Raw genomic sequence first — 72089 nt, 5'->3', positions numbered from 1 at the left:
AGATGGGAGCCACCCACGCCCATATTGCACGAACCTTCGGTTGCTCCCGCGTTGCCGTTACAAACTTGATGCAACGTTACAGACAGACAGGGCGGACCGCTGACAGCCCAAGAACAGGCAGACCCAGGGTGACCACGCCCCAGTATGACCGGTACTTGCGTACCTTGCACCTCCGAAATCGCTTCCGGACAGTGACGTCATCGGCGACAAATGCCTTAGGTCACAGGGTTAGTCGACAGACAGTGGCCAGGAGACTGAGGGCTCATGGAATCAGGGCTTTTAGACCGTACAGAGGACAGCTATTGATCAAGACAGCGCAACATCGTCGTCTGCGATTGAGATGGGCCCGGACTGTACGACGTTGGCAACGACGTGACTGGCAGAGGGTTGTCTTCACTGACGAAAGTCGATTCTGTATGTTTAGGGCTGATGGAAGACAACGTGTTTACCGCCGAAGGGGTGATCGAACGGCGGCGTGTTGCGTGCAGGAGGTCGTACCATATGGTGGAGGGAGTGGCATGGTGTGGGGAGGGAAATGTGGGCAGGAGAGGACACCGCTGGTCATCGTTGACGGAAACTTGACAGCTCAGCGTTACATGGATAACATTCTTCGTCCAGTTGTCCTACCATTTCTCCAACAGCAGCCACGTGGTGTCATTTATCAGCATGACAACGCTAGAGCCCATACAGCCAGAATTGTCACTAACCCTCTTGCAGCAAACAACGTCAACGACCTGCCGTGACCTGCACGCTCACCCGACATGTCCCCCATAGAACACCTCTGGGACTTGATGGATCGTCGTGTTCGACAACGACCACACTCTCCAGCCAACCGGCAAGAACTGATCTTGGCCCTCCAAGAAGAATGGCGTCAAATCCCACGTGAATCATCAGACGACTGACTTTTTCTGTGCGTCGAAGAGTTTTTGCGTGTATTGAGGCATTTGGTGGTCACACACGCAACTAATGACTTGTTATTAAACGTGAGCGATTGTTTATGTACTCTGCCTATTGTCCATGATTCTGAAAGCTCGAGTTTTGTACCACACCCAACTTTGGTGGGCTCTGACGTCATTCTCGGTCGCGGTACGATTGTCATTTTCAGTGTTGACTACGTTGATATATTGATCTTCTAAATACACTTTACTTCATGCATGTATGTTTTGTTGTTTTTGAGCAAGAGTGATTTCAAACTCTGGTAAAGTTTCTTTTGGACGTCAGTTTATATAGTCATTTCCATGTTTCCAAGTATGGTTCTTGTTCGCTTCAGAAAATAAGGGTCCATGTGTTCAAATCTCCTTCAGATTCCGGTGTCTGAGGCAACTGAGAGCCGACCCGTGTGGACGACGGCAATTGGTTGGAGTACTTGTCAGCATCATTGGTGTTGGCATCGCTGTTGGGACGGGGAGGCTCCTCGCTCGTTCCAAGGATGAAGGGGTGGCTTGGGACGGCTGCAACTGGGAAGATGTCTTCTTCAAGTCGAACGGGAGTTCCAGCATCTACAGAAGCGGTATGGTGTGGGTTATGAATGGTCTCACGTGGATCTCCTATCTGGGAGTAACTGTTCGCCTCATCCAATCAAATAGAGATGTAAGTTCATATGAACAAGCGGTATGGTGTGGGTTATGAATGGTCTCACGTGGATCTCCTATCTGGGAGTAACTGTTCGCCTCATCCAATCAAATAGAGATGTAAGTTCATATGAACAAGCGGTATGGTGTGGGTTATGAATGGTCTCACGTGGATCTCCTATCTGGGAGTAACTGTTCGCCTCATCCAATCAAATAGAGATGTAAGTTCATATGAACATGTTGCAAGCATGTATTAATTTTATTTTAGATTTGTTGAAAGATCATCTTTGCTGTGTGTATTTACTCTTGACAAGGATGTGACAACTTAGCTGTTTTATTTATTATGGCGTCGATCTTTTGCGTACAGTAAACGTTTATGTTTATTTTGGTCATACGTGAAAAAAACACGTTTTTGTTCCACGTGTTATGGATATAACACAAATAATACTTCACTTAGATGGACAACAGTAACTGTGGTGTTCAACCTTTAAAGACTTTGGAAAGGTATTCGACACGGTAAGACGAGGTAGGCTTGGGGAAATATTAAATGCTATTGAAATTAGAGTTAAACTTGTATAGTAACACAAAGCATATATAATAAGGTCACTGCTTGTGTTAGGTATAATAATGTACATTTAGAATATTTAGCTGTTTTTTTTTCTTTTTTGTTGTTTAACGCCGCACTCAGCAATATTCCAGCAATATGACGGCGGTCTGTAAATAATCGCGTCTGGGCCAGACAATCCAGTGATTGACATCATGAGCATCGATCCACACAATTTGGCACGCATGACATGCATGAACCAAGACAGCGAGCCTGACCATCCGTTCCCGTTAGTCGCCTCTTTCGATAAGCAAAGTCACCTGTTTCGGCAAGCATGTGTTGCTGAAGACCTATTCTATCCCGGATCTTCACGGGTCAAGTTAGCTAAATATGGAGACATAAGTTATACATGGTATCCAGTTGATGCCAGATATTATTCAGTTATATTTACTGTTATTTGCAGATGACGTGGTGTTGTTTTCAGACAATGTAGCGGGTTTACAGAAACAGTTGAATATGTTTTTATATTTTCTGAGTTATCAGAACGTGGTGTGGATATAAATTCACTCTTCAAAAAAGAAACGCAGAGGTAGATTTTTAGTAAATTTATTGTGCCTAATAAAGTCGATATATTTAATTTAATATCATAGATACAAATATGAAATTTTGAAGCTCGATAGTCACATGTTGTCGTTGTACAAAGGCATTGAAAACTGTTCATTGTCATGTCACATAAGGCCACAAGGTTGCGCTGAACACAGTATCTCGTGTGACCGCCCCTGGCAGCAATCACGGCTCTGCATCTCCTCGGCACTGACTGGATAAGTCTACGAATTCTGTCCTGCGGAATTCTGCGCCATTCTGCTTGTAGCGCGTTTGCTAGTTGTGGGAGTGTCTGCGGCGTGTTCTGACGTTGACGTACTAGTCGATCGAGTTCATCCCAGAGTTGTTCGATTGCACTGAGATCTGGAGATCTCGACGGTCAGGGCAAGCCATTGATGTTGGCATTATGGAGGTAGTCTACCGTGACCGTTGAAGAATTTGATACAAGTAGCGATTTGCTGTCAAATTTCCCCCATACCATGACATAACCGCCACCGAAATTGTTGAATTCACGTACACAATGAGGGGCAAAAAGTTCATTTCGACGACGATAAACACGTTGTCTTCCATCTCGCCGGAGAAGAAGAAATCGTGATTCATCACTAAACCACACTCCTCTCTTGTTTCTCAAATTCCAAGGCTGTAAGGTATGGCACCTACGCAAGCGTCGCTGTCGATCTGTTGCAAAACAGGGACGATAACTGGTCTTCTGGGTCGGATTCCAGCCTCGCGAAGATGGTTCCTGACAGTCTGGTCCGATATCCTCCTTAAACCAGGGATGCGTCCTGCAGTCTCCGTAACTGTGACATTGCGATGACGTAGGTGGAACAGTTGAATGTAGCGATCCTGTGCAGGGGTGGTAACTCTTGGTGGGCCGGTTCTCGGACGGTCTGAAGTGGAACTGAACTGTGTGTATCGGTCACAAAGGGGGCAAATGGTGCTGTGGCGGATGTTGAAGTGGCGTGCAACGGAAGACTGCGATTCCCCTCTTTGGATACGCCCTATGGCGATGTTCCGATCGGCAACGCTGAGTCTCGGCTTATGCTTGCCTTTTATAGCCACTTCGACGAGTTACGAATGCCATAACTTGCACGTGCATTTTGTTTTACTGTTTTCCTCCATGACATTTTTGAACAAGTGTGAGAACAATGCCGTTTAAGACATTGCAAATCGAAAATGGCTGCATTTTGACGCACCGTTTGTCGAATATCAGGCCACCAACATTTTCCAATAACATATATCCAATTTATATACCGGATATTTTGTGTAGTCAATGAACTACATACTACCTGTGCGTTTCTTTTTTTGAAGAGTGTAAATCTAAAGTGGCAGCACTTAGAAGGAGGATAGACTAGCCAACAATGTAACATGACCATATAAATCTCAATTGATCTATTTTGTTCAACGATAGAGCGAGCGAGTTTGATTTTACGCCGCTTTTAGCATTATTCCAGCAATATCACGGCGGGGGACACCAGAAATGGGCTTCACACATTGTACCCATGTCGGGAATCGAACCCGGGTCTTCGGCGTGACGAGCGAACGCTTTAACCACTAGGCTACCCGACCGCCCCGTTCAACGATAGAAGTTATTTTAGTTAATATATGCATCTTCTTCATGTTGGAAAGAAACTATACTACAGCAATGATCCTTGAAAGCCAAGAGAGCACTGAGTGGTATATTCTCCAGTAAGTAAATATGTCCACTATTAATATTAATGTATTTACTAAAACCTTCGATACACAGATATTTCCGATTCTCTCTTATGTTTATGAAATATGGGTTTATTCAACAGATTACCAAAAAGATAAGGTACACATGTCAGCATGCAAGCATTATTTACAAGTCAGGTTTAAAACTCCTAATATGCAAGTTTGGGTGGTATCCACTGTATGTAGGTACTTGAAAGAGGGTGATACAGTAAACTACGGTTATAACGAACTCAAAGGGACCACTGATTTTAGTTCGATATAACCGTAGTTCGTTATAAGCATATATACATGTATGTACAGCAAATAGTCGTGACCAAAAAATATGTTCGTTATATCCGTCAGTTCGTTATAAGCGTGTTCGTTATAAACGTAGTTTACTGTTTTGACTTGTTGGGTTGCCGGGCCACAGATATGTAAAGACAAGCTTTAATATGTTGTACTACTATGATGGGTGCGGAAAGGTTAATTGAGTTTCACATGTAAAACATCTTCTTTGTACACAAGTGTGTGGGTGATCCAAGGTGTGGAAAATATAAGCCACATATATATATATATATATATATATATATATATATATATATATATATATATATATATGTTTACTCAAATATTGAGTAGATTCATTTATATCAAATGGCATGGTAGCATGAACAACACCCCAAGACTTCGACGTTATAGACAATTCAAAACTACTTTGGAACTGAATTATATTTTACTACTTTAAACTTTAAGAAATATGTCACATTTTAGATGTCGTGAGTTACCCCTAGAAAATTAAAAGGACCGAAATTAAATAAACCCGTTGAAGAGTCTGTAAAATATGCAAAATAAACCAGGTAGAGAATGAGTACCACTTTTTGTTGATATGTTATAGTAATAATTAATTTTGAGAAGATCTTTTACCGATAAAAGTTTGGGAACACCCAACCACGGACAAGTTCAATATCCTCATGTGCAGTGGAAAACTGCTATAGATACTGCTTTGCAACTACGAATATCAAGCCTAAAGATGCAACTAATTGTTATTACCTTTATTATTTGATGGGAACTGATATTAGTTCACGTGTAAACATGCACAAGAGCTGCACATATGGTTCATTCACCTATTTGTAACTGGCCGATGGCCTGCGATAGCAAAAAAACGATTGATTGTTTGAACGATCTAGCCGTTATTATGGTCGCGTTCAGAATACGCTATTGCTTTTGTAATATCCCAGTACTATGTCAAGTCCCTTTACAACCCATCCTCGTGAGGCAAGGGAGTTAACTGACTACAAAAGTCCAGTTTCCAGCCTTGCCGAACTGGGATGGACTTTCCAAGCTCGATTTTAGAGCCACCAGTGGCTATAAAGAGTTATGTCCCTTCTATGTTCCTCCTATTGACAATCACATTCCATCTCTCTTATGACTTGCATTTGCTTCAAACAAAACGGCGGCGCCTGGTCAAGATCTGCTCGATAGTCAAGATCTGTATTGTAATAAAACGGGTCTTGCCCCGCGAAGTGCATCAAATAAGTTGAGCACCTTCATAAAAAAACATTAAAACAATTGCAAAATATCTGTCGACGCCCAGTTGGTGGTACACATGCTTTGCAAATCCTGCAATCGACTGAAAGCTGCACTCTGAAATCCTTGTTGTTTACGAATCGGATGTCTAGTTCGTAATGCGATTTTGATTGGACTATGCATAGAGCCGTTAGTACAGCCAAAATGTAACTCCATAATTACAGACTAGTTCAGCAAGTGTGGAAACTGGACTTTTAAAGTCAGTTAACCCCCTTACCTCGGGAAGGTGTTTACAACCCAATGTATTGTTTCAAATGACGCTCAAAACATATTTTGTACCAACTAACACGGTATTGGAAAACTAGTAAGAAACCCAGCAGTATTAAGTGTTGCAGGTAGAAGTTGGATGACAGCCTTACAGAAGTACACACTCAAAATTGATGAGTTGTATCACATATTGCATATTTAAGGCAAAAGACGCATATTTTGGGGCAAATCAACATAACCTATATGATAAAGTCTAAAGAAACGTAAGCGTACTATCAGTATTCATTTCCAATAAATATAAAATGTCGCCAGAGAATACCAATCTCGAGTACCCGACGAAACAGATTCCAATGGGCGTAAAAGGCAAAACAGCGATGACAAACATGCTTATGGAAAGAACTTAATATACATATTTGTCTCACTTATGGATGACTATCAAATGTTTCAGGTGAACAATTGACTTGCCTTTGCATGTGTTTGTGACGGGTGCCACCTGTGGGCAGGATATGCTCAACCTTTTGCGAACATTGGTATCATCACTATTTGATAGTGTTTCACAAAGACAATCACCCGTGAACATCCGGGTTAGAGCTGGTCTTCAGTAACCAATGCTTGTTGTAAGAGGCGCCAAACGGGATCGGTTGGTCAGACTCGCTGACTTGGTTGGTGCATGTCACCTATCCCATTTGCGTATATCGATGCTCAAGATGTCAGTCACTGGATTGCCTCATCCAGACTAAATTATTAACGAACAGCCATCAAATAGCTGGAATATTGCCGGGTACGGCGTTAAACAACAAACAAAGAAAGATAAACGATGATAATCGGAATCGTACTGAGTCTTATTACTATGGCCAGTTTTTGTCGATTTATCTCAAAGCTTTTTGCCGTAGAGGACTTGAACAGAACACATGTGTCGGAATGACGAACATTCGTTTGTTCTTATCGTATGTGCCTGGTGTCCTGACAACAAACGCGCGTTCTATCAGGACACCACCCACCCCACCAACCCCACCCCACCCCACCCCACCCCACCCCGCATGGACGGTAAATCTGATTTGTCCTCCTAATGAGTAAGTTGTACTGTCGGGGGCGGTAACCGGGTCGTAGGGAGTCCGTTGTTAGGGAGCCATCAGTGTTTAATCCACAATAATAAGACTTGATAAAGGCCCAGGAGAATCCATCCATTCTTTCACATAATATGTGACCAACCATGAGATAAAGGATCTTATGGGTGGAAATAAACACCACATTTTGACTTTTCATTATATTTTAAAACTGCAGCATCTTCGGAACACAAAAATACTATTCACAAGCTTCATAGCATATTTAATTACAGAGATACAGTACATTACACATGGCGAGCTTCACTGAAGTAAGTTGAAGTGAAACGTCTTTATGACGTCATAGCACAACTGTATCCAAGCACATACAAATATACATGTGACTATTTTGGTTAAATATTTTTCCAGCTCTCACGATCAGGTTTAAGCAACACAGCTCTAATGCAGCACCGTCGACGAACACTGAGAGTGACGTTCAACTGCGTTATCCTGGCCTTCACCTTTACCCTATGCTGGACTCCAATGGTCACAGTAACCTTGTTGCATCAGCTCACTGACCTTGACATTGACTTTGTTCACGACTTCACCTTGATCCCGGCACTGCTGACATGCGTGTTGAATCCTGCAATAAATGGTCTCATGATGAAAGATGCTGTCTCAAGTCTCAAACAGGTACATTTCACACTTATGAACCCAAACCTATTATATACTTCCAAAGTGAAGGGGACAGAGTTATGTATAGTTGCACCCCTTTGGCATGCCAGAAAGGTTTCATCATGGGTAGGCCTGATTGTTTCCAGATTTGGTAGCCCTATACCCGTGTTCGTGGGTTTCACTAACGTTACAATTCCCAATACATGCTTCACGTCCGGCTTTCTGTTCACATGAAGCCAGTAGCCTGTGATATAACTGAAATACTGTTCTGTGTGGCGTTGCCCAATTCACTCACTCAACGACGAAATCTAAAAAATACAAATGCTAGGATATAGGATAACTGAAAAGTTGATTTAATTTTCAGCTGGTCTGCTTACGACTTCAAGGCAACAAGGAAGGAGAAAGGCGTTCGCAACAAAGTGGCAGAAATTTCACACAACAGAAACTACCATGTCGAGAAGACCAGAAGTTTGACCACAGTCCACTGGGTGAAAGTGGCATTTTCGTCACCGGCAGTTCTATTTGTAGCAACGCATCCGCAGGGTTTGGAGCCGCCAACGAGACATTTTCAGCTCTGAAATGAAGTTGAGATGAATAACTACTGGAGTTGCAGGGTCTCCTCGTGGGTTTGTTGAGTAGCTCCGATTATCAGGCCTCCTTCACCGGAAGAAGTCATGAATAGATATTATTTTACGAGCATGTGTTTCATACTGATTTTACGCGTGTAAGAATTCTTGTATGTCCCGAGCGAGAGCGAGGGTAATGCATGAATCGAGTTTCGTGCAATCGGGACGACACACATGCAAGTGTAATAATTTCTTTATTACCCATTATTTTTTAATCCTTTTGAGGTCGCCTTTTGAAAAATGCACTGATCACGACCGCCGTCTTAGAAAACCACAAATTTCTAATAACGTCAACAATCTTCAATCTTCGTTTCTAGTATGACGTTATTTCGGCCTTACGTCCTTCGAATGGCATCAACAATGCCGTCCGGATGACGTAAATAAAACAATGGTTATCGTGAAGTAATATTTGCACGAGTGCACATTTGGTCTTTATGAACTCGGTTATTTCCAACCCAGAGAGTAATAAAAACCCATACAACTATTTTATTACTCAGTTTTTGAACCAGAATTGATATTAATTGGCAACAATTTTATAATTTGACGCTAATACGATACACGGCTTTTCCATTGGACGAGAGGTCGGTCGCAAGCTCCGACGTTTATACAGTTTGGCCCTCACTCTATGAAGGTTCATACTCCAATGAACTCACACAAAGTGAAGGTCAATTCTTAAATATTTAGATTTTCGTCATGTTCATTGTAATTCCTGCATTCTGATAAACTGAAGTGGTCAGGTGTTATTGCATATATTTCCCTAAGAAACTTTAAGCCTCGCCCACCGAAGTGGACTATTTTATTTCAACAGAAAGCGGGAATTTCCTTGCTGCTCACGTGTATCGTCATGCACAGGATTTTCAGCGAAATCCATGCATCTCCATTGTCCAAACTATCCTTTGAGACAAAAAGCCGAGAAGGAATGAAACAGCAAACGTGCAGGCTCTCTGGCCATTTTTTCCCCCGCTCGCCTGGGTTCCACAAATTTCAAGTCTTCGGGTTTCATTTCTAACCCGCCTTTTTTCAACTTTGTCTTCCCGTTTTCAGGGAACTAATGTTTGAATCTGGCGGTAACTGAACATGTCATTTGAAACAGCCGCCTTCTCTGTGACATAGTTGTTCAGTTTCGTTACAGTCTGACTGTTGCAGTTGTCCCGCCTCTTGCCTTGATTGACAGGTCCTATAACTATATTTTGATCCTACTTTCCATTGATTTGCTTTATGTGCATAAATTAAACAATCACCTGATTTAGTTCACCCAAAGTATGTATTCCTACACCTAGAATGTTATCAATGTCGTCATTTTTGTCTGCTTGGATATATACAACTGTTTTGGGTTAAATGATTGAAGATAACGATAGTTTCCGTTGTCGATTCTTACAAATGTTTGAACATCGGTTTTTCGATTCATACCTCAATGAACCGAAAGGATCCACAGTCAATCCTTACTTGAGATTCAGTTATGATTTTGAACATGCATATAATTTCTAGTGTTAAATGGACAGGCGAATATTATAGAACGATCACAAGAATCCACACGTAAACCAATGACAATCAAATGTCCGTCTTTATTATCATGACATTATGAGAAAAAAGAAAGGCTTAATAACATGTGTAGGGAGCTGATTTACTAACCTTCGAGGCAGCCACATAACGTTACAAACTGCAGTTTAAGTATTATTTATGCTCAGCGAAAACATGATTAATAACTTCGTGAATGAACCGCCATGCACCATGGCGTTGTACAGGCTTTGAATGTTCCATGTCTGTGATTTCAGAGTAGACAGAGAAGCTCACAGTAGTATTTTTAGACGACAAACATATCAACACGAATCGATATATCAAAAGATAATAAAAACACAGCTTATTGTACAATTCATTTGTATTTTAGATTCAAATTCCCAAGCAACAGAAACACCAACCAGTGTATTGATTACGTCATCCGGACGGCGTTGTTGGTGTTATTCGAACCTAATTGTGACGCAAGGCCGGAATGATGTCACACCAGAAGAAGATTGTTGACGTCATTCGAAAACTGTTTATTTCAAAGACGGCGGTCGTGATCTGTGCATTTTTCTAAAGGCGAGCTCAAACGGATTAAGACATAATAAGTGATAAGGACAGTATTACACTCACATGTACGTCATACTGATTGTATTTAAATCGTGTAAGAATCCATGTATTACCGTTGCCCTCGCTCGGGAAACTCGCTTCTGACACTCATTTCGTAAAATCAGTATAATACACATGCGCGTGTAATAATCTCTAAAAGGTATCTCTGATTATTTACAACTCTAATACTCCATCAATTCTTTACGTTTCAAAACAGCTCAAGACATCAAACACACAATATGAAGCAGGGAAGTATTATTTGTTAACAGTTAAACAGGTTTTTCCTTACCAAACCTTTTCAAAATTGGTGCATTAAGTGTAACTGTGACTGGTGACGTCGGTATTAAGAGGTTCGTAAAAGTTGTCAATATTATTTATACATCTAAGTGTCAGTGAGTTCAGTGTTCATCTGTATCAATATAATTTATTAGAAGCATTAATGTTGTGGTCATGCTTTGGGTTGTTTTAGAGACGGGATAATTTTCTGGAAAACTCCCCAGAGAATCACATGCTTGATGCCTCCTGTACTCGGACCATTTCACGATATTATGTTGCAACGTCATCAAGTTTTGTTCTGCAGGCTAAACTGAAAGATAATGTCCACCTTGTTTTATGTTTTACATATTTTGGTAACTTTCTTCATAAGCATATCACGTGTTTCTTGTTTCTTGATCAACTTCTTTCTTGTTTCTTGATAAACTTCTTTGTTTCTTGATAAACTTCTTTCTTGTTTCTTGATAAACTTCTTTCTTGTTTCTTGATAAACCTCTTTCTTGTTTCTTGATAAACCTCTTTCTTGTTTCTTGATAAACTTCTTTGTTTCTTGATAAACGTCTTTCTTGTTTCTTGATGAACGTTTTTATGATAATTTGTTGGATTCTCGGCAAGATTAAGCCAACGGATAAAAACGGTACTTGTTGGGGACAATACGGATAAAGATGGAAATATGAAAGGTCTTGTAGGAACTACTTTCAGTGTTTACAAATAAACATGGCATCGCCCTTGTTAATCGGCGATCGATCCAGAAATGACCATCGGTAATAAGAAGTAACTACTGTTATAACTGTAATCATTAGCAAAACAATAGTCTAACATACTGAAAATCAGTGTCTAACTTGGACGTAGGCGAGACATCTTACAACTTTGGCAACTTTGGTCGGAGATAAGCGATTTTGCGAGGACACAGGCCGAGCGGGATCAGTTTTCCATAATCTGTGCAGGTGGTGACCATGGTGAAGCCGGGATGTGTTCGGGTGAAATGTTTTCTGAAGCTGGAAACTTTGTTCTAGGGCGTTTCCCCACCAAGATCGAAAGGAGAAATATGAGATAGGATAAGGTTAAAACTTGATATTACATGATAAAGATGTTATCACGCTTGTGTGCTTTGGGGTGGTAAATATCCTGTATTAGGAATAAACAATATCGATTTAGTTCGCCAAATACAATGTTTATTCTAGGATATTTACCATCCCAAAACACTCGCGTGATAAACCTCAATTTATTGTATACATCGTGATAATATTTGTATTGTGTCTTGATAAACGTTTTCATTTTGTGTCTTGATAAGTTTCTATTGTATCTTATAAATGTTTTTATTGTACCTTGGTAAACGTTTGTATTGTATCTGGATATACTTGTCTTCTATCTTGATAACGTTTTTCTGCTTTCTTGATAAACGTTTTTATTCTTTCTTGCTAAATACGTTGTTGTTTTTTTACCTTGATACACGTTTTTTCTTCTACCTTGAAAAACAATGCATCACGGTGTAATTTATGCATGCCATAAAAGAGGATATTTAATTGTTTGTATCAGTGTCTATGTTTTTGACCATGAAGATACAGGTAGAGAATAGGTCTTCAGCAACCAGTGTTTGCCACAAAAGGCAACTATGCTTGTAAGAGGCGACCAACAGGATCCGGTGGTCAGGCTTGCTGACTAGGTTGATGCATTTCATTGTATCCCAGTTGTGAATGTCAGTCACTGGATTGTCTGGTCCAGACTCGATTATTTACAGACCACCGTCATATGGTGTTAAACATCAATCAACCAAACAACCAACCCACCAACCAACCAATAGTATGTTTTCACTAACCAAAGTCTAAATGTGTCAAATCATACCGAAAGTGCAAAATACAGTAAACTATGTTAATAACATATTTTTGGGTCCCATGCAGCCATTTGCTGTATATATGCTTATAACGAACTATGGTTATATCGAACTAATATCAGTGGTACCTTTGAGTTTGTTATAACCATAGTTTACTGTACATGTTTTCAAACAAATCTTGCATCATTACTTAAGAGGAGGTGTGACACTAGTAATATAAACACAAGGCAAGCAGTAGTCCACTAAAATATTTATTCTCATTGAAAATATCCATGTGTGATCATATTATACTAATAAAACATCACACTCATTTCAAATGGCCTTCTCACATCAACTTTAACACCAAGACAAAGCCAGTTGGTTATGACATAAAACTAAGTAAAAGTGAACAAGAACAGACCCAGCTGAGGGACTAGACGGCTGCCATAGTATCAGTAGAAAGGTACTGTTGGATTGAATCCACAACTGTTACACATCTTATCATAGGAATGACATATGATGTACATCACACGTGAATCATGTTGGATGATGACATTCTCACAAACACTAATGTAACCATGGTAACCATACAAATGAACAATGGCACAAATGACTTCAATCATTGTGTAGAGATGTGACTTTGAATACATATAAAATAGTTGTTGAAAATGAAGCATACCGGTTTTCAAAACCCCTGTCACAAAGCAATCCGTGTCCAACTGTCACACCGTTACAGCATAGGATGGAGGCTGTCACAACTTTATGTTACAATACAAGAGACAGACGTAAGTCTGTCTTAAAGTATGGGAGACTGTCTCAAGTCTTAGTTAAAATACATGACACATGTCCATGTTAAAATATAGGAGACTGTCACAAGTATAGTACTGTAGACAGTTACAATGATTCTAAATGTGTTCCGTTAAATCAAATAGTCAAATAAAAAGTCAAGTTTTTTCTAAAACATTGTTTAAAAATAGTATTGTTTTTTAAACAACTAAACATAGTTTCCAGGTCATGTTTTTAAAACAATGATACATGCAGTGGCATAGCTCTCATTTAAAAACAGTTGCAAGCCCAAACCAGGCTTCACTGACTGCCCACCAAACAGGGAACTGAACCTGGTGAAGGTGACAAGTGAACAATACATCCACGAGACCACCTTCTCTGTTATCCTACGGAGATGATGTTCTAAGGTTAAAAAGAGGACAAACATGAATACTACAGCAGCGTGTATTATGCCCAATAAGATATATGCCAATGATATTGCACTTTTGGATTAAACAGTGGTATATATACAGCAAGCAGGAAGTTTCAACATTTAAATTCTTTCATTGGAATTTTGAAGTTGACAGAACAAGACCTCATGTGTTATGAGTAACTTATTTCATCACTCTTCACAGAGGCAGGAACGTGCCATTTGTTTCGAGAAGCTAATAACTTCCCTCTCAAGATGTGGTTGTTCTGTAATTGTTCTTCCTGCTGCGTATGCAACATCTTCAGCATTGTGTATGTGATGGCACAGTATTGTCTGCAAGCCTGAACATGGTTATTAAGGAAGGACCATTCTGCAAAGAATTGATGTCAGGAAAACAGAAAACCTGAATCACAACAGAAGACTGCATAAAGCTCGGGGACAGAATATCACAGAAATATGGAGGCGTTCAGCAAGGTCACATGCAACCTGATCAAGCTCAGCGTCAATTCCAGGTGTAACGTGTACAATGCATGGCTGAGTTGAACTGTTATCAACTTGTATCAACGCAGGACAAACCTGGTACAAGTGAACCATCATTAGATACAGAATGTTCTATATGAATGATGATTTTATTAGTCATATTCTTCAACCTTGTCCATACTCATATTGGACACACAGAACAACGAGAAGAGGAACCTCTGATTCACAGCTACTGTTCATGAGGACACTCCATTTCATTAAAAATTCAATTCTCAAAATATAAATGAGGATCTCTATAAACAGATGGGCAACTTCCCCACCCATCTGAATAAAACACCTGTCAAATTCTTCTTCTGAAACACAAAACATACCCTATTCAACAGTGTTCAGTGCACATCAATACAGGGACTGTACACCTATAAACGCCAGAAATGGAATAATAATGTTGTTACATCCTAGCATCACAAGCTACTACCTAGCCACAAAGACAGAACACCTGTGAAAGAAGCATCATATCAAACACGTGACCGAGTCACAACCAAGAGATCGTTCCTGCCGACAACTGGGTTCTTCCACCAGTGTCTCCAACCCTGAGATCAGGAGAGGCTGCGAGCCCATGTGGTGTATGTTCTTGAGGCGGACCCCCCACCCGGTGACCAGGGTGAGCTCCAGTCATGGATGGGAATATCAGTCTCGTACACTTTAGAAGCTGTCTTGTTGTAAACAGGGAGGTGTTCGTTGGCTTCATCTGATAACACCTGAAGTTAGACATGAAATATGCAGGTGAGCAGGCCAGGGGAGGGAACTCTTAGAGGAATAACAATGGATCACTGAGCATATATACTTTATATATATACTCAACGACAAAAGAAACGTGAGACATTTGATTGGTTTGCCTCACAATGAACATACTGTTATGTAGTGTGAAGCGATGCTCATGAACGCATCACATGTGACGTCATATTTGACTCGAAATGCACCATGTCTCGTACATGATTAGCATGTGAAGTCTTGAAACCACATGCGGCATATCGTGACAAGAAAATAGACACTATGTGGTAACACTTGGCTGATTGTCAGTTCTGTCAACATGTATGTGTGTATGTATGTACGCGTGCATGCATATGTACATGTATACAATTAAACCTTCACAAAATTGACTGTTATCTGTCCACTCTTTGATACATACTTTAAGATATATGACAGCATCAGTCCCGTATCCCTCCACGGAATTGAGTACCAGGTCCCCCTGGAAGTATCGCGCATAGAGCCTGGACAGAGGTAGGCCATACCCATAGCCAGCCTGGGAACACAACACAACCGGAATATTATCCACAAGCACACACACATATTCAGCTCAAAACAATCCCTCATAACAATCCATATCAATAAAGTGTTCAAAAGTGAGTGAGGAAGCCCCTGGTCGACATGTTAAGAGACTTGCAAGACAATAGTACATGAAGTGTACAGCTGTGAACAGCACACAGAGGTGAAATGGGGTTTAACATCTTGTCCACGATTATTGCACTTCTATAGTGCATGCACGTTGGCGTGTGGCTGCTTGTACTAGTCCAGACTGATGCTGATTTATAGTGCTAGCCCACTGAGATACCATACCGCAGATTAACATGAATACCCAAGCACCAGACAGGGAAACAACAAGTACCATCTTTAAACGTCTTTTGATATAAACGGGGCCGGGGATCAAACACCGGACCTTCCGCTCTCCAGGCAGACGCTCTACCACTATGCCACGGAGGGTTGGAGGAAACCTACCAGTGGTGCTGACCCATCCCCCGAGCGGTCAGGCTGGGGGGCTGTGGAGTACATGTACTGGAACAGCTGGTCAACCTTGGATCTGGGCACACCCCCACCCACATCCGACAGTCTGATTGTCAGATCTTCACTTCCCTTGGATATCATCACACTCAGTTTGGGTACTTCGCCGTCCGAGGGGCTGTGTTCCACCACAGCTCTCATGGCATTCTGCAAGAGGCAAACAATATCAGTCAGCTAACATCATTTCTCTGTCTGTAATATAAAAACATCAAGTCTTTTAACGGCATTTAGAAGTGATACACATAAGAAAATGAGGAAGAGAATTTATGGATGTAAACTTCTTTATTATGGGGAACACAATGTTTCGGAGTATATATACTAACTTCTTCATCAGATATATGCTGAGCACCAGACAAGGTAAAAACAAGTACCACCATTCACCTGATGAAGGAGTTAGTATATATACTGCCAAAACGTTGTGTTCCTCATAAAAAAAATTTAATTCGAAGTTTACATGATATACAGCTTTTCCATTGGACGAGAGGTTGGTCACATGACCGTGGAAATGACATTCATAAGTGTATAAACAACACAATTTGACGTTCATACGTTTTTCACAAGACCGTGTTGTTGAAATGAGGTACACACAAACGGACTACTTCCACATTCCTGGGGAAACCCTTGAGAATTCGCTAGCACGAATACATACAGAAGCATTCTTTCTGATCATTTAAACCCTTTCATCTTGAACTCCGCGTTTAAGTATACATTGAGAAACATCAGAGAGTTTGACTGCATGATCGTTCACAAATATCCTCTCTACGACCCATCCTAATGAACAAAAAGAAAAATACACACCCAAACTATCGTTGTATTGACTCGACCCGTGTCTCGACTGACAGTGACAGTCTACAGCAATCAATGAATTTACCTTAGTGTCTGTTTGACACATCTTTAATCACCTTTCAATGATTAGCCAGTTGATCAATGATGACTAACACATGTCACCGCCACAGGTTCATTAACAACTTCCGAAATCTCTCCTGTCACGTTTATCGCGTCGGCCATTTTGACATCTTGTACTTGATGTAAATGTATTACGACGCGCAGTCATTGTGACCGACTTACTGAGGTAGTCCTCAACAAACCTTTCTCATCTAATTAGGATATTATTTGAGTTCATTTGTTCTGAAGTATCTACAAAAGTTGTCCCCGTTGATCATGTTGAGCATACATAAGCATATGTCACCTCTTTAAGGGACTATTTTATTCCAAGATTCAGTTGGTTGTTGTATGGCTGTCAGTGTAAACATGAAGTCACACATACTAAATATAATTGTGTGTAGAACAAGGTCTACGTCCTTTGAGATAAAAGTAGTGATATAAAAAAATGTAAGAATTGACTTTCACTTTGTGTGAGTTCAATGGAATATGAACCTGCATAAAGTGAGGGCCAAACATTGTATGAACATCACCGCAAGCTCAGACGTTCATACAGTTTGGCCCTCACTCTTACAAGGTTCATACTTCAATGAACTAACCCAAAGTGAAAGTCAATTCTTAAATAAAGAAGTTGACATCCATAAATTCTCTTCCTTGTACCCTAAAATATTTGCCCATGTACAACCTCTTCTTCATTTAGGCAAAGGTGAGGTGGCATGAGTGGCTGCTTGTGCTGGACAGGAGTAATAATGCTAGCCAACTGAGATACCATGCCCCAGTTTAACATGATACACATACTGACTCCAAGCCAACCTGTCCTTGTTTTGTCCCCTTAATGCTGAGCACCAGACAGGGAAACAAGTACCACCACTTTACGTCTTCTGGTATGATGCAGCATGGGGATTGAAACACTGGCCTTCTGATCTGGGCAGATGCTCTTCCCACTACACAATGGAGGTGGTCCTATTCAGTCAGCTGTCTAACTTATATCCCTGTGGTCATGACGTTTATGACTTTCATTTATTCTGTGAGTCCGACCTAGCTTGCAAACATTGGATGACAACAATGAGCCAACTGTTTCTAAATCGAGGTTCTTCTCAACGCTATTTCAACTGTGTACTCTTAATTCAGGTCTTGACAATGCATTACCATATTCCACGTAATAAGTGCCCCGCTCTAATAAGCGCCTACGGCAATATTTGCTAATTTATTGGCTTGTGAACAATCCCAATTCCTTCCGATTGATCAATGTACACAAGACTTATTTATTCGTGTATTGTACGCACTCGTGTGTTATATGCACCCTTAATTATGGGCAATTAAATTCTGGAAAAATATATCTGTCGTGTATAATACACAGACTTTTCTTCTGTATCATTTCAGGCTGTCAGCATAAACCACGAAATTTACGATCTTTCAAATAATTTTATTCTAATAAGAGCCCCCTATTTCTAATTTTGAGAGCGCCCTGGGCACTTATTACGTCGAAAACTGTAATTATTTTCTCCCTCCTTGTCCCTAGAGCTCAACAATATGCACAGCACGACATCAGACCCACCTTAAACAGTTCAAACAGCATGTGATAGAGGTGAGAGGGTACATAAACCATATTGATTGTTGACTCCTTCTCCAGGGCTGAAAACATGGAATTGTATGAGGTAACAGCACATAGATTATATCTGTATCTCTTCCAAATTGCTTACAAAATCGTTAACAAAAGAATATGTATGTAATTATCTCTCTGTTCTGATTTCAAACAATATTTTTCAAAATGAATGTAACTACTATTAATACATCTGACCGAGATAATTTAATTCATCTTACGATTTTTCGTTATAATTTCCACTTCCGGTGAGATGAGGTAGTACTGGTCACAGAGAAATCGAGCATTCTCATACGCATCTGGAACCAAAACACACAACTCAGAACGATAAAAAAAAATAACTTCAAAACTTCCATTAATCACACAACTTAATATTCACGTATTAATATTAAGTATTCACCACATATACAACAGGAACAAAACAATTAATTACCAACAAACATAAATTTGATAACTTTGATCATTCATATTTAATCCTAATTTCTTTCAAAGACAACGACTGGCACTAGGTGAGTGAGTTAGGTTTAACGTCGCTTTTAACAGTATTCCAGTCATATTACGGTGTGTCAGCTTAATGAGGGAGGAAATCCTGAAGTGATGCCGGTCTCACAGGTTTCCCACTTTGGTGGATTACCCACGAGCACTGGTATGGTCCTGACAAAACCAAATTATAATTGAGGCAAACAGGGATTCGAACCCACATGTTTCTGGCATGTCCAAGGGAGGCAACTCTGCACAGCTAATTGTGGTGTCTTGATCTACCCGTGACCCCAATGCTACTGAGAATGATTGTGTCCACGAGGACATGTTTCTGAAGTAATGTCTGGTCTTACCCTGCACAACATCCAACACATTGCAACTGGGGTCGATGCAGCCTATATGTCGTGGGTTGGCAAGTTGAGAGCCAAATAACAGAGCTGAAAACAACACGTTATCATGGTAATGTTGGAACTGATATATGTAATAAAACATTCATCACTACAGTCATTGCCATTGTACTTGGCATGCTTTGAGAGACCTGTGCTTCAATGAGTACAGTAACAATAAAGAGAAAAAGCATTAGGCTAAAAACAATAATAGTCTTGGTTCTCAGGCACCGCCTGCATCATCATAAAGTCTGCCATATGTTTTGTTCTTATTTCCATTTTCAAAAAAAGAAAATAATCTTTACATATTCAGTGTCTCGAACACACAACCTCGGCAGTTACATGCTACAGTACCTAAGAGCATGATTTCCCAAAAATAATTGTAAACAAAATTTCATTACATACTAGCTTGAACAACCAAAAACAAAACAAAACCACCACCCGCCAAATAATTTAAAAAGCCATTGCCTGAGAACCAATTCTATAATTTTTTTAAGCCTTACCAGGCAGCACATATTTAAATACTATTGCATTCAAGGCAATGATATAAAATATGTCTCAATTTTTAAAAAAAATAATTCTTAAAACTAATGCTGGTTATTTGCAATTTTGGCAATTCTTGCACAGATGAGGGACTCAAACAAAGAAGCAAGGAACAACTTGTCTAAGAATCATTCAACATTGTTCAGCTTGAGTTAGATAGTGGGCATGTTCCACAAAGTGATCTCAGTATGTTTAAGTATGACAGACAGCTGTTATCCAAGGCTTGTCTTGTCCTTTACTCACTGTGCTGATTGATGAGCATCCTGATGCTGATCCTGCTCATGTAGAATCGGTCCAGGAAATATTGGATGCGGTTGTTGGTGTTGCTGTCTACTCCATACGTATCCTTCAGCTCTATGATACCCTGTCAAACATTCACAATCATGACAAGAGTCGTCGGGAGATGACATATTCCCCCAGTCTGGTGTAATTCGGAAATGGAGTTCGGCTACTTATACCCCACTTTTGGTTCATTGCCATTCAGTGCAGTGAGTAAGAAAGAAATGTGTTCAGTATTTTTCATTATCCCAGATCACAAAAAGGCACCAGTTTACAACTAGAACGATCTGCAAAGCAAGTTTCATACAGTAATATTTAATGGTTTGGAGTTCTGCTCCGGAAAGGAGCCCTACCCTCATTTTCAGTAAAATACAACTTGTCTTCATGAAAACAACAAAAACCATAAACAAGAGTCATCAGAAGATGACAAATCCCCCCAGCCCCCACAATAGCAAATGGTACCACTTCAAGTTTTGCTCTAGAGGAAGTACGGACAGGCAGACGGATAGACAGACAGACCAGATGATAACATATCCCCTCGCATTATATACTGTGGGGATAACAATAAATATACAAAATCATCAAAAGGCACCAGTTCACCACTAGACTAATCTGTATGGCAAGTTTCAAAAAGAAATATTCAATTCATTTAGGAGTTCGGCTCTAGAAATGGAAAATAGGCGGCTGACGGACATGCTGATTGCTTTTTTCCCCCTTTACTCAAAACAGGGGATAAAAAGGTCTGTGTAGATTGAATCGTATTAACTAATGTTTTATCATGTCATGTGACATGGCTCCTGCACCTGACCAATGTCATCGTGCATTAAGCTGGTGAAGCAGCGTACCTCTTCTATCAATATTGCTACCACCCTAATCACAGGTGTATGAAGGCAGGTGTTGGCAGTAACCATGGTAACAGATCATCATAAATACCTGAGCCATAGTTTCCACCACGTTGGCATGACGATTCCGTATATGTGTCAGTGTGTCTGTGAAGCTGAAACAAAGCATTCCATTTTACTGTAAATATACACTTGTAAATGAACCCACAACTGTCAATGTACTCATGATGTAGCTGTAGATGCCGGGAATAAAGACTCAAATGTGGATATCTAAAATGCTGAATACTAACTTAGTCTCTTGGCCCTCTCTTGTTTGTTTGTTGTTTAACACCGCACTCAGCAATATTCCATATATATGATGGCAGTCTGAGACAATCAAGTCTGGAACAGACAATCCAGTGATTGTCATCATGAGCATGGATTCACCCAATTGGGATACGATGACATGCATCAACCAAGCCAGTGAGTCTGACCAACCGATCCTGTTAGTTGCCTCTTACGACATACTAAATTGTATATTGCCTTTTACAGCAAGCATGGGTTGCTGAAGACCTATTCTACCCAGGATCTTCATGGATTCTTCAACCAGTTATATCATGCTAGTTTAGACATGAGATGGAGAAGAACTAGTTCCTTGATAGTTTTCACATTGAATACAGTGCCATTGATGTCTTAGTACAAAGTAATTTTGTCAGAATGGTATTTTAGCGGGTAACATAGGTGTTTTAGCGGAACGCAGAGTGAGTCTATGTAGGGAGTAATGTCCCTTGGCTGTCGGACACTGCGGAAGTAAATGAACTTGAAGTCTCAGGATCAATGACATAGCTGATAATTGCTAATGTGCCCTGACGTTGACAAGTGCTCATGATATCAATCACTGGACTATCTGGTCCAGACTCAAATAAGTAAAGGAATCCATACCATAGCTGACATGTTGCTGACTGCGGTGTAAAACAAGACATTCGGAACAACATCTGGGAACAACTTACTCAGTAAGTGACTTGTCACTCGTGTTGTTTTCTTCAAAGTGAAGTAGCTCCTTAAAACTCTGTTCATACCTGCAACATTAGAAAAAGGAAATGAGACAACTTTCAGACTCATCAACTTACCGATCAATCATAAATTGAGAATTTCCCCCAAGTGTCTTTTGACAGCCCTAAAACTCCCAGAATAACTTGCCAAGGATTTTTAAACTTTTATCATTGTTTATCGACGAGTTTTGATATACTTCATATCAAAAGACACAAGGGTGAGATTCTATTCATCATCCAACATCAGTCTTCCAACTTTTTAAGTTTGTGGACAGTAATATTAAGTATTAAGGGTAAGAAATATACTGCTAACAGCTGAAGTAGCAGAGCCATTAGTGATGTCATTTGATTGTGACATCATGGTAACCAATGACGTCACAATGGTCTACAAAGCACTGTGATGTAATTTTATTGCAGCAATATCTCCTGTGGGAGCCAGTTTGGGATGATAATATAAGGGTAACGCTATTTTTCCCGAGGTTTTCCATCAACTGCCCGAGGGCTTCTGCAAATGATAATGCCCTGAAAAAGAGCGTTACCGTTATTATAGCTAAAATTGATGGAATTTGTTATCAAATAAAAAGAAACAACAATATCGGTTTTGAAACATTTACTGCAATCAACATGTCACTGGTCCACTTTTACAAATATGGAAACATCATAGAACAAACCAGATGACGTCACTGTTGAACGTGACGTCACCTATCCCTATCCTATGACGTCATCTAACAACAGGCGTGATAATGGCCCGTCATCAAACAGTATGAGGACATTATCAAGTTACAGTGGCCCGCTCATTTCTGATAACATGCGGGCGGTTTAATAATAATTATATCCATTTTAGCTATAATGAATGATATAGCAACTACCCTCTACTGATGCAATGATTCACAAAAAGTGTCCATAATTGACTTGTGCTTTGTCACGTGACTTTCATTTGCTCGGAAAAAGTGTGCAGCTTTTGGCATCGAAGCAGGGCATAAGGGATTTATTCTCCCACTGAGAAATCCATGTGCAGCCTTATTTCATCATGACGGCATACAAGGGATTTTTTTCCCTCTCAGAAATCTATTTCCCTCACAGGCAGGATACATAGCTTCTTATCAAGATCATCTGGTTCAATTAGATCTCGTCATACTAACATGGAGGTATGACAAGTGATTTTATGCATCCCTCGTCCCTGTCATAGGTACATACCGTTTGGCTCCAAATGAGAACAATGAATTGAAAAATAACTCAAAATCAGGTATAGTCTATTAAATGTTAATATGGTACCTGGCAATGAATACCCCGTACCCAACAATATCTGCTGTTTGTTATTTTTATTCCCCTCAATGTAAAACAATCATGTTGTTATCATGGTTATGTGTACAAGTTGACATCTTGAAAGGAGGGGGGCACAACAGTAGGAGGAACAGCAAACATGCACATTTTACGGGCCGTCTTATGGTAATTTTAATCCAGGCCTCAAAAGATTAAATTTTTACCATGTAGCAATATGGCTACAAGTATTTTATTCCAGGTAGCCAGTGGTAAAATCAAGAAGTCGAGCCAATATTATAGGTAGCCAAAAGCATTTGAAATTATCTTTTATCAAATAACTATTATATATACAAGTTATAGCACTAGTCTTGGAATTGTATATCAGTGGAAACTGTACATGCTGTACTTGAGTTTTGTTATTTGTGACTCCAACAATGATGCAATTTATGTTACTAGATTATATAGGTATATCCTTGCTTATCCAATAAACTATCAACTAAAATAAAATACTAATTACATTAATATTTATGCATTTCGGTTCATTGTTGACTTTAGGAGGAATTATTTGCGAGTACAATTAGTTAGTAGCAGACATGTTTATCTTTGTGTCTACATATGTGTAGCAATAGAATTTAGTGGCCACAAGATATTTTTTAATGTAGTCATTTGGCTACCTCTGAAATTTAGGTTGCATTGGCGACCGTTTTAGTTGCAACTTTGAGTCCTGTAATCGTAACCTGATTCGCTCATGTCACAGCCCTTTTGGTCGTAATTGCTTGTGTCACTGCTGATGGCCACAACTATAGGACGGACTGTAAAGAGATAATAATGCCCCATCTATCTGTATTAGGTTCACTAACTAGACACGATGCTAGGGGTGCCATGCTATGCCAACCTCGTGTAAGCGTAATTTGTATGTAATCTGTGCCAATTTTGAGTGAAATTTTCGCAATTGAATGCAGCCCAGCTAAGAGCTTGTACCAGCTTGTACCAGCTTGTACCAGCTTGTCCCAGCTTGTACCAGCTTGTACCAGCTTGTCCCAGCGTGTACATAACTCACAAGACTAGTTCATGTACCGTAACATTTTGTCTGGTGACAGGTGCAAGATCATGCTTGTGTGACATTTTTGTTTGAAAATTAATAAAGAATTATTTCATGAACCGATAAATAATACACTGCATGGAGCATGTGACCCAATCCATGTAGCAAGGATGCATCTGTGAAGCATCACATGCCTAAGTTGTTGACAGGTTGAGTTGGCAGGGACACATCTACTTGGCCAAACAATAACACCAAAGCATAACAAAATATAATGTCTGCATACCCAAAGAAGAAATATCTTACATTGCATAATTTTCACAAACATAAACTTCAAATGATAATAAGGGGGGGAGGGGGGGGGATATTTTGCTCCTTGTGAAATCATACAATAATCATGATGATGCACAAGAAATTATATTCTTTAAATGGCTGTCATGTTTAAAAACCAACTTACAATGATCAACTGAATGTGTTCACTTATTAAACACACCATTTCTGGGATCATTCTTGAAAAGTTTAATGTAATCAAGATAACCAAATCAGCTGATTTTAATTATTAATTGGCTGTCCCCTTTCAGAAGAAATATCCCAACTGCCAACATTTACTTTAAGTTCCAGGTAAGCATGGTAAGCAACCAAGCACACAATCAATGTGACTTAAAGGACCTTGACCTACATGAGTGTGACACTCAAAACATTTCCCAAGTACCAATTTAACATTTCCATTTCATCTAAACTGTTCCATTACGACGCATGTGTCTGAAAATGTTTGATCAAATACCTTGAGGTAGCCCTATTCCGTAGGGTTGTCGCACTGCTAGACAAAAACTAATTGATATACGAAGATGGGATCATGTCATCACTCCTTCAACTACCCAAGGGCAGCTCATCATTTATTGATTTTACCCACAGGTGACACAGCCAGTAAACCACATGTGTCAACCGCATGCAGTAGTTGATAGAAGAGACAAGGGAAAAACACAGGTGACACGGTGACAATGTTGTATGGACAGACTCTTGATGACCCCTGTTTTATCTTGTCAGTACTTCAGGACTGGCAGATCAATACTACTGCTGCAGCCCCTAGCTACTCGCATCCATCTGATGCAGGGTATTGCATCATTCATTCCCCTGCATCAATTAGCAACATGTCTTCCACAACATGACATCCCAAGCTACATGTCAAAGATGAATTTCTGACAGAGCAAGTCTTACGCTGCTATGGAGTATAGACAGGAAACAGTTACAACAGACAGGGAGGGCCTGTTTAACAAAGTGACCTTACGAATGTTGAAACTCCCATTGGCTTGATCAAGTCACCAGACTTGGTTGGAGTGCAAATACTCATGGGTGGAATGTATCTAAGGGCTGTATATTTGCCAGGATTCATCTAGGCCTACTCTTGAATACATGTCCCTGACCAATTTGAGCAAAATAGAGATATTTTCCCAAAATTGCCTGCCAGTGGCACTTAGTTCAGAATCCTGGATAATCCCTGACAGCATGCAGTATACATGTGATTGTTAAATTGTTTCAACAAACACTCCAGATGCCAATCCACCTCCAACTAGGGCTTCAAGTTCTATCTGTATGTCTCATGTGTTTCAAGATTGGTAAACATAACACAAGGAGCAGTTAGCTGTCACCAGTCAATCATAATCAATGGTCAGTCAAGTTCAAATAATAAAACAAATTATTTCATAAATAATATTGAATGCTTATGAACATGTATGTATGTAGACAATGAAGTTGTCAAACCTATTGTTATTCTGAATATTCATCCATTCATAAAATCTATGAATGAGTACCTATAAACATATTCACTTATAGTTCATTGACAATCAAGCTCATATTCATGATATTAGCATTTATGAATCTTTTGTCTAATCAAATAATGATAAATACAAGTGTTCTGAGAAGTAAACCCTGAAACGTATCCACAATAACAGTAACTAATTATAATCAATGATTGAGCAATAACAGGTGAGGTGAAATGGTTGGTTGGTTGGTTTGTTGTTTGACGCCGCACTCAGCAATATTCCAGCTATATGACGGCGGTCTGTAAATAATCGAGTCTGGACCAGACAATCCAGTGATTAATATCATGAGCATCGATCCACGCAATTGGGATCGATGACATGCATCAACCAAGTCAGCGAGCCTGACCACACGATCCCGTTAGTCGCCTTTTACGACATGCATAGTCACCCTTTACGGCAAGCATGGGTTGCTGAAGACCTATTCTACCCTGGAATCTTCACGGGTCTGAGGTGAAATGGGGTTTAACATCGCGTCAAAGATTATTGCACTTATATAGTGCATGCATGTTGGCGTGTGGCTGCTTGTACTAGTCCGGACTGGTGCTGATTTATAGTGCTTGCCCACTGAGATACCATACCGCAGATTAACATGAATACCCAAGCACCAGACAGGGAAACAACAAGTACCTTGATTTAAACATCTTTTGGTATAACGCGTGTGTGTGTGTTGGGGGGGGGGGGGCTGCTTGTACTAGTCCGGACTGATGCCGATTTATAGTGCTAGCTCACTGAGATACCATGCCGCAGTTTAACATGAATACCCCACTCAGACACAGTATACTGACCAGTCCTTGTTTTAGCCCCTTAATGCCGAGCGCGAGACAGGGTAACAACAAGTACCATCTTTTAACGTCTTTTAGTATGACGCGGGCGGGGATCGAACCCCGGACCTTCCGCTCTCCGGGCGGACGCTCTACCACTAGACCAGGGAGGCGGTCTTGAGCAATAACAGGAAAATGATAATCAGTGATCAATGATCACAATTAACATGATAAATTTCCAATAGTGGTGTCAACAAAAAACATGTAAACTGAAAATAGTGATATAGTGAAAGTGAATTTTGTATACCACAGTTAGTGTTATTCCAGGGCTATGATTACTTTACAGTAATCAAACCTGTCAGGCAGAGCAGTGGTTAACGTCATGAGCAATTCATGCCACAAATTGTGTACCAAACAGATTTTCACTCTGAAATGTTTTACAGCATGTCCACGTGTGTATGGATGTGCTCACCAACTCATGACGAGAGAGACTGAGGGCATCTGCAGGAGGTTGTCAGGTAGATGGTTGATCTCCTTCATGATATTAGCCATCCTCACGGGAAGCTCATTGCGCAGGAAGTTGAAGGAGAGCTCCTGACTTCCTGTCTTGCTACCTGAAAATACACAAGACTTTGAGCATTAAAGACTTGACCAAAACCATGGCACCTATGTCTTTGGCCATGCTTTACCTGACAGAATTGTCAGATAAACAGCATTGGCAATGGTTGAACTTCTTTTTACCTTTAATATACCTTGATGGAAGAAACCATGGAATTAACAATGACATACTATATCAAGACGAACAAGTTCATCCGTTAACGAACTGGTATAAATTTTATTTTATTCAGTATGTTATTCTTTTCTTTCAACATGTGTGATTTAGTAGCTTTTCGTTAAAACTGCTCTTTTCTTGATCAGGGCTATGATTGCTCATAATGGGCCCATCAACATAGGCATATAATATTTATGCGATTAATAAATGTGTTCTGGTTGTTCCAATAGAATTGTATACTTGCCCCAGGACATGCATTTCATAAGCTAAGTTGCCAAAGAGCGACATGTCCAAGGCACAGGGAACATATTCCATGTGCATTGTCATAGCGACTGATTTACGACACCCATTGTCTGAAGAACATTTAATTGCAAAGGCTCATTACCCTGGAGCCATGACATCTATATGCCTTGAAACACTTAATTGCTGTTATTCATAAGATGCTAATCCTAATTGTTAATCCCCATGTTTGTGTACATCAACCATCTGCCATCCTGCTGATGAATTACTGTTTACATTTATATTTATTACTTACTAAATGTCAGGTGACCTTGGCTATATAAGCCTTGGTCCAGAGAGATTGAAGAAAGAGAGAAGAAAGGTCTTACCCTAACCCTAGCTAGGCTAAGTACACAAAAATGGGGATTAACAATTAGGATTAGCATCTTATGAATAACAGCAATTAAGTGTTTCAAGGCATATAGATGTCATGGCTCCAGGGTAATGAGCCTTTGCAATTAAATGTTCTTCAGACAATGGGTGTCGTAATCAGTCGCTATGACAGCATCAGGCAGAGACACACACAGTTTTCTTACAGTTCAGCATGGAGTTGTTAAATGTCTTTTCAAATACAGTCATAAAAACAATGTTGTTTAGACATTTTAGGTGCTAAGCTTCCTTGAATGATGGCCATGGTTTAACCAGGTTAGCACTTAGACCTGGTGTCTAATCATTGAAATGGTTAGTTAATGAGTCCTTGGCGCTAACCATTGAACAACAAGTATTCGTGCTCTAACCCATACATACAGCAACAATTTACAGTGGAACATCATTGCACATCAGAAATAGTAAGGAAAATGTGTGAATACATGGTGGCTAACAGTTGGTGCTTTCACAAGTACAGAAAACTACCTTTATAACAAACATGCTTATAATGAACTGATGGATACAGTGATACTGACACAAAAAGCTGTATACAGGTCAATGACTTGGACCCAAGAAATTTAAGAAGTCAGTGGCAAAAGTCAGTAAGTCACTTAAACAAAGATGCCGGATGCCGGATTTAAAAAATCGGGCATAGCTTCCGCACACCCGGCTACCCACCGGGTCTGGGAGCAATACTGCCATCAACTTCACCCCCATCCCCCAGACACAAGGACAACTGAGTCTTGATTGGCACTATACTTTATGAGAGCATCAAAATCGATGGCTCCAAATCGATACCCTAAGTGGAATAATCCTTACTATTTACTATTTAATCATGAAATTATGACACGTGTGACGCCTTGCTTAGCATTTCTATCAGTCAAAAGTCTGACAACTTAAACAAACCATCGGTCAAATAGAAAGTTTATCGGTCTATGACCGGTGACTGAGGGCCATCTGAAACCCTGTGATATAGCAACTGCTTTTTCGTCCCGTCCATTTGCTGTATATATGCTAATAACAAAGTGCGGTCATAACAAACTAAAATCAGTGGTTCCTTTGAGTTCGTTATAACCGTAGTTTATTGTAACTCAACTTTTAACATAAAATTAAATACATATAAGCAGTATTGTCAAACCAACCCAGTATATATCAGGCTTGAACAGATGTACCTTGGATGCTGAATGTCGATCAAAGGTATCATCATTGTTATTTAAAATTGATCCCTGACTTTGTTCTCAGTGTGTTCACTGAGGAGTATTTGAATCTAAAAAGTTTCTTGGCTCATATGAATTCAATTCTAATAGCTATAGCCTGGTAGGCACGACACATTATTGATTATTGTATTTGTTGTGCTTGAAATATGTTTTCAGATGGCACATGAATGAGGAAAATGATCAATGACAGTTCAGTTGCGACACTTCAAACAAAGACTTCAAAAAGAGGAAACAAATGTGTTGGTTGGTTGGTTTGTTGTTTAATGCTGCACTCAGCAATATTCCAGCTATTTGACGGCGGTCTGTAAATAATCAAGTCAGAACCAGACAATCCAGTGACTGACATCATGAGCATCGATCCACGCAATTGAGATCGATGACATGCATCAACATGATCAACCATGTTACTGTTAGCGAGCCTGACCACCCGATCCCGTTAGTCGCCTCTTATGACAAGCACAGTAGCCTTTTATGGCAAGCATGGGTTACCTATTCTACACCGGATCTTCACGGTTCTGCAGCAAGGTAATTTCCTTGTTGTCAAATATGTATGTTGTAGATATATGATCCTGACAGAAGAAGGCACATAATAATGCAAATAAATAGATGCATCAAAACAACTGTAGCTTGATAAAACAAGTGTGTTTAAACTTTGTGTTTACGTAACAATTAGGCTAATGTCTGTCAGTGTGAAAGTGGTTCATTCTCCTCACTAATGTTGAAAAAATGACAAACGGTTATTGCAGGAAGGTACTGAACATTTTGGCTAATGAACCTGAATAATGTGATTTACTAACAGAACTAAAGATTCCTTTATCACCATAATCTATTTAAGTTAACAATTACAAGTGGGAGTACTGACATCAAATAAGATGGTGAAACGTTACTTTCTGATTGCTCATGCTTAGTTTGCTTACCGAACTCCAATAGTTGTTTCAATGAAAGTGGTGATGGGTTGAAAGTGGCATACTTTTCAAAAGATGCCCACCGCAGTCCAGATATTATATGGGACATAAATTTGCGTGATAACTTCATCTCTGAGAAAAAACAGTGTATAATTCAGTGGAAATAAGTCCCTCCAAAGTGTTTCTGAGCGTAAATCACTCGACTGGAAATCAAAACAAACATTGATAAATCTTTCCGATCGAGCCCGTAGGGTTGGTGAAGTCAGACTTTGACCCTGACGTTATTGGAAAGCAACGGACTGCCTATGAACAAAGAGTGCAAACTCGAAGACTCTATTTGCATCTCGGTGACCGAATTTCCTGTAAACAAACAACCGCTGTGACACATGCAAGCAGTCATGTAGACTTTGACCCAGTTCACGGTGTTTTTAGTTTGGATGCTATCCGTCATACAACTAACTTAATGATTGAAGGAGGGAAACAATTTCTTTCGTTTCACGTCCATATTTATTTCATAATGACGCAGTGCACATATGGTCTCTGACTGAAATAATATGTGATACATTATGTCGATTAGGCATTAATAGATAATGCCTTTTGAAGGAACGAATATTTTGTAAAACACGATCGATGTATCGATAATTTATAAATCTTGGTAAAGTGGAAGGAGTTGAAAAACATGAGACTATTTTCGAACAAATACTTCACATGTTATGTGACAGATAAAATTAATATATATCAGGTGAAAGTGTGGTACTGATTTCGTTTTCGAAATAACTTTGATTACAAGTGTTATTCAATATGTCAAGTTTCATAATGTAGGCCAACGTCGGAAATGGGAACGATACGTGTCGCAGAAATGTTTTGAATATTTATCTTTCGTTCTTCGTTTCCCTTTCAACTGAAGCCTGTTCGAGAAATGTGATACGCAATACGTTGTTAGGATACACACATGGACTTTGCCCTCTATCGGGGAAAATTTCTGTCAGGGGCGATAAACGTTAACAGCTGATCTGGGGTCAAGTAAGGGTCACCCTTCTTTGTGGTTGATACAGCCAAATATCGCCCTTGACGATTGATAACCTCACATTCACCTTAATACCCATGCACATAAGAAGCCAAGATAATACCATTATCAACCAATGTCTGAGCTTTTTGACAATTTGTAAAAATATCGAATACTATAATTTAAAGCACAAAACAACAAATTTAGCTTATTTTCGTAATCAATTTCAAAACCAGCTTTTGTGTTATCATTTCCACATTTATTTGGTAATTTTCCTCCTAGCGAGTTCGGACTGACGCAATCACTGCTTATGGTAATGGAAAAATAACTCGAATAGATTGATCATGATTGGTCCATTTAGACACACCTCTAGCTCACGTAAACATCTCAATTTGACAGTCTGGAGCAAGATGTATGGTGTGGTTTGTGTTAGTCCTGCACCATGACTGTGGAATATATATATATATATATATATATACATATATATATATATATATATATATATATATATATATATATATTAGCTCTAGCTAGCTCTATTCCACAGCATAGGGATTTTTATAATAATTTTTGTTTAGGGTCAAGAAGGATATTGTGTAATATAAGATTTTATAGACTAAATGTTAGGCTAGGTTTGTGTGTATGTGTGTTTATGCACGAACTAAGTCTAATGGCATAGGTGACACAGTGTGGGGAGGGGTTATTGTTTGGATGTCGGGATATGCGTATATAATGGTACTTCATTGTATGTCATGATGCTCTATGTTCTACATCCACGATCAAGAGGTGTTAAAACCATCTACATTCGACATGACATTTAACCTTTCAGGCCAAAACCATTAAACTGTTTTGTTCCAGCTCGAGTCGTCGGACTTCCTGTCACTGACTACACCTCGACAAAATCAGTATCATGAGTTAAATACCCCGCGGACACGGGAAAAAATAGAATCCGAACAGAGCGTAGAATTGTAAAAATGTGTCATTTTGAGCCAAACAAGACCCATAGTTTGAAAACAAAAATATATCTCACAACAAAGGAAGGTGCATCTTATATATGAACCGGAATGTTGTGAAAACAGCACACAGTATTCTAAATAACAACACGGTCAGTAACTAATGTCATAATTTTATAGGAGAACAATATTGCTACGTACCAAAATCAATGAACTTTTTGATTGACAGCGGTGATGGGTTGTAGTGAGAGTAGTGTTCTAGCATGTGAGCGAGATTCTGAATAGATCTTCTCGCGGAATGAGAACCCATCATAATATAGTTGAAGCTGATAGCGTATATCGTCCCTGGGGTAAAACTCCATATACAAGATGGTCGTTGTTTTCTTCATTCGTCTGTACTGTATTCCGTCTCCAACCGTTTCTAACAAGATAAAACTGGCATACGACCCTTAGCGACGGAAGCTCGGCGAGAATAACACGTGATGATCTGAATATTCCGTTGGGGCCTCTCCGCCGATATTTACATTACTTGACCTATTTCATACGTCACGAATTTCTTAACCAATCACAGTGGGTGCCCATTTAAGCCCCGCCTTCTATGATAATATTGATTGTAAACACGAATAGTGCTCTTTGCGAGCAAACCGGGCCTGATTGCTTGAGAAAAGATGTCGGTTATCTAAGTGTCTGAGTGGACAGTCAACCCATCTCCTCTGGTCAAGATTACAGGTGTCACCTGTTAGTGTTTGTCTGGCACTAGCAGTAATACAGTGTGTTAAAACACGCGTATTAATGGAGGCAGTCCAATTGTTTTGAAAATCATTGGCAAATTGAGTCAATATTACTTACATAATCTCCACAAATAAATCGTTACATCACTAAACCCGGTGCATCATAAAGGTCCTTATCGGAGTGTGGAGCAAGCTGCTTCTGTTTGTTTTTCAGACACATTACGCATCAAAGTACACACTGAAGTCCCATATATGTTTTTTTGTACCCCCCCCCCCCCCCCCCTTTTCCGATTTAGATAACTCCAAGCTCCGCCCCTGTGTTTCCAGTGAGTCAGCTGATGTCGCAGTTGCATCACGTCGCGTCAGATTAAGGGTAGAGTAAAGGTTGAAGTGTTAACAGTCGTTTACCCTTTATTCCAAACCAACGAGGGCGGTCGGGTAGCCTAGTGGTAACAGCGTTCGCTCGTCACGCCGAAGACCCGGGTTCGATTCCCACATGGGTACAATGTGTGAAGCCCATTTGTGGTGTCTCCCGCCGTGCTATTGCTGAAATATTGCTAAAAGCGGCGTAAAACCATGCTCCATCACTCGCAACCAACGAGCAATTTAAGGCAGGAATAACAAAACGTGTAATCCTTAATTTTGTTGAAATAGTGCTTTCTGAAAATATTAGCGGAAATCGCCAGCAACATGACATTGTATCTGGTAGACTTCAGTTGAGTCAGCTTTTCCTCGGGACATGTTTGACATCGGCCATGCAGTCTTTGTTTGTTTGGTTTGTTGTTTTACGCCGCACTCAGCAATATTCCAACTACATGAAGACGGTCTGTAAATGATAGAGTCTGGACCAAACAATCCAGTGATTGATATCATGAGCATCGACCCACGCAATGACATGCTTCAACCAAGTCAGCGAGCCTGACCACCCCATCCCGTTAGTTGCCTCTTACGACAAGCATGGGTTGCTGAAGACCTATTCTATCCCGGATCTTCACGGGTCTACTAGTCTCTACCCCCACAACCCAGAATACAGTCAAGGAAGGACTTCCTTATATTCACAAAAGTTGTTGAGACAAGTGGAATTAATATCATGTGGATTCTAAAAAAACGCAAAGGATTTGCTTGAAGTTTTGCAATCTCAGAAAGAACAAAATTCTATTCTGTCAAATCATTTCATTTTTCAACTTGTACACCACTATCTCAGACGACTAACTTTAAGGGAACACTTTGTTCTTTTATCCACGGGGCATTTAAACAAATGTCGCTATCAACCCGGTAGCCATAGTCATATCTAGATGTCGTCTAAGGTTTAGGTGAGTGAGTGAGTGAGTTGGGTTTAACGGCGCTTTTAACAGTATTCCAGTTACATCGCGGCGTGTCAGCTTAATGTGGGAGGAAAGCCCGAAGTGATGCAGGTCTCAAACGTTTACGACTTCAGTGAAACCCACAAGCACGGGTATGGTGCTGACAAACCTAGAAACCTAATCGGGGCGAACTGGGATTCGAACCCACAATCATAGGTTTCTGGCGTGCCCAAGGGACGCAACTCTGCACAGCGAGTCGCGGCGCCTCAGACGATTGGGCCACGTGGGCCACCCGTGCCCCCCCCCCCCCTAAAGGTTTAGGACAATGCGTGGTAATTTCTTACGATTATAGAGACGGTGTTGTTGCTCTCATTCGAAGCTCTTATCTGTATGTGACGATACAAGATTGATGGGGGAGATCCCAGTAAACAAGAGCCATCAACAGATGACATAGTCCCCCCGGTCACCCCCTAATCATCACAGAAACAAAATTAATTCATTTCACTGTTTAGCGCAAACGAAGTGATTTATTATGAATTTATCAAATATAAATTAATGTTCAAAAGGTAAAATAATGTTCAATAAACACTGCACCTTCACTCTAATAACACAAACATTCATGACAAGTTTTCAGTCAGAGCATTTTTAGAACTAACAACTGTTTTAGTTGTGTTTTGTTTATTTAATTCCTTCATAATCTTTTTTTTTATTTAGTGGGAGACTTAAAAAAAAAGACTTCCGTGATATTGCTGGAATATTGCTTAAAGCGGTGTAAAACCAAACTCACTCACTCACTGAAAGGGTCAACAGTAGCATCCTGCAGCTGCAGCGGCCACAAGGAATGAGCTTAATGTGAGTATTAGGACGATGGAAGATGCTATAGAAAGGTGTTATGGAATAATACCAGTTTTGATGGTAAAATTTAATTCAATACAATATGTCATTCACTGGAGATCCCGGGTGGTAGGGCGCGGTGGCTTGCTGTCTTACCGTACGCCGACATCGTGGGACTTGGCTCATAATATCAACCCTGCAAATGGCCCAAACACGACATTTGCAGGTATAGATGGATTAGCTCTGTCTGTAACACAGTACAACTTCAACTTTCACTCACGTGTGCAAATATGTATATTGATCTGTGTCTAAAACAAAATAAAAAAACAATTTCTAACAGTAAATTATCATGGCGTATTTTGTCACTATTGTCTGCTTTGCTCCCTCTTTACGCAGAACTCTGAATAATAACTTATTTCAAATATCTTTAATTGCTGAGCCCCCCTCATAAAACTCGACTGAGACCTGAATAGTAAAATGCCAGTGATATACAACACCCCTCTCTCGACAAACAAGAAAATACACACACCCACAGCACCCTGCAAGAGGCACTTGACAAACGAACGTGTTCTCTGTATGAATACAGAGAAAACACCAAAGTATTTTAGCATCATGTGACACAAAATTTGCTTTCACAAGGAACCACATTGCCGCCATCATGCGGTTTTGACTGAAAGGCATACGTCGTTCACTACCTATTAACTGATCTGTTTAATTTCGAACGTGTTCTCCGCTGACGACTATACAGTGGATAATACCACCTATTATTTGTCTGTGCACCAAACTGTTATTCAACATTTTCCGCGAGGGATCCTTATACAAACCAAGGCGAACGACATCATTGGTTCAAGTAATACAATCATATATATCAAGTTAGAAATGACAACTATCACATGCAGTATACAGTATCACAAGTGCAATACACAATATACCACATGCAGTATACATGTGCCGCGAGCAGTCTACGCCGAGCGATTTCGGCGCTTGGCTAGGCAGTAGAACGTATGAGATCTGGGAGTTGAACACATCAAATGGATGTTGTTGAATGAAGAAATATCCCCATGAACGGCGGCCACGTTACCTTTATCATCTCAATAATCCATATAGTATTACCACCGTTATGACCGTTATCAATCTGCTGTGATCTTTGTCTAGTAAGATAACCGGATATACAATCGTATTGAGGTAAAGGAAATAAGATGTAGCTTAGAGGTGAAGTGAAATGGGGTTTAACGTCGCGTCCAAGATTATTGCACTTATATAGCGACGTGCATGCACGTGTGTGTGTGGCTGCTTGTACTGGTCATGACTGATGTCGATTTATAGTGCTAGCCAACTGAGATCCCACAGTTTAACATGAATACCCCACTCAGACACAGTATACCGACTCCGACCCGACCAGTCCTTGTTTTAGCTACTTAATGTCGAGCGCAAGACATGGAAACAACAAGTACCACTTTTTAACATATTTTGGTATGACGCGGCCGAGGATCGAACCCCCGGACCTTCCGCTATCCAGGCGGACGCGCTACCACTAGACCACGGAGGCAGTTGATGTAGAGTAGATGTCAAAGAATAGCAAAATCGGTATCAACATCATACAGACTAGTATATATTTCAATATTTCAATATGTACCTATAGATCTTGAGTGTATCCACGTCAAGACATGCGCACCAGTGTGATATTCCAACCGAGGCTTGTCAAGATTAAGCCTTGCAAAAAAGTGGTTGGTGGTAGGAAAAACCATCCACGTCATCGGTGTACGACGGCACACGGGGCACACATGCTAACCACCCTCATATGACCTTGGGTTTACGACGGCACACGGGGCACACATGCTAACCACCCTCATATGACCCTGGGTTTACGGCGGCCTGTGTTGAAGCATGGAGTACAACAGGGGTACCATCTTCCCCGGAATTTCTACCGTAATTGGTTTAATATGGGTGTCATTGTCTTCGGGGTATCAGTATGTTCGGGGTGTCATTGTGTTAGGTACATTATTGTATTGGGGGTACAATTATGTTAGGGGTACCATTTTTTAAGGGTATGCGCTGTGTTTTGCTGTCACTGGAATTCATTAGCAAATTCGTCATGATAATTGTCGTCAGCAACAAGTCATGGGCCTCTATTAAGACCGGCCCAGCTATATATCTGAGCTTATTTGTATATACGGCATCTTCAATACTTCACGCGTGAATACACACGGCTGATGTATGGGTTGGGGGTGGGGGTATTTTGTAACGTGATTATTGTTTCAGCTACAGCAACAAAAGTTAAAAACCTTGCAATAATTTATTTTCTGTGGCAAGCAATTTCTTTTTTTAAGGTCTGAAGCATATTAAGTATTTTCTTTAAGAATTTTTCGGGTACAATATTTCTTGCAGATAAAATCCCAGAACCCCTCCCTCATACTATAAAAAATGGCCCCTATTGACCTAGACATACGAAAGACATCTTAAATATTTCACCCGTTACTACATACGGACGCTTAGCGGTGTAATAGCAATACCTGTCTAGTTTTAGTAAGTTAATTAAATGAAGCTCTTTATATATCTTCGCAGGTCACAATAACTCCCTCCCTGCGTGAACTGTGCGTGAACCCTGCCCGGGCAGAGGACACTGCCACAAGGCTATTGCACATGTTGTGCACGTGATGGCATGACTTGAGCTGTAAAAGGTTAACGGCAGCTTGGCGACATTGGTGTTTGATTGTTGCTTAACGCTGCGCTACAAACAAAAAAACAAGGGTCTGTATTCAACTATAAAAATATATCACTATATGTTACAATACAAATATAACGAAGGGCTATAGCTCGCCAGCAACTGAAGGTAGGCCACCATACTAGGGACAATGGGGACTTGCAGTACCTTTGCTACCTGCATGGATCCCAGCAGGATTTACACCACCCATGCAGCGGCTGGCGATTGTACGCAATGTTAGCAACAATTATAATAACAAATATTCTACGTTTACAAAAGTAGTAGGCATAAATATTCTTTGAATGGCATGGACTATCCTCTCAGGGGGACAATAATTGCACACTACTTCAACCCCCTTCGGAGACACGGATACAGCCACTAACAAACTCAGATATAAATTCATTGTAACAATTTGAAAAGGTGATTTTTATGCAACACTAATTATTAAAATTATGATGCAATTATATTTCTTTTAAATACCTAATAATTAAATACAAAATAATATTATTAAAAAGATCCTTTATGGATGAAACATTGAAATAGTTATCCCTTGTGATGTAAAAATCAACACATTCAAGCAGGACTTGCTTTGACGGTGATTCTTTCATCACAAGGGATTCAGAATGGAGGATCTTCACCTTTCAATATATTAACATGGGTATATCTACTATGGCCAATGCGACATCGTCGAAACATGTCCTCTTCAAATCCTTGTGACGGCAGTAAACAGTAACGTGGTCAAAAAGCATTCTGGTGTTCTCTTGATGTCCTCGTGACGGCAGTAAACAGTAATGTGGTTAAAAGAAATTCTGGTGCACTCGTGATGTCCTTGTGACGGCAGTAAACGACAGTGAACGGTAATGTGGGTAAAAGGCATTCTGGTGCACTCTTGATGTCGATGTGACGGCAGTAAACGACAGTAAACGGTAATGTGGGTAAAAGGCATTCTGGTGCACTCTTGATGTCCATGTGACGGCAGTAAACGACAGTAAACGGTAATGTGGTTAAAAGGCATTCTGGTGTTCTCTTGATGTCCTTGTGACGGCAGTAAACGGTAATGTGGTTAAAAAGCATTCTGGTGTTCTCTTGATATCCTTGTGACGGCAGTAAATGGTAACGTGGTTAAAATGCATTCTGGTGTTCTCTTGATGTCCTTGTGACGGCAGTAAACGACAGTAAACGGTAATGTGGTTAAAATGCATTCTGGTGTTCTCTTGATGTCCTTGTGACGGCAGTAAACGACAGTAAACGGTAACGTGGGTAAAATGCATTCTGGTGTTCTCTTGATGTCCTTGTGACGGCAGTAAACGACAGTAAACGGTAATGTGGTTAAAATGCATTCTGGTGTTCTCTTGATGTCCTTGTGACGGCAGTAAACGACAGTAAACGGTAATGTGGTTAAAATGCATTCTGGTGTTCTCTTGATGTCCTTGTGACGGCAGTAAACGACAGTAAACGGTAATGTGGTTAAAATGCATTCTGGTGTTCTCTTGATGTCCTTGTGACGGCAGTAAACGACAGTAAACGGTAATGTGGTTAAAATGCATTCTGGTGTTCTCTTGATGTCCTTGTGACGGCAGTAAACGACAGTAAATGGTAATGTGGTTAAAATGCATTCTGGTGTTCTCTTGATGTCCTTGTGACGGCAGTAAACGGTAATGTGGTTAAAAGGCATTCTGACCTAACGTACCTCGATATAACTATCTCACCTAACACACCCTGAGATAAATATCTCATCTATCGTACCCTGACATAAATATCTAATCGAACACACCTCGATATAAATATCTCACCAAACGCACCCCGATATAACTATCTCACCAAACGCACCCCGATATAACTATCTCACCAAACGCACCTCGATATAACTATATCACCTAACGCACCTCGATATAACTATCTCACCTAACACACCTCGATATAACTATCTCACCAAACGCACCCCGATATAACTATCTCACCAAACGCACCTCGATATAACTATATCACCAAACACACCCTGAGATAAATATCTCACCTAACACACCTCGACATAACTATCTCACCTAACACACCTCGATATAACTATCTCACCAAACGCACCTAGTTATAACTATCTCACCTAACACACCTCGATATAACTATCTCACCAAACACACCTCGATATAACTATCTCACCAAACACACCCTGAGATAAATATCCCACCTAACGTACCCTGACATAAATATCTCAGCTAACGTACCCTGATATAAATATCTCACTTTAAGTACCCTAATATAACCATCTCACAAAACAAAGTAATGAACTGTTTTGTCTACTAACATATGCACCCCGGGTGTACTCGTTGCTAAGACGTACACCCTAGGTCAGCGATTAGCCTCTCGGTCACCGATAACGCTGACCGAGTTATTATACTGTAACATAATCTGTCGTTAGTGCTTACGGGACAGAACCGTACAGCAAATCCGGAACCCGTACACCGCCACTAATCAACTGAGGTTAGTGCAAACACGATCAATGAGTAAATGCCACTAACGATATGATTGTAGATATTTTATATAGCACTCTTCTTTAGCAAATCTGGGTCAAATCAATGCACCGGCTATGCACTGATTAAGGTTTTAGATAGACTTGCACAAGTCTCTAAGGCAATATAAATTAGTTTAAATCAAAATTTCTAGATTTTGTAAATATAATGAACAAATTGTCCATGGAGCCTTTAGACGTACTGTCCACAGGTCTGGACTTGCTTATTAGGTGGATAAAATTATTACTACACAACCATGGACTTATCTTTCAGTACCTCCTTGGAGCAAGGCTAGGTTGTAGGCCCGTCGTCAATATTACAAGTCAGCAGTCCGCGGTGTCCATGAACAGACAGCTGATTGTGAATGTGTGTGTGTGTGTGTGTGTGGGGGGGGGGGGGGGGGGGGGGGGGTGTCGAATTCCGCTTCACACAAGTATCACTGGCCCGTCAGCACATACGCGTGTTAAAGTAAAATGAGATAAAACATAGTACGATAGTATACCCTACCATTCGCGGGTTGTGCCTGAATTAACCCTTGGTCTGTCAGCACTACTAGTAACATGAACTGTCAGCACTACTAGTAACATAAACTTTCCGCACTACTAGTAACATAAGCTGTCAGCGCTACTGGTAACATAAACTGTCCGCACTACTAGTAACATAATCTGTCCGCACTACTAGTAATGTGTATGTACGTATCAACCATCCCCTGTACATCACATGCTTGATAACGGTGTTAGAACCTACATGTACGTTAAGAAGAGATGTTTCCAATGTGTACCACTTAATGACACAACTAACAATCTATCAAGTCTGACCACGGATTGACTATATTCTTGTCAAGATATGCTGCACGTGATTTCCAAACTTTCACGTCGCGCCAAGATAATTGCACTTTAATAGCGACGTGCATGTGTGTGAGTGTGTGTGTGTGCCTTTACTAGTCCAGACTGATGCCTCTCTCTCTCTCTCTCTCTCTCTCTCTCTCTCTCTCTCTCTCTCTCTCTCTCTCTTTCTTTCTCTCTCTCTCTTTCTCTCTCTCTCTCTCTCTCTCTCTCTCTCTCTCTGTGTCTCTCTGTGTAAGGAAAAGTATACACTGGAGTGAGGGTTAGTGTGTCATGCCCGATGTACTGACGTCGTTTATAACCGCAGGAACACGGAATGTCCGCCATACGCCCAGCAGGTTCGCGGGTCAGAGTGTATGTGATCAAACTCATGTACACTGATGCGAGACTTAGTAAGTCTCGTTAACGCTTGACCATGTGTTGTGTAATATGCATGTGTTAATCTTCAAGATTTACGTTGCTAAGTCTTGTACTTAAACCGTACACTTGTCACGTCTCAAAGCGTTGTCATATACCTCATTGACATTATCGTGGAAGTCGGTTAGCCTGGTAGTTAAAGCGTTCGCTCGTCACGCCGAAGACCGGGGCTCGATTCCCGTCATGGGGACATTGTGTGAAGCCCATTTTCTGCTGTCCCCCGCCGGGATATTGCTGGAATATTGCTAAAAGAGGCGTCAATCCATACTCACTAACTCATTGACACTATCAACGTTGCTCGAGATACGATAATTAGCAATTGCAGTTTTATGAAATCAACTTTGAAATGTCGTGAAGCCCACTGCAAATGCCAGGAGCATTGACAAGACCTAGTAGTTTATGAAGGAATTGTTCACAGAGTAGGTTGGCGAGGAAATATGTTTTCAAGAAGATTTATATATATATATCCTGTTTGTCACTTTATTTACATCCACTCACGAACGACATATCTAGGTTAACTGGGAGCAGTCAGAAGATACGCTCGTACAGCCACCGGTCAAATGAACGACCGCTGCCCCCAGGGCCAGCAGTTGGGGACATCAAACCGTCCACACCAAAGGAACATGAAATAGATTTATGAAACTGTAACAGTACAAGTAGTATATGGACTTATATGAAGCGTGTTGGATAAGTAATGAGACTTATATCTGGAAAATATTCGCATACAAACACATAAAAAGGATACTGTACCAGCGAAGGAATTTCAGACTTGCTTTTTGTGTGTCAGAAGGGAAATATACTTTACCTATCACCTTACCAACATGTTACTGACAGGTGTGCATAATGGACAGTGTCACCAGCTGGCCTGGACCTCACGGCGAGGGACCATACCAGTGCAAGATATATAGGGTAATATCTTCATTGACATGCATTGACAACACACATGGGACTCATGACAATCCTCTCTATCACATGAACACGGACTGGGTCAAAATATAGTGGATTCAATCATAGACACAGGTGTGTTTATGGTCTAAAGATAATACCGTGTCAAGTGGACAAGTCCAGGTCTTATTTAAGGAATTCGGGGATGACTATAAAATTCGACATTGTAAAATAAGGTTAATTGGGAGATATTTCCTGTCAATTAACAATACGGCCATTGTCCAAACTGATATGAACATGACACTGCTGTAGCAGCTGTGCAGTAAAGCTTATAAATAATTATTCCACTGCGTGAACTTACCACCCACATCTTTCCCTGTTTGTTGCTGACGTGAAGGCTTGCCGCTAGAGCATTTTTGACGTGTTATGCAGAAACAGGCACGTTCTTAAAACCCTTCAATAACTACCACATAAGAAACAGTTTAACATACATTTATATTAATTAATCTTACTGAAAGATTCTAGTCCGTGCCTCTAATTTTTCAGTGAGCTAAAAATGACGAATATATAAGAAGAAACACAAAACGGATATTTTGGGCCATAAAAGCAACATTAGCGGGCCAAGAAGTGCAAAATGAAGTGGTTTAATGTATAATAGTTTTAGTGACAAATTTCCCGGATCAGAATGACAACAAGAAGGACATGCAAACCATTAGTCGGGAAACACGTACGATTCGGAAAAACGCACCCAGTGCATTTACAAAAGGGCCTTGGAGCTGCACGTACAGCACATGCAACAGCACTAAAAACAATTATTAAAGTGCAGGGTTTTTGATTGCCCGGCATCTGCGTCAATCGAACAGTTAAACAACATGCCAAAATTAACAGAAGTGCAAAGAAACAACGTCCTTGGCCGCTTGCAGACAGGGGAATTCCGATCAGCTGTAGCCAGGGTTTTCAACAATCTAAAATCAGATCTTAGTTCTTGATACCGCTAAACAAAGATCTGAGGACATCCCATTACGGGTCACGTCAGACCGAGCTTGCGCGAACTTTGACCGACCAATGGATTGACCAATCAGAAGGGAGCTTTCTCGTGCTTTACGGCACTAATTTCAAATCGGCGACTACGCTTCGACACATATTTTGACAAATTCTCGATTACAAATTTGAAACCTGAACAAAAGAATATTCTGTGATGGCTAATAGATGGCCTAGATTGTATGGATTCAGTCGTTTAACCCGTAACTACCCCGTGTTTAAGTTTTCGAGGTTGCATGATTAGAAATCACATTCCGACTCTCACTTTCATAATCTGGTAAGCGACGCCGTGATTAGCCGGATGAAAGGTCGTTCTGACGTGACCCCTAATGGGATGTCTTCAGATCTTTGTTTAGCGGTAGCGAGAACTAAGGTCTGATTTTATGAGATTGAGGTTTTCAATGTAGCGCCCAGCACCATCCCAGGCTGTGGGATCGGTTTCAACAGCATGGTTCAACACGTGATCGGGACGACCAAGAGTAACCAGCCCCGCCTAAGATTGCTACATCCGACTGCGCCACCTACGAAAGTACGACCACAGCCACCTCAACCGCATCCCAAATACCCGGACTGAGCAGAATTTCCGACCAGACCGCACGAAACCGTTGAAGAGCAGCAGGTCTACGAGCAAGACGTCCTGTACAACGCGTCATATTGAGTCGACAACATCGTCAACAACGACTGCACAGGGTATGGCCTCAACTGCGATGATGAGATGTCTGGTGCAGCGAAAAATCAAGATTTCTCCTCCGCCGAGTGGATGGAAGAGCACGGGTCTACAGACGTCGGGCAGAACGTTACGCACTCCAGATCCCCGGATTTGAACCCGATAGAGCACCTGTGGGATAAATTGGATGGACGGCTACGCCGACGTCAGCCACAACCCCAGACGTTGCAGCAGTTGGCTTTTGCGTTGCAGGCCGAGTGGGCTACCATTCCCCAGGATGTGATTCGCATACTCGTCTCTTCCATAGGCAGGAGATGTCAGGCCGCTATCGATTCCAACGGGGGACATACGCGTTATTGATCGTAGCTGACCTTCACCTTGGACTTTTCCTATGTTCGATAACTGAGATGACTACAATCACCAAGTGTTCTCTCCACAACATTTTGCCTCAACACCTTGCACTGTTCCTCGTATAAATGTATTTTCCTACCTCACACAAATCTGGCTTTGCGTTTCTTTTTTGAAGAGTTTATTTTTTAAAAAAAGGTTTGTACATTTCTGTGTGTTTATATTCGCCTACACGTCTTTATCCATATATAGATTTTAGGGCGTGTTGTGTGTTGATTACTTCTAGAAAGTCTCTCAATGATGGAGTGTATAGGTGAGGACGATTTAGGGACACATTTCATGGCTTGACACAATGATCTATGACGCGAATATGAGGAGATTTCTGGAAAACGTATTCACAATTCAATTTTGTTATCCTTAATAATTAATCAATTGAACAGTATGTCGAAGATTGACAAGATATTTAACGGTAATCCGATTTCCATGTACTGCCATAGTTGGGGCAATGAACCACATGATTAAGGGTAGAAGTTAAAACAATAATACGTTTATGTATTTGTCTTGTGCTATTTGAAATATTTTATGTCAATTGGCAAATGGCACATTAATCAGGTGGCCAAATGTATTAGTTTCATTAATCATTTTGGTAAGGGTCAGTCTAGGCATGCGGCGAAATAACCCATTATGTTGCATAATACCAGAGACCCTCTATTATATGGTCTCTGATAATACGTTCATGGAGATACCGGCTCTCAGGTTGCCCGAGAATATGTTAACATCGGACAAGCATGTGTACATCATAGGTTGACGTCAGCCGTATTTCACACAGACAGAAGACCGTCGCTTACTAATAACAAGATAATATATAATGCTTTGTCAGCTGTGAGCTGGCTCGCGACTTGGTCAACACTTTACGTGGATAATGACCCATGTTCACGAGATAACGTTCTTGAGATAGAGGGAGGTCAACATGACAATGTAGACAGTTGACAGACGTTCTTACGACATATACCCCCAAAATAAGTGAAAAGTAAACTACGTTTGTGAAGTTTGGGGGCACAATGTTGTGAGGCTGACGGGGAAGTATGGGGAATCTGGGGGCACAGTGCTCTGGGGGTGACGGGGAAGTCAATCTGGGGGCACAATGTTGTTAGGCTGACGGAGAAGTATGGGGACACATGCTGTGACGCTGACGGGAAAGTGTGAGGGCACAGTGCTCTGGGGCTGACGGGGAAGTATGGGGACACGTGCTGTGACGCTGACGGGTAAGTGTGAGTGCACGTGCTCTGGGGCTGACGGAGAAGTATGGGGACACGTGCTGTGAAGCTGTCGGGGGTGGGGGTGGGGGGTGGAGGGGCACAATGTTGTGAGGCTGACGGGGAAGTCTGGGGGCACATTTATTAAGGATGAACAAAATTTCTTGTCATGCTCCCTTGATGATTGAATGTGTGAATCCTATGAAGGGACGCCGTGCTTGCTGTTTATATTTCAAGATATTTGTCCAAAACAAGTACGTCATTTACAGCAACAGAACACATCAAAAGGCTCTACTCGAACTCATGTTGAAGGACTCAAAATGCAATCATAGTACACAATACACGTATTGTCGATATCATGCGTTCAGTGTTTTTTCCATGTTATTCTATAGGCAATAAAGGACTCACTTCACTACTAGAAATAGGAGTTTAATCTACTTGCTTTGTTATCCGTATGCTAAGACAACAATGACGCCATATCACATTCTATTCATTGTTAAGACTCAGTGACTTAATTACGGTGCTTAAGCGTTGTATAACTAAGACATATCTTGTAATGAGAGTACGGCCGCACTTAACATAGATCTTAATATAGACTGGGACCTGTATGAGGCCTGCGACTTGTGCCCGCGATGTTTGCCACGCACAGCTACCGAAGCCACGGCGTGACTCAACGGTTGCACGCTGGGCATCGTCAGTTGTTTCCTACTTTTTCTTTGACCTTTGCTGTTCGTTCAGAAACACTGTGCACTGTAGATATAGGTCAGCCTGACTCTCCGCTGACCTCCGGGAGATCCAGGCCACGCCCAGACAGCTGACTGCACGACTTCAACCTCCGTTATAACATTACGATTGATCATCACGCGCATAGCTCGCTCTATAGCGCATTGAAACCTAATCAAATAACCAGTCTTGTGAATAGAGTATGTATATGTATTTACGTTTTTAATATATTATGTGTTTATACATTAAAATTTGTTAGAACAAATACAACACTATGCCTGTTTTAAAAAAAACAATTGTGCCAAAGCCAATATTTGGTCACATCAAACTAGAAATAACCAATTCATATTACATCTACAGAAATATATTATATTCACAAAGTAAATACACACAGTTCATGACATTTTGGTCACTCTGTCACCACCTATTCGTGTAAACCAACGAACTTACACAATCTAACAAAGATGTCAAGCCATCCTGACACTTTGTTTATTATTATCCACAGATATACTTTGTAAGTTGATATGTATTTAAGATTGCAGGTGAACTATATTCTGTAAACATATTTTTTGTGTACTCCAAAAAGAAATAATCATTTTTTTTATTAGGATTGATGTATGCATGCCTTGCTTTAAATTCTGCATCTATCTGAGGGCCATTCACATCCTGATCATCAAGGATATATCAGCTCCATCAGAATCAATTGTATGGACATACACGTGAAGATCCGGGTTAGAATTCCATGCTTGTCGAAAGAGCTATAGTCGACTAACGGGATCGAGTGGTCAGGTTCGTTGACTTTGTCATCGAATCCCGATTGCGATTAGATCTACATGCTCATGGTGTCAGTCACTGGATTGTCTGGTACAAACACGATCATTTACAGACCGTCGTCAAATAGCTTCAACATACAGAGTGCGGCTTTAAAAAGTAAACATACAAACAAAAAACAAAGAAACAAAGTTGTATGGAGGAGGTGTATGGCACGTAAAAACTATACCTGCTGTCTCCTTCCGCAATTTGTAAATAGAGCCCCAAACCCACAACTATTAATATACGTTTCCACGAAGTCCGACAGTTGTGCAGTAAGTATACAACTTCCCCTCAGATCCGGGTCAGAATAGGTCTTCAGCAACCCATGCTTGTCGTATGAGGCGACTAACGGGATCGGGTGATCAAGGCTTGCTGACTGGGTAGATGTACATCATCGTATCCCAATTGCGTGGATCGATGCTCATGATATCAATCGCTGGATTGTCTGGTCCAGACACGATTATTTACAGATCGCCGTCGTGTAGCTGGAATATTGTTGAGTGCGGCGTTACACAAACAAACAAACAAACAAATCCCATCAGACGGAGCGGGTCCCATGCCAGAGCCTCCGTAGACTCCTGGAGGCAAACATTTAGTCTATGAAATCTTATATCACACAATACTCTTCTCTCCTCTAAATTTAAACAAATTATTTTCCTTATGCTGATTAGACTTGCTTTTGTATACATATCTAGATGGTCAGTCATGGTGCAGGACTACACTCCTGACTTCATCAACGATGCTTCACCATGTTGCATGAGACGTTACACAAGCTCTGACATACTATTTGAAGCATGAAATAGGCACAATCTTATTCACCTAGACTCACATATAGTCTGTCAAATCTTTTATTACACAATACATTTCTTTCTACAAATTATTTTTCCTAATGATGATGTGGAATAGGAATGGCTAGACTTGCTTGTTGATGATGTAGATTGGTTGTTATATCCACATACGTATATCCCACAGTCACGGAGCGGGTGTATAGACCGACAACATAGTGGGGAAATTCGTGGTGTAAAGTCAGACAAATAACAAAGCTCCACATGGTATGTCCATCAAGGAAGTATGTCCTTTTCCTAACTGAATTATTTGGAGGATTAAAACATTTGGAATCTCAAAGTAGCCGATGTCTGAGAATGATCTGATGCCTGATTGAGTGGGTGGGTGTGATTTGAATTGTGTTTAAGTTACATTACGGCGTCTCAGCTTGATGAAAACCTGAAATAATGAAGTTACTACTCTAAACATTTATCACTTTGTTGATATCCACGGGCACAGGTATGGCGCTGCCGAACCACGAAACATGACTAGAGCGAATCTGAGATTTCTTCTTCACCGGCGAGATGGAAGACAACGTGTTTATCGTCGTCGAAATGAGCGTTTTGCCCCACATTGTGTACGTGAATTTGACAATTTCGGTGGCGGTAGTGTGATGGTGTGGGGGGCCATATCCTACACCACGAGGTCTGACTTGGTTTTGGTTCAGGGAAATTTGACAGCAAATCGCTACATGAATCAAATTCTTCAACCTCACCTTCTTCCAATCATTGTCCGCCAGAGGGAGCTGTTTCAACAGCACAACGCTCAAAAGCACAAATCTGGTGTCACGGTAGACTACCTCATTATGCCAACATCAACGCCTTGCCATCACCAGATTTCAACCCAATCGAACACCCCTGGGATGAACTCGATCGACGTGTACGCCAACGTCAGAACACGCCGCAGACACTCCCACAACTGTCCAACGCGTTACAAGCAGAATGGCGCATAATTCCGCAGGACAGAATTCGTACACTTATCCAGTCAGTGCCGATGAGATGCAGAGCCGTGATTGCAGCCCGGGGCGGTCAAACGAGATACTGAGTTCAGCGCTACCTTGTGGTCATGTGACAAGACAATGAACAGTATATTAAATTGAATATATCGACTTTATTAGGTACAATAGATTTACTAAAAATCTACCTGTGCGTTTGATTTTTGAAGAGTGTATGTGCCCAAGTACTTTTACTATGTTAAATTTTAACTTATTTATATGTTATTACATTAGGCGATATCTGCAAGTTCATGTTGTAATTTGAACATGTCATATCGTGTGCATAATTTAGATGTACTCTTTGTAATATTGTGTACATGTCATGTCGTGAGTATATTTTCAGATATACTTTTTGTAATGCTGTTGTGAATATGTAATACCGTGTGTATATTTCAGATTTATTCTTTGTAATATTGCTGTGTACATGTCATATCGTGTGTATATTTTGGGTGTACTCTTTGTTATTCTGTTGTCTTTTTTAAGTTTATGTCTTGTCTTATATGAATGCCCTTAACAATATTTAATAGTTATGCATTAAGAGTTGTATCAGTTTATACAGTTGTATGTTGTATTATATTGATCCTTTTTATTTTAATCTGCAGCAGACCGCCCCCGTGGTCTAATGGTAGAGCGTCCGCCCGGATAGCGGAAGGTCCGGGGTTCGATCCCTGGCCGCGTCATACCAAAAGGCGTTAAAAGATGGTACTTGTTACCCTGTCTGGCGCTCGGCATTAAGGGGCTAAAACAAAGACTGGTCGGCTCGGAGTCAGTAAACTGTGTCTGAGCAGGGTATTCATGTTAAACTTCGGCACAGTATCTCAGTGTGCTAACACTATAAATCGGCATCAGTCCCGACTAATACAAGCAGCCACACACATACACGTGCAAGAACGTCGCTATATAAGTGTAATAATCTTGGACGCGACGTTAAACCCCATTTCACCCCACCTCACCTTAATCTGTAGCAATCATTAGCAGTTTGTATCATGGTCGATACATAGGTTAGTCATTCATATCGCCATGTATATCTGCACTTGGTTATATCAAAACTAAATGATAATGTTAATCGCTATCAAAATGGATATTTCTCGAAAGGCGCACTTTGCAATGTTTGTCATTACTGTAGGTAGTATTCCTCATCACCGGAATGGCTTGTTGCAATGGTATCTCCTTAGTACCAATGAGCAACAGTTCCTGACTTTATTTAACATGATGCTACAATAACACGTCCGCCGTAACGGTCTGTGTTCTATTGTTTTACGCCGCAATATTACTGGACAAACCAGCGTCCTGACCAACGTCCCACGCCGTCAGGTGCGTTGGAGCACATTCAACCAATCACCGACCCTGACCATCTACCCGATACGTCCAGCAAAGGTGTCTGGGGCCCTGTTCCTCTCTGGAACCCCCAAGGATGTGTTCGGGGGGGGGGGTGGCGTTACAGTCATGTGTAATATAGACTTACAAATATATACCCGAAATGTGAAGCATCTACCAAGGTATATTGCCTACCCATTTGGAGTCCATTGAAAGACTATTGGCTCAATTGCGTCAGGGGAAAAATCTTATGTTGATACATATGCACATATCAATATTCAATATTTTCAGTAATTATCAGACAAACACGAGAAAGAAGCACGGGATAAAGCTGTTACACAAACATTTGCATATAAATAGAATGCATATGGGTATTTAATCGATAGGTTCATGCAGTATGTAACTACAAAAGGTTTATCAACTGTATCAAATATCAATTCTGACACTTCAATATTCCATGATCTGAGTTGAGAGTAGTGTGTCGTGTTGTATAGGTGAACGTCAGCAGAACTCCATGCCTACAGGATGTGTCCGCCTACACACACGATTGTTCAAGTTTGCGTGACATTGATATTACCTGTAAGGCGGCAAAAAAAAAAGAGTATAGGTCGAGTTCCGTGATCGATAAAAAAATAACAAGAAGAGGTTTTGTTGTGAATTGTAATATAATCTAGGGAGGGGTAACAAATGATTGATCAACCACAGTTTGAATGAAATTGTGCGATCACAGGTAATGTAAGCTCAAGGTAAACAATGGTGGAGTGAGAAATTTCATTTTCCAAAGTTGTCTGAAATGTCACCAAAAACTTGTCAGACACACTACAAGTACATTGTCGACTAAGTTGCCTTCAATAGCGTGTATGACCGCCAGCTGCCTCAATGCATGCTGTGATACGCCGCCTCATCGATGACGTCAGTCTTCTGATAACGTCGACTGGAATCCGTTGCCACTCGTCTCTCAGGGCCTGCTGGAATTCTTGTCTGTTGACGGGAGGCTGATGGCGTGCTCTAATTTGTCTGTCAAGATGGTCCCACAGATGTTCAGTAGGATTCATATCGGGTGAATGGGCAGGCCAGGGCAAAACGTCAACGTTCTGCTGGTTTAGCAGTTGAGCTGTTGAGCAGTCAGTACCATTCCTCGGAAAGGACGATACGCTCGGATTCCAGCAGCACGAAGTCGTCGTAGTACTGTACGTTGGCTAATAGGATGTCCAAACGCTGTTGCTGCCGTCGAGGTCGCCGTTACGAATCTGTTTCGCAGGTGAATGAGCCGTATCTGACCGTCTTCCAGTAGTGTTGTCATTTGGGGTCGTCCGGCTCTAGGCCTGTCCTGTGTCCTCCCTGTCTGCCTGTACCGTTGAATCAGCCTGGCTACTGTCAATGGTGTACAACCAAACCTTCTGGCAATTTGGACCTGTGTTGCCCCCATTTCGGCCATACCGATGTCTCCCTCTCTTTGCTCCTGTGACAGTCGTCTTTTGTGTGCTTTCATCACGTATGGTTATACCCTGCAGACGAACGCATTCATACAGCTAACATGCACGTGCAGTTTATGCCATGGGCGGGAAACCTGTTTCACCATTTGTTTGTCACCGCACGAGCACCGTCAAAGGTGGCGCGTTCGGGTGAGTTGTTATTTGGTACCTGTTCCTGGGCAGCCATATTCCCAATACCCACTTTCCACTAGTTATCGCTGTTTTTAGGAAAATTACAAATTGCCAACCTATATTTTCTTTTGCCTTTTAGTTTATTAATGATTTGTTCGTAATGTAGAATTAATGTTTTGGGGCCCATTCTTGATGAGCATGTTTGAAAGCTTTTTCAAGTTGCATCTGAATCAAATTGGAGTATTTGGTGTTTGTAACATGGAGTAAGGAGTCAAGTGTTCGGGTACGAGTACATCGCTTGGCTGGTTTGTATGGCGCAAACAAAGCAATGATAACACACGGCGTATCCGGGAGTGGAACCCTTGGTCCCTGGATCCTTGCACGATGGCCAAATCATGCTGATACACACATACGTACCTGCTACCAAAACAGCCGAACCGCATCGGCAAACAGGTTGTCCATATAATAGTGTTACTTAGCGTAACAATATATGTTTTGTTTGTTATCTAACGCGGCACGCAGCAATATTCCAGCTATATGACGGCGGTCTGTAAATAATCGTGTCTGGACCAGATAATCAAGTGATTGACATAATGTGCATCAATCTATACAACTCGGATACAATGACTCGCATCAACCATGTCAGCGAGCCTGACCACCCTAACCTCTTGGTCGCCTCTTACAAGCATAGTCGCCTTTATACGGCAAGCATGGGTTGCTGAAGACCTAATCTGACCCGGGTCTTCACTGTCAGTCGGATCAATCGTCTCGCCACTGACGCGGCATACCAGTTCCGTCAACGCCGATAACGTCACCGTCAGGATGCAGTTGCGCAGATGTAACGTGCGCAATAGTCTGCCCTTCTGTGAGGTGGTCAGTCACGTGGTCTGCCGATTCGTGGTCGGTCCCTTGTGCGCCCAGTCAGCGGCCTAGTCGGGAAGTAGCCTGGGATTGGTCAGCCGGCTTCACCCGAGCGTGTTTGCAAGACGGACATGCTTAGACTCAAAATCTTCAGAAAGTTTTGGTACAAATGATGAAGAGAAAATAGTGTTCACCACCCTTTATTGGCTGAGTCCTTCGTAACATTAAATATGTTCTGAAGAGTGAAATAAATATACTCTTTAGTGATAATAAATCAAATAAATCAATTACAGTTCTTGTAAAGTATTAAAACATTCATAATGTGTTCACCCAAAAATCTTCCCCAATAAAGGTTACATTTCATTTTGAAACAAGGATTTCTCCTTAAATTTAACTCGCTACAAAATTCACATTTACGGTAAATAAACATTTACTTTGACTGATATTTACGCAGCAAAGAATAGTTATACCATTTAGGGGATATAACAATACTTGAAAACATTACAAATACTTCCAGCATATATTTTGAGCACTCAAAGATGATTGAAAATCGAACAACACGCTCTTTGAAAAATGCAAAATGAATTATCAATAAAGTTGACGTATTTCCAAAACTTGCATTTATGACATGATAATATATTAAACAAAAAACAGTATTTTATACCTGAAGATTAGTGCTCAGCCGCTATCTCTCTGCAACACACAGAATTTCTCACACATTTGACCATCGCGGGTCACTCACGCTCATCGCTGGAGCTCGCAAAACACAACAGGGAGTCATCATTATTTTGGAAACACAGTACATATACCAAAACGGCTTGATCAAACCGGCAAAATAAAATGTCTTTCTTGGCATAAATGAAATTAATTATTACTTATTTTAGATTCAAATGTCATTTCAACCACCAATCACCGCCATTCCTGGGCACCTCTATATTTTGCCGATAACATTGGCATTTCTCTCGCCAGCTTTTATGAGCTGTGATGTTCAGAGATCAAACGATTTGCTTCTTATTCCATGTAACCATTTTATAAAAACACTTATTTATACAAAATTCACGAAAAACTATCTCAAAACACACCGACTTTTAACAAAGAGTTGGGTGTGTTTGGGCAATTGTTTTCGACCTGAATTAAGTTTCCTGCAACCAAGGTTTTAAAACCTAGGAACCATCTAATGGTCATCATTTGATCATCAGTTTAGTTTAAGTGTTTTGGGGAATCTCTTCCCATATTATCATTGTTAATGTATTGATATGGAACTTAAATGTTACCTCGAGGCAACCACAAAAGCGCAATGAAACCGTCTGTACCAAGTGTTACCTGTCCGAAATATAGTCATGACCATGCAGAAATGAAATGCAATCCTTGCTGATATACATGTTATACATTGTACAATAGCCTCAGGCAGACAGCCTCCTTGAATCGAAATGAGCTGCTGTCGTCACAGACTGATTAATTTGCTGTATCGCAGTTCATGCCAATGGAAGGAGCAACAAGGCAGATAATATAATGGGATAACACGCAATCGTAATTTTGAAAACCTGACAAAAGCATGCGGTGTCCATAATATTTGTGTAATGTTAAACCGACATGTGTTACATGCAGAATACCAATAACAACTGATAAATTTCACTCTTGGTCACAAATATTTTACATTAGAAACAGCTCGCAAAATGACAATCTGGTTTGTTCGCAATATACATTCACAACACAGCCTCTTTGCTGGGATTCAAACAAAACTCGAACACAGGAGATGTTCTTGTTTTACTGAAATGAATTTCACGACTGTCCTGTCTCACGGTGGTTTGTCCAACGTTGGTCTCTGTCTCACGTTGTTCTGTGTCGGGGTGTTCTGTCTCACGTTGTTCTGTGTCGGGGTGTTCTGTCTCACGTTGTTCTGTGTCGGGGTGTTCTGTTTCACGTTGTTCTGGGTCGCAGGCGCCTGTCTCGCGTTGTTCTGAGTGGCGGGGTTCTGTCTCACGTTGTTCTGGTCGGCGGGGCTCTGTCGCACGTTGTTCTGGTCGGCGGGGCTCTGTCTCACGTTGTTCTGAGTCGCGGGTCTCTGTCTCACGTTGTTCTGAGTGGCGGGTCTCTGTCTCACGTTGTTCTGAGTGGCGGGGCTCTGTCTCACGTTGTTCTGAGTCGCGGGTCTCTGTCTCACGTTGTTCTGAGTGGCGGGGCTCTGTCTCACGTTGTTCTGAGTGGCGGGGCTCTGTCTCACGTTGTTCTGAGTCGCGGCCTCTGTCTCACGTTGTTCTGGGTCGCAGGCGCCTGTCTCACGTTGTTCTGAGTGGCGGGGCTCTGTCTCACGTTGTTCTGAGTCGCGGGGCTCTGTCTCACGTTGTTCTGGGTCGCAGGCGCCTGTCTCACGTTGTTCTGAGTGGCAGGGCTCTGTCTCACGTTGTTCTGGGTCGGGGTGTTCTGTCTCACGTTGTTTTGGGTCTTGGTGTTCTGTCTCACGTTGTTCTTGGTCGGAGTGTTCTGTCTCACGTTGTTCTTGGTCGGAGGGTTCTGTCTCACGTTGTTCTGAGTCGCGGGGCTCTGTCTCACGTTGTTCTGGGTCGCAGGCGCCTGTCTCACGTTGTTCTGAGTGGCAGGGCTCTGTCTCACGTTGTTCTGGGTCGGGGTGTTCTGTCTCACGTTGTTTTGGGTCTTGGTGTTCTGTCTCACGTTGTTCTTGGTCGGAGTGTTCTGTCTCACGTTGTTCTTGGTCGGAGGGTTCTGTCTCACGTTGTTCTGAGTCGCGGGGCTCTGTCTCACGTTGTTCTGGGTCGCAGGCGCCTGTCTCACGTTGTTCTGAGTGGCAGGGCTACGTCTCACGTTATTCTGAGAGGCGTGTCTTTGTATCACGTTGTTCTGGGTCGCGGCCTCTGTCTCACGTTGTTGTGGGTCGAAGTGTTCTGTCTCACGTTGTTCTGTGTCGAAGGCGCCTGTCTCACGTTGTTCTGAGTCGCTGGGCTCTGGTTCTCGGTGTTCTGTCACACGTTCTGGGTCGCGGGCTTCTGTATCACGTTGTTCTGGGTCGGGGTGTTCTGTCTCACGTTGTTTTGGGTCTTGGTGTTCTGTCTCACGTTGTTCTTGGTCGGAGTGTTCTGTCTCACGTTGTTCTTGGTCGGAGGGTTCTGTCTCACGTTGTTCTTGGTCGGAGGGTTCTGTCTCACGTTGTTCTTGGTCGGAGTGTTCTGTCTCACGTTGTTCTTGGTCGGAGGGTTCTGTCTCACGTTGTTCTGAGTCGCGGGGCTCTGTCTCACGTTGTTCTGGGTCGCAGGCGCCTGTCTCACGTTGTTCTGAGTGGCAGGGCTCTGTCTCACGTTGTTCTTGGTCGGAGTGTTCTGTCTCACGTTGTTCTTGGTCGGAGTGTTCTGTCTCACGTTGTTCTTGGTCGGAGGGTTCTGTCTCACGTTGTTCTTGGTCGGAGTGTTCTGTCTCACGTTGTTCTTGGTCGGAGGGTTCTGTCTCACGTTGTTCTGAGTCGCGGGGCTCTGTCTCACGTTGTTCTGGGTCGCAGGCGCCTGTCTCACGTTGTTCTGAGTGGCAGGGCTACGTCTCACGTTGTTCTGAGAGGCGTGTCTTTGTATCACGTTGTTCTGGGTCGCGGCCTCTGTCTCACGTTGTTGTGGGTCGAAGTGTTCTGTCTCACGTTGTTCTGTGTCGAAGGCGCCTGTCTCACGTTGTTCTGAGTCGCTGGGCTCTGGTTCTCGGTGTTCTGTCACACGTTCTGGATCGCGGGCTTCTGTATCACGTTGTTCTGGGTCGGGGTGTTCTGTCTCACGTTGTTTTGGGTCTTGGTGTTCTGTCTCACGTTGTTCTTGGTCGGAGTGTTCTGTCTCACGTTGTTCTTGGTCAGAGGGTTCTGTCTCACGTTGTTCTTGGTCGGAGGGTTCTGTCTCACGTTGTTCTTGGTCGGAGTGTTCTGTCTCACGTTGTTCTGGGTCGCGGGGTTCTGTCTCACGTTGTTCTGGGTCGCGGGGTTCTGTCTCACGTTGTTTTGGGTCGCGGCGTTCTGTCTCACGTTGTTCCGGGTCTGGGTGATTTTTCTCACGTTGTTCTGTATCACTTTGTTCTTGCTCGTGGATTCCTGTCAGTGTGGTCAGCTTCATGGTGTTCTGTCTCACAAATCTGACTCGCGGTGTTCACGTCAGGGTATTGTAACTTATAATGTTCTGCCACGCGCTGTTATGACGTTGTCCGTCCTTGGATCTGTCGTCAGATGATGGTTCCAGGTCGGAAGGAGCAATCTTGCTCCCAAGTCCAGCTAGGCGGACGCAGGAAGCGAATAGGTTCATGGTATTTGTCATTGTATAAGAGGACATGATGATTACCGTTTGAAGAAATCCCGCTCGCTGACTCACTGTATTAGTCAGACAATTGTTGCTTCCTGAATATATGTGTCAACAACAACATCGTCAACAACAACATTTGCACGACTCTAGCCAAGATAATGTGACCGGTTGCCCAGATTAGCGGGATTGCTTTACAGTAGATTTCCGCTGGGTTACGTTTGACATACAAGATAAAGATAAAGCGTGTCACCCGTCAAGTTGGCAATACGATAAGGTCGTAGAAATATAGGACACGGGGGATTAGGGTTAGAGGGTTAATGATATATTGGGGTTAAATTGAGATATTGCAAAACGTAGTTACTTTGGGTGAGTGTACGTATGGGATTCCATATATAGAGAGAAAGAGTTAGGAAGGAGCACCACTTTAAGGGGTGAAACGTCAAATTTGTGCTTCTGTTCATATAGACAAAGACAATTTATCTTCCAAAACTGGCTCCCACAGGAGATATCGTTTGGGTGAGATCAAACGATATCTACACCGTAGATATCCCTTCAATGAAATTGCATCACAATGCTTTGCAGACCATTGTGACATCAATGGTTACCATGACGTCGTAATCAAATGACATCACTAATGGCTCTGCTGCTGAAGCTGTTAGCAGTACTTTTTACACTTAAGACACTGCTTATTACTGTCTACAAACTGAAAAAGTTGGAAGAATGATGTTGGATAATAAATAAATAAAATCTTACCCTTGTGTCTTTTGATATCAAACATATCAACACTCGTTGATAAAAGTGGAAAAAAAGCCTCGGAGTTTTCCCACTTTTATCAACTTATGTTGATATATTTGATATCAAAAGACACAAGGGTGAGATTCTCTATATTTCGTGACAAAACTCAGTTGTCACATTACACTCAGTGCCAACTCTTACAAGTGATCAATAATCAGACAGACCACATGTCAAGATGAGAGTATCTGACCAAAACTGAAAATTCACGAAAACAAATAGGCCCTCCCACCCCCATCTCCAAAGATGTATGAATAATTGGTATTTGGTGACCGACCACCACCTCTCCTTTACCCTGACCATCATTAGACCGACCACCACCCCTCCTTTACCCTGACCAACACCAGACCGACCACCACCCCTCCTTTACCCTCACCAACACTAGACCGACCACCACCTCTCCTTTACCCTCACCAACACTAGACCGACCACCACCCCTCCTTTACCCTGACCAACACCAGACCGACCACCACCTCTCCTTTACCCTCACCAACACTAGACCGACCACCACCCCTCCTTTACCCTGACCAACACCAGACCGACCACAACCTCTCCTTTACCCTCACCAACACCAGACCGACCACCATCCCTCCTTTACCCTGACCAACACCAGACCGACCACCACCCCTCCTTAACCCTGACCAACACTAGACCGACCACCACCCCTCCTTTACCCTCACCAACACCAGACCGACCACCACCCCTCCTTTACCCTCACCAACACCAGACCGACCACCACCCCTCCTTAACCCTCACCAACACTAGACCGACCACCACCCCTCCTTTACCCTCACCAACACTAGACCGACCACCACCCCTCCTTAACCCTGACCAACACTAGACCGACCACAACCCCTCCTTTACCCTGACCAACACTAGACCGACCACCACCCCTCCTTTACCCTCACCAACACCAGACCGACCACCACCCCTCCTTTACCCTCACCAACACCAGACCGACCACAACCTCTCCTTTACCCTCACCAACACCAGACCGACCACCATCCCTCCTTTACCCTGACCAACACCAGACCGACCACCACCCCTCCTTAACCCTGACCAACACTAGACCAACCCCCCCCCTCCTTTACCCTCACCAACACTAGACTGACCACCACCCCTCCTTTACCCTCACCAACACTAGACCGACCACCACCCCTCCTTTACCCTCACCAACACTAGAACGACTGAGTCTACTAATCCTCCTTTACCCTGACCAACACTAGACCGACCACCACCCCTCCTTTACCCTCACCAACACTAGACCGACCACAACCCCTCCTTTACCCTGACCAACACTAGACCGACCACCATCCCTCCTTTACCCTGACCAACACTAGACCGACCACCATCCCTCCTTTACCCTGACCAACACTAGACCGACCACCATCCCTCCTTTACCCTCACCAACACTAGACCGACCACAACCCCTCCTTTACCCTGACCAACACTAGACCGACCACCATCCCTCCTTTACCCTGACCAACACTAGACCGACCACCATCCCTCCTTTACCCTGACCAACACTAGACCGACCACCATCCCTCCTTTACCCTCACCAACACTAGACCGACCACAACCCCTCCTTTACCCTGACCAACACTAGACCGACCACCATCCCTCCTTTACCCTCACCAACACTAGACCGACCACCACCCCTCCTTTACCCTCACCAACACTAGACCGACCACCCCCCCTCCTTTACCCTCACCAACACTAGACCGACCACCACCCCTCCTTTACCCTCACCAACACTAGAACGACTGAGTCTACTAATCCTCCTTTACCCTGACCAACACTAGACCGACCACCACCCCTCCTTTACCCTGGCCAACACTAGAACGACTACTAATCCTTCTTTACCCTGACCAACACTAGAACGACCACTTTCGACACATTGCACCGAACTATCGCCATGTTGCATCGACACACTACATCTCAGTATCGCCATGCCGTACGTGGTTGTTGTATTGTTGCGCTTGGAATATATCTTTATATTTTCGAAATGACAGCAAAGCATGGCCTATAATTATATATGTATTTCAGGTATTTCACACCATGTCGGCCTGTTGTGGAAGGTAAGCCAAAAGTGATGCAGGACTTAGACGTAAGCCAGTTTTGCCAAACCAACACACATATGTTATGGTTTTGGGATACTAACTCACGATCGTAGGTTTCCGGCAGGTTTTAGGAAGGCGACCCTGTACAAGACGACTGAACCAGTTGTGTCACCTTCTCGATTGAAAGGGCGATGTCATATAACGTGTGGTATATACTTTAAAAAAACTACTCATTACTTGTTTTATGCGTGTAATAGCATGATTTTTAGTATAACTTGACTGGAAGTAAGATGTGGAAATAACCCACTCGGCATATTTTGGCGGATTTTACGGCGCTTCATTCAGTTATTTCACTCGGATTATAAGGCAATTTACAGTCCAGAGAATGATCTCGGAGAAACACCAGTCATTGACATTGGAGAAGATTACGTAGATTTGAGACGACTGAATTTGAAACAATTATTTTTATTAGGTTTATTTCCTCCCGTATATTTACGCTGACCAACACTATATAACACACATCTCCTTTACCCTGAACAACACCAGACCGACCACTGCCCCCTTGTACACACGAGGAGCGAACACACTGGGGTTCAGCCTAGGACATATGTAATACGGGAGGGGAATATAAGCTTCTGTCAGGGTCTGTCAACCTTGCTCATTGAAAGGTCCTTGTGCCCAAACACTGCGGGACGTTGATCATGCACTGGTTCTGTTTGTCTGTTGCGGACTCGAGTATGAACCTTTGTCATATAGCTGAAATATTGCGTCATAAAATTGGAAAAATAAAAAAAAAAATTACCTAGTTCATAAATTTATAATTTATGTATTTGCCAAAGCTACAAACACAATAGAGAAGCTTACAATTAACACAATGATACAGATGAATGCTCATGACTTTTACTTTTGTTGAAAACCCATAATCCGCTTAATATCTGCATCACGTCTGATACTTGCGGCTTTCTCCCACATCAAACTATCACATCTAATACCTCCATCACGTAAAATACCTGAATCACATCTAATACCTGCATCACGCATAATACCTCCATCACGTCTAATACCTGCATCACGTCTAATACCTGCATCACTTCTAATACCTGCATCACGTCTAATACCTGCATCACGTCTAACAGCTGCATCACATCTAATACCTGCATCACGTCTAATACCTGCATCACGTCTAATACCTGCATCACGCATAATACCTGCATCATGTCTAATATCTGCATCACGCATAATACCTGCATCACGTCTAATACCTGCATCACGCATAATACCTGCATCACGTCTAATACCTTCATCACAATGTCATCTAACACCTGCATCCCGTCTGATACCTATATCACATCTCATACCTGCATCCCGTCTAAAACCTGCATCACGCATAATACCTGCATCACGTCTAATACTTCCTCTCACATCAAGCTGCCGCACCCTGTCACTGAAATACTGTTGAAAACGGCGTTTAACCAAACCAACAAAATCTCTCTAAAATTCATATATTTCAGTCTGATTCGGTACCTTTTGTTTTAATCTCAAGACAGATATGATTTTAATGAGATAATTGTGTAAGATCAGAACACACTGCTACAATGTCCTGAACGGGTATGATTCTATGGCTTGCAGGTAAAAAACATGTGAAACACACGGTCCCAGGTGGTCAGTTTATTTCACTCCTGTATATACACCGGGCATCCCCTGAACGGAACCAAGTTATGTTACTGGTCTTGTTATGACGATGACAACATTGACTAATTGTTGGCGAGGACGGTTATCTGAGCGGAACCTCTGCAAAAGTGTGCAAGATGGTGGTCAAGGACAGACTTATCAACATTGCTGTCAACAGATTTGTCGATGATCAGCTTGAGAGCTGCAGCCTGTAACATAAAGGATGGCCTATATAACTCAACAAGTGATCGACATATAACACAACAAGCAGCCTAGATATAACTCAACAAGCGGCCTAGATATAACTCTACAAGAGACCTATATATATATTTCAACATGCGGCCTACATATAACTCAACAAGCGGCCTACAATAACCCATAAAGCGGCCATCATATAACCCATCAAGCGGCCTACATATAACTCAACAAGCGGCCAACATATAACCCAACAAGCGGCCTACATATAACTCAACAAGTGGCCTACATATAACTCAACAAGCGGCCTACAATAACCCATAAAGCGGCCATCATATAACCCATCAAGCGGCCTACATATAACTCAACAAGCGGCCAACATATAACCCAACAAGCGGCCTACATATAACTCAACAAGCGGCCAACATATAACCCAACAAGCGGCCTACATATAACTCAACAAGCGGCCAACATATAACCCATCAAGCGGCCTACAACTAACTCAACAAGCGGCCTACATATAACACGGGCGACTAATCTTGTCGAAAATGGCGACTAATGGGATCGGGTGGTCAGGCTCGCTGACTTGGTGGGTGCATGTCATCGTATCCCAATTGCGTGTAACGATGCTCATGGTGTCAATCACTGGATTGTCTGGTCCAGACTCGATTATTTACAAACCGCCGTCATCAGGCTGGAATATAGCTGAGTGCGGCGTTAAACAACAAAACAAACAAACAAACAACAAATCAAAGGCTATTTGGCTGTTAATCACCAACTACCCACTCTAAACATTCGTCCGTAAACGAGATACTATTTAAAAGGATATTAATATTATTCACTTGAGTTCGTATGTTGTACCAAGTTATAGTGAATCACATCTATTGTGTGAATATTGAGACTTCGTTACCTCGACTTTCTTGATGTCTGCAGGGTCGTGGACCATGCCTCTCTGTTTGTCTGTCAACGGCATAATATAGCAGTGGTCTGTTGTCTTCACAATCATGTCATGCTGTAAACAAAGCACCCTTCTTCACCTCCATGGTCAATTAATGAACGACGTCGTGTGACAAATAATAACAAGGACATGTTAACAGACTCGGTGTAGCATTGTATTTCTTTTTCACCATTTTAGTGTGAGGGGTGCAAATGATATTTGTTATATAATGGGGCATGTCACACAAAAACATGTTTACATAACCGATGTAGCATTTTATATATTTTTCATAATTATGTGTAAGGGATGAAAAGGTTATGTATTTGAATGATTTTAGCACTGCAAATGTGTAATACATATTTTGGATGTGGGAAAATAATATATATCAGTGTATCAGGTAAACTATTTTCAAAATCTATATTTTAAGTCGGGTTAACACTCCATAATATAAGTGTTCAGACACGTTATTCTGGAATACAGTGAATCAGAATAACAGTGTGTATTCCAATCTAAAATTCCTTAAAGGAATGTCTTTAGCAAGAAGTTCTGGGCCGAACTGCCTGACCCATTCATCACACAGAACTGTTTTGCACCTGGGAAATCGATGGCTGAGTTGCCTTAGGGGCCGACATTCGCTGTGAACAGTACGTAGCGTCACTGAGGCCTGCCAGGAGCCTCTGAGCTTCCACTCTCAGATTCTGCTTGATGGTAGTATTTATCTCCTACCAATGGAATACTGTAATGGACATTTTCGCGATCTCGCATTCTCGCGATCTCGACGTTTGGAAACGAACTTAATATGCCTAAAACACAAGAATGCGAAATCGCGAGAACGCGAGATTTGGCCACAATCCCGCTTTCTCGCATTCCCGTGTTTTTGGTTCATATCATTTTTTGTCAAAAGTTGACAACACGAGAATCGACATTTGGACATGATGCAAAATCTCGCAATCTCTAGGACTGTACTCCACATAGAACTTTGTGTATGTAAATAACATAGCATTTTCAAGCTCAAGGCAACCCGGAGAATGAAGACCATGAAAGAAGCATGACCACATAAGTACTAACGTGCGCATGCGCCTTGCCCTTATGATATTACGCATGCGCACTGACAGCGCCTAAAACGTGAGAACGCGAGATTGCAAGAACTGTCGCATTCTCGCGTTCTCGCGATTTCGTGTTTTTGTGGCCTAATTTGACAAGTCAAGATTGCGAAATTTCGCATCATGTCCAAATGTCGCATTCTCGCGTTGTCGACCTTTGACAAAAAGTGCTATGTACCCAAAACATGAGAATGCGAGAACGCGAGATTTTCGCCGAATCTCGCATTCTCTTTTTTTGGGCATATTCAGCTCGTTTCGAAAAGTCGAGGTCGCGAGAATGCGGGATCGCAAGAATGTCCCTTACAGTATTCCATACCTAACCCCCAGCTTATACACTGAAACACGGTTGAAGAGGCGTCCAACCCAAATCCCTCATTCATTCACTACTTGTACGTACAGTTCTCCCGTCATAGGTAAAGGAGTACTGATCTGTCTCCTTGGCCTCGTGTGTGGCGTGGGAGTGGTGATGCACCTTCACTGTCGTTGCCGCAGCTTGCGCCTACAAGCAAAGAGTTCAAACGATAAAAAGGTAAGGAAAAAAAACAAACTCCTGCATTATTTCATGTTTGAAGAACCAATCAATCCATTGTGGAAACATGTTTTATTACTTACATGATAAGATCAGAATAAATCCAAAATAAATTGAGGAGATTAAATTAAGGAGTCTAATTCATTCCAGTCAATCTGCTAAAACCCAGTCTCAATTTCTAGGCAATATGTGTAGTGAAAAATTATCACTGATATCTCTGTACGTTGTATAATAATAAAATAATAAAGTCCACGTTAGTCCATCATCTTCTTTATATCAGTTTCATCTATCTATATATGATATAATTTAACAGGCGACGTACATATAACACGGGCGACTATGCTTGTTATATTGTTATATTAGTTGATATAAAGAAGATGAAGAGCTGTCATGAGACAGCGAAAGTACTTTGTCTGAAACTGATATAAAAAAGATGATGGACCAACGTGGACTTTATTTTTTTATTATATATTACATGTACACCGAGTGAACATTTACCTCATTTTTGTATATATACATACAAAAATGAGGTAAGTGTTCACTCGATGTACATGTAATATATAATAAAAAAATAAAGACACGTGTGACATAACAACCACATGGAACTTGATTACTGAAGCGCTTTTGGCCGTACTGGTACTACATCGGTATTAGTACAGATCCACATCGTGTACATACAAGTTTTACATAAATGTGTTGTTCTATGACTAGAAATATGAAAAATAATTTTATTTGGAATCGCCTGCTGTTGGATTAACTGTACGAAAACGACCCAACAAACGAAATCAATCAGACCGTATACATCTACGTTTACAAAATGAATATAGACAAATACCGACCTACTCTGCATTACGTATGAATATCTACAGCGTAGTTATCATAATAATGACAGTCAAATTACATATGAAGTCCCTCGAATAACGATACCAAGTATCAGGAAGATGGAAGAGAAGACGCTGAAAAGATATATCCACTGCTTTTCATTAACAAACAAGTCGTGACCTTTTTCATTCAACACGTGCGGTTCCTTATATGTGAAATACTTAGATCTACATCATTTGCACACACAAACGTCTAGATACAGGACAATAATTGTCACAAACTAAGGTCCGTTTGTGACCATGATCAGCTCGTAAGTTCTTTGTCCTACCTGCGCGGCACACAACACCACCAGAGAAGCAATGACAATAAGAGAGTTCATCTTGGCAACGTCTGTTCAACTACGTGAGCAGAATTGAAATAGTAGGGCTTTTTATGTCGTTAGGGTATGTTGCACTGAAGATAAGGGTGACGAAACAAGTGCAGCAGCTGGACGTGGTAACATCTTTCTCAGAGATAAGAAAACAAGGACAAACGAGGGCTAGTTGAAGCAATGGAATGTAAAATATTTCATGGAGAATATATTCTCAAAAGTTCACATGTTCTTGTCTGACTATTCATGTAATTTCACTCATACAGATAAAGTCATCATTAACCCACTTAATATTTTTTTTAAAAACACCTAACGTACCTTTTCAGGTTTAAGTAAAAAATAATCTTTAGACATATTTCTGTGATTTCATCTTGACACAGTATTTCTGTCTGTGTGTTGTTTTTGGCGGGAATGTGTGTGATGATGTGGTCTTGTACACTACTGCCCAGAAGAGCATTGCCCTCACACGCGTTGACATGGATGCTCAACGGGTGGGTGTGTTGCGCGTGTGCAACCCGTTGAGCACGCGTGTGCAACGAGTGACCCACGCGTGTGTCATGCGTGTAACACGGGACCTGGTTTCACTTGAATTTGACAAATAGATCAAAAACATAGTGAGATAATTAAACAAAACAGTGAGATGTGAGTCTTGAGTTAATGAGCGGCACAAACACATTAGTTAGTCGTCTTAATTAGTGTTCTGTTGCTCACTTTATATGCATGAACCATCCCACTACGGTCCAGTCTAGCCATTATGTCTTGTCAACAGAAGTGAATTTAAATAAGCGTTCATTGCTATGGGAACCCCCGAATTGGCACAGTTATCTTTCGTTGTTACATTTTCGCAATCAAGCAAGTCATTGTGTTTCGTGGATTGCGGATATTTTCGTTTAAGTTCTTGTCTGCATGAATCATTCCAAGTGATCGCAAATATACCCATGTTCGTTCGCCAAAGTTATGCTTCTGATGTCACAATTATGACAGAGCTGTCACCAGTACTTATATACTATTATCTCACTTAGTTATATGCCCCATTTCTCTACACCCCACTTTTGTTTTGTTGCTGTAAGAATGAACACGGGGAGGTTTTGTGGTGGACTCTAACATTTATCATTCATTATAAAAGGATATTGGAAATGAATATAAACTGCCCTGTTGTCTGAATGAAGATATAATTTCACTCCGCACAACCTTGATATATAAGGCGACGGCCGCCACGACTGTTGGGAATGAACTCCACATTCTACAGGTGCATTACTATTTTACAATGAAGTTGTTTGGCCTTCCCACTATCCATATACTATCTCCATTCGTCACCACTCGCCTCTTTCCGTAACCTGTAAGAAGACTCGTCCCCCTATCGATGAATGTTATGCGTGAAAATACGACAAACCAATCAGAATGCGCGTATGATTTCAAGTTCTTCGTCAAAGAATCCCTCAGAAATAATTTTTGATTTTACATATGTCTTGCATCTAAAAATATAACCAAGACACAGTTAAATGTGTTCAATCATACTGTATAATTCCGCATGTCCCGATGTGCATCTGAAATATATATATTATATGGGAAAATAAATGTGAACCATTACGCAACGAGTTGACAATTGTTTTAGGTATGCCCGTTTGCGCTAAGACGGAACCCGGTCGCAAAAATAGCCATGATAGGGGCACGAGTCGCTATTCGGCTTGTCCCGGAATAACACGAGTTGGTCACGAATGATACTATCTCATTGAGTACTTGTTAACTGATCACTGCAAGTGTCTTAATTAATTACATTTCAGCGGACTAAGTTTATTCACATATTAGTGTTCAAAGGTGTTGATGGATACTCTGTACTTCTGAGTTGAGATCACTCACTAACTACCGTGAGCTCTTTTGGCGTGAGGGGGAACGGGTGGCCCAGTCGCCTAAGGCGCCGCGATTCGCTGCCCAGAGTTGCGTCCCTTGGGCACACCAGAAACTTATGATTGTGAGTTCGAATCCCGGTTCGCTCCGATTATGTATCTAGGTTTGTCAGCACCATACCTGTGCTCGTGGGTTTCATCGAAGTGGTAAACGTCTGAGACCTGCATCACCTCGGGCTTTCCTCCCACATTAAGCTGACACGCTGCGATATGACTGGAATGCTCTTAAAAACGGCGTTAAACCCAACTCACTCACTCACTCACATGACCCCTGTGCTCCTATAAACACAGTAACTGTTAGTCCCCTGCAGTGTGGTGGCAAAGTGAAGGATAACCTCTGCGTCTGAAAGATTCAGGTTTGTTTGTCTGTGACTTCCAACTGGTGATATTTCAGTGAACTTGACAAGTGATGATGAAGTTTAATATTCATAATATCATGTTTTGTTAAATTTTAAATAAAACCGTTCATTGTTTTCTTTTCATTTTTACGTTATATACTAAAACAGTGTGATAGAATATTGTGGACATGGGATTCCTCTAGACAAGTGCTAAAATAACAGCTGTTGTTTATTAAAATTTAATTCATTTCCATTTTTTCCAGTTCTTCTTAACTGTTTAGAAAAATATAAACATGACCACACGATATTTGAGTGTGTGGCATGTTACCCTGTGAGATCTGTCACCTCTATCACTAATTTGATGACTGCTTGTTCAGTCTTGTCCAATATCCACCACCAGTTATTAGAAACAGAAAAAAATTCCATTCTCCTTAGTCCCATCCTCCATGCATGTAAAAAGTAAAACACATACTGAATGAGATGTGTATGTAATCCATACTGTCGTTACTGCGTAGCGGGGGTAACTGGACCGTATATATAGCTACTACAGTTACCAAACGTATTGTCGTTCCGCGCCGAGATGGTTAAGGTAAGCCATGACTCTCCGACTTGCCTGGGCAGTCAAGGGTCATTCAAGTCATTGAGTGACTGGTCTATCGGCCCAGACTCCGAACTGTCTCCATAAGCGTTCATGTGCCATCCCTTCTCTCATTGATGAACACAACACACGGGTTATACTCATATACTTTTAATAACGCTACAGTTCATCTTCAAAATACAACTTCTAAACAAGACAGGCTTGATTCGTCATAGACTGGAAAACAGAGTGGTAGCGTCTGCCTCAGTCACTGCCAAAACCGCGCACCACTGAGCTAGCGTCAGGGTATCAGATCGAATCTGACCTTTCTTTGTCATATGTGATAATACTTTTTGGTAATGCTTTCAATTCAAAGTGTGTTATGCTACTATCGTGCGTATGACTCTAAACGTTACCGTGTTGGTGTTCGAATCTTTTACAGACAGACAGACGGACGGACGGACGGACGGACGAACGAACGAACTGACAGATACTCTTACAGTCGCACCGCATATATTACCACATCTATAAGAACATAAGAACACAATTGCATCATACATGAGCTACTCTGTAAGAGTTACGGGAGGCACGTGTATATTGTTAAGGATGTACACACCACATAAAATACAAGGGTGACGGTGTGTTCTAGTGGGCAGGAAAGTTTGATGTGGTGTGGTCGAGTGGGCCGGAGTGTTTGTGGTGGTGTGGTCGAGTGGGCCGGAGTGTTTGTGGTGGTGTGGTCGAGTGGGCAGGAATATGTGTGGTGGTGTGGTCGAGTGGGCAGGAATATGTGTGGTGGTGTGGTCGAGTGGACAGGAATATTTGTGGTGGTGTGTGGTCGAGTGGGCCGGAGTGTTTGTGGTGGTGTGGTCGAGTGGGCAGGAATATGTGTGGTGGTGTGGTCGAGTGGGCAGGAATATGTGTGGTGGTGTGGTCGAGTGGGCAGGAATATGTGTGGTGGTGTGGTCGAGTGGGCAGGAATATTTGTGGTGGTGTGGTCGAGTGGACAGGAATATTTGTGGTGGTGTGGTCGAGTGGACAGGAATATTTGTGGTGGTGTGTGGTCGAGTGGGCAGGAATATTTGTGGTTGTGTGTGGTCGAGTGGGCAGGAATATTTGTGGTGGTGTGTTCTAGTGGGCAGGAATATTTGTGGTGGTGTGGTCGAGTGGACAGGAATATTTGTGGTGGTGTGTGGTCGAGTGGACAGGAATGTTTGTTGTGGTGTGGTCGAGTGGACAGGAATATTTGTGGTGGTGTGGTCGAGTGGGCAGGAATATTTGTGGTGGTGTGTGGTCGAGTGGGCAGGAATATTTGTGGTGGTGTGTGGTCGAGTGGGCAGGAATATTTGTGGTGGTGTGTTCTAGTGGGCAGGAATATTTGTGGTGGTGTGGTCGAGTGGGCAGGAATATTTGTGGTGGTGTGTGGTCGAGTGGGCAGGAATATTTGTGGTGGTGTGTTCTAGTGGGCAGGAATATTTGTGGTGGTGTGGTCGAGTGGGCAGGAATGTTTGTGGTGGTGTGGTCGAGTGGACAGGAATATTTGTGGTGGTGTGGTCGAGTGGGCAGGAATATCTGTGGTGGTGTGGTCGAGTGGGCAGGAATATTTGTGGTGGTGTGGTCGAGTGGGCCGAAGTGTTTGTAGTGGTGTGGTCGAGTGGGCCGGAGTGTTTGGAGTGGTGCATTGTCGTGGGCAGGAATGTTTGAGTTGATGTGTTAACTTCTAGTGGGCAGGAATGTTTGTGGTGGTGTGTTCTGCTGAGCAGGAATGTTGATAAACGTCCATAACAAATCGAGGATGTTCATCACTTCAGTGTGGCATTGCTGCAGAAGGTGTATGTGTGTATAATGTGTAATAACAACAATGTTATAATGTGCTGATAACACCTTGGAACTCAGTCTGATATCTGCATAACTTGTATGACGTGCATCACATCTAACACAAGCATCACGCATTACGACAAATACATGTATCAGACCTAATACCTGCATCACGTCTCATACCTGCATCCCGTCTAAAACCTGCATCACGTCTAACACCTGCATCACGTCTAATACCTGCATCACGTCTAATACCTGCATCACATCTAACACCTACATCACATCTAACACCTGCATCACATCTAACACCTGCATCACGTCTAATAACTCCATCACGTCTAATACCTGCATCACGTCTAATACCTGCATCACGCATAATACCTGCATCACGTCTGATACCTGAATTACATCTAATACCTGCATTACGTCTAATACCTGCATAACGCATAATACCTGCATCACATCTAATACCTGCATCATGTTCAATACCTACATCATGTCTAATACCTGCATCAGGTGTAAAACCTGCATCACGTCCAATACCTGTATCACGCATAATAACAGCACAAAGTTTAATACTCATATCACATCTAACACCTGCATCACGTCAAATACTGCATCACGTCTAACACCTGCATCACGTCTAATACCTGCATCACGTCTAATACTGCATCACGTCTAACACTTGTATCACGTCTAATACCTGCATCACGTCTAATATTTGCATCACGTCTAATACCTGCATCACGTCTTACACCTGCATCACGTCTAACACCTGCATCACGTCTAATATCTGCATCACGTCTAATACCTGCATCACGTCTTACACCTGCATCATGTTCAATACCTACATCATGTCTAATACCTGCATCACGTCTAATACCTGCATCACGTCTTACACCTGCATCACGTCTTACACCTGCATCACGTCTAATACCTGCATCACGTCTAATACTGCATCACGTCTAACACCCTCAACACGTCTAATACCTGCATAACGTCTAATACATGTAACATGTCAAACACCTGCATCACGTCTAACACTTGCATCACGTCTAATACCTGATCAGAAGGTCCAGGGTTTATTCGGAAATTTTATGGCCGCTACACCTGCATCACATCATGTATCTGCATCACGTCTAATACCTACATAACTTCTCATACCTGCATCACGTCTAATACCTGCCCCACGCCATACACCTGCACCACCTCTAATACCTGCATCACCTCTAATACCTGCTTCACGTCTTACACCTGCATCACATCTGACACCTGCATCACGTCTAATACCTGCATCACATCTGACACCTGCATCATG

At 41.7% G+C, this 72089-nt stretch overlaps 3 protein-coding genes across 4 annotated transcripts; all 3 read right to left on the bottom strand.

Moving 5' to 3' along the window:
• Nucleotides 1-13002: 13002 nt before the first annotated feature.
• On the bottom strand, nt 13003-33208 carry LOC124136759 (pyruvate dehydrogenase (acetyl-transferring) kinase, mitochondrial-like). Of its 2 annotated transcripts, none has more exons than XM_046502778.2 (11): nt 32889-33208; nt 27662-27803; nt 22262-22330; nt 21364-21427; nt 20395-20515; nt 19576-19659; nt 18964-19041; nt 18698-18774; nt 16195-16404; nt 15608-15721; nt 13003-15176 (listed from the first exon to the last, which is right to left on the bottom strand). In XM_046502778.2, exons 1-11 carry the CDS (start codon nt 32998-33000, stop codon nt 15015-15017), a joined length of 1233 nt encoding a protein of 410 aa, XP_046358734.1. In that variant the 5' UTR covers nt 33001-33208; the 3' UTR covers nt 13003-15014. The 2 variants fall into 2 exon arrangements, with proteins under 2 accessions (XP_046358734.1, XP_046358733.1); XM_046502777.2 differs by lacking the exon at nt 32889-33208 and adding an exon at nt 30741-31162.
• A 22282-nt stretch (nt 33209-55490) lies between these two features.
• Nucleotides 55491-57469, bottom strand: LOC125371769 (TRIO and F-actin-binding protein-like). Its single transcript, XM_048380491.1, has 2 exons — nt 56441-57469; nt 55491-56405 (listed from the first exon to the last, which is right to left on the bottom strand). Exons 1-2 carry the CDS (start codon nt 57467-57469, stop codon nt 55587-55589), a joined length of 1848 nt encoding a protein of 615 aa, XP_048236448.1. The 3' UTR covers nt 55491-55586.
• Nucleotides 57470-62157: 4688 nt separating this feature from the next.
• LOC124136762 lies at nt 62158-66188 on the bottom strand. The gene is made up of 4 exons (XM_046502782.2): nt 66090-66188; nt 64808-64909; nt 63281-63382; nt 62158-62384 (listed from the first exon to the last, which is right to left on the bottom strand). The coding sequence occupies exons 1-4, from the start codon at nt 66138-66140 to the stop codon at nt 62259-62261; spliced, it is 381 nt and encodes a 126-aa protein (XP_046358738.2). The 5' UTR covers nt 66141-66188; the 3' UTR covers nt 62158-62258.
• Between the last annotated feature and the right edge of the window lie 5901 nt (nt 66189-72089).

Source organism: Haliotis rufescens, unplaced genomic scaffold (assembly GCF_023055435.1).
Source record: "Haliotis rufescens isolate VD_foot unplaced genomic scaffold, xgHalRufe1.0.p SCAF_31, whole genome shotgun sequence".
Classification (NCBI taxonomy): Eukaryota; Metazoa; Mollusca; class Gastropoda; order Lepetellida; family Haliotidae; genus Haliotis; species Haliotis rufescens.
The sequence above is the reverse complement of the archived record's forward strand: the minus strand, read 5'-3'. Positions and strand labels throughout refer to the sequence as shown.

Excerpts from the sequence above, each read along its gene's own strand:
- LOC124136759 (XM_046502777.2), bottom strand. The coding sequence starts at position 30,858 with ATGAAGTTATCACGCAAATTTATGTCCCATATAATATCTGGACTGCGG. Across the intron at positions 16,405-18,697 it reads TGCTGTTTGAACTGTTTAAG|AATGCCATGAGAGCTGTGGT; the intron begins GTGGGTCTGATG and ends TGCCTCTTGCAG. Across the intron at positions 15,722-16,194 it reads GGGATGGGTCAGCACCACTG|GCTGGCTATGGGTATGGCCT; the intron begins GTAGGTTTCCTC and ends TTGTGTTCCCAG.
- LOC125371769 (XM_048380491.1), bottom strand. The coding sequence starts at position 57,469 with ATGAAGCTGACCACACTGACAGGAATCCACGAGCAAGAACAAAGTGAT. Across the intron at positions 56,406-56,440 it reads ACACTCCGACCAAGAACAAC|ACAGAACACCCCGACCCAGA; the intron begins GTGAGACAGAAC and ends AAACAACGTGAG.
- LOC124136762 (XM_046502782.2), bottom strand. The coding sequence starts at position 66,140 with ATGAACTCTCTTATTGTCATTGCTTCTCTGGTGGTGTTGTGTGCCGCG. Across the intron at positions 64,910-66,089 it reads TGGTGTTGTGTGCCGCGCAG|GCGCAAGCTGCGGCAACGAC; the intron begins GTAGGACAAAGA and ends CTTTGCTTGTAG. Across the intron at positions 63,383-64,807 it reads TTACCTATGACGGGAGAACT|CATGACATGATTGTGAAGAC; the intron begins GTACGTACAAGT and ends CTTTGTTTACAG.